The following is a 72,089-nucleotide window of genomic DNA, read 5'->3' as shown; positions in this document are numbered from 1 at the left end:
GTCATCTTGGGCATGGGTGGACATCCAGTGGCAGCGGTATGTCGATGGTAATTGTTTAAAATCGACAAGAAGACTTGTTTATCATTGATAAGATTTTTTTTGCATTGATAAAGCTATTTTATAAAGTTAAATTTAAATATTTAACTTTATTAATACATAGACTATAGTTTGTGGGAAATATTTAAATTAAAAGAGTCTCTTTTATTTTATAACACATTGGAGAGATAAGTTACATAAAGGGAGTTATGTTTTATCCTAGATTGAGAAAACGAAGGATGGAGCTCTTGTGAGAACAATATAAAAGAAATGGAAGAGCTTCTTTTAAGCATGGTTGGAAATATCAAAGAAATTGGAGAATTTTCTGGAGGTTATGTCTCAATAGTTTCAAGTTGAAAATCTTGACGCCATTGAAAGATATGGTCTTGAGATTCAACAAGGTAGCAATCCGAAAAAGCAGAAACAAAAAAGAAATCCGAAAAAGCAGAACCAAAAAAGTAGGAAAAAAAAGTGGAATCGAAAAAGCAAGCGAAAAAAGCGGAACTGAAAAAGCAGACGAAAAAAGCAGAATCGAAAAAGCAAGCGGAAAAAGAGAAACCGAAAAAGAAGGCTGAAAAAGCAGTTTGAAAAAGTAAAGCAAAAGGGGCAGCATTGAAGGGAAATTATTATAGCCATCTACAACCAGGTTCCCTTGTTAGTATTTTTTTTTTTTAGGGTATTATAAGTTTCAGCTGTAAGTGTGCATTATACCAGCATTGTCATTTTGGTAATCCATGTAAATGCCAAAGTCTTGGCCATATTTCATGAGCATTATATTAGAAATTTGATTGCAATCAAAAACATAATAGTTGCTGGTGTCATTTAAGCAATTCAATCTCATTATTTATCAGCTAGTTAGTTTGCATACCAACTGTTTGTAAAAATGCCAGTTGGCTGTAGGTGTTCATTTCTCATGCTTAGATCATATATATGCACTGAATATTGTCAAAATTAGTAGCACACTCATGTTAGGTCATTGTGTACATTGTGTAGTCCATTGTAGTCTTCTAGCACAAGATTCTCATTGATGCAAATTGTAAAAAAAGTCATTTAAAGCTAGCTGAAATACTATATCAGTCATACATCCCTTGCATGTGAATTGTTTGATGAAATTCCTTGAGCTTTCATCAGCATTTTTTAGGGCAGATTTGAGGAGGGTTATTACAGTGGTATCAGAGCTTGCCTGCAAAGTGTTTGAAAAAATGTCAAACAACTAAAGTATAAAGAATTTTGGTGTTTGAAGGAGTTATAACCTGTTGGGGTTATTACAGTGGTATCAGAGCTATAAGTCCTGCCATCCTGTGGAGGTCTTATAGGGAATTTGGATTAGCCAGAGAGAGAAAAATGTTTGACAAAATGAATTCTGGTCCAGATCAGGGAAAGGAAAGATTCTTACAATTATTAGACACCTTAGCACAGGGACATCGATCAGTAGAGCAAAGAGCACAGGAACAGAGTCAGAGATTTGAGCTTATGATGCAGGTGATGACTCGTCAAATGGGGTTGAATGCTAATGTGGTTGGAGGAAATAATCAGAATGGTAATAATCAGAATGGGGCACATAATGGAGGCGAACAAGTTGAGAATAATTTCGGTCATGCACCCCAGCAAACTAGGACAGTGAGTTCGAGGCCCATGGTTCCAATATTTCCTCCTAGAGCTCCAGAGCAGCCCGTACCAGAGCCCTAGATCACTGATATACAGGACCAGCTGAGGAGAGATTGGGAAGCTAGAGGTCTAGATTTTACTACTGCAATTACCTTTAGGGAGTATATAGATGTGCGGATGAAGCATATGCCTCGTGGACATGACAAGAACCAGAGCTATGAGCTACGTAAGAAAGTAGGAAAACTTCAATTACCATATTATGATGGCTCGGGGAAGTCTACAGCAAGAGCTTGGGTTCAAAGGCTTGACACATACTTTCAAATGAACCCTATGCCTAAGGAAGAAGCTATTAAGTATGCAACAATTCACCTAGATGGGTTAGCACACGAGTGGTGGCATCATGGTATGGTCACTATGGGTCATGCACACATTACCTCATATGTGGAGTTAAAGGAGAGACTGATTGAACGTTTTGATAGGCCTAAGGATCGTACCTTCCCTATGACAGGCATAAACTTGTATGAGGAGTTTAACAGACATGCTGATTCAATACAAGGAGACATTAACACATCTTCAGTTAATGGTTTATTTGCATCATCTTCACAGTTAGAAGGGGTTACAGACATTGTGCAGGTTGAGCTAGAAGGTGATATCACAGGCACATCGGATTGTGTGATTGACATAGATAGTGATTCCAATACAGTTGGGCTAGATGAAATTACAGTAGTTGAGGATACTATCATGTTTGAGGATAGTATAGTTGATCAGAAAGTGAGCATTTAGGACTTTGCAAAAAATGGGTATCAAGCACAGTTGGATGCTTCTTCACATGAGATAGAGGAGAGATAGAAAGGAGTCACAACAGGTTCTTCTTGTGATGACTTACAACTAATCAAGGAAGATGTGCAGTGAAGAAGGAGGAGAAGGAGGTTGACTAGCTTTTTCATGAGCTGGAGGATACTCGAAATTCCTTGGTGTGTACTTGGTTGGCTCTCCAGGATTCTGAGAGACACGTGGACGAGCTTTGTCTTGGGGTGATTTCAGTTCGGGAGTTAGCGCATATAGCAGGGACTTAGTTTTCTTTTACAATGGAGTCACATGATGATGATATGAGTATGTCTAGCATTCACACTCCGGATTCAAAGATTGTAGATAGGTGCATGAAGTCAATTGGTATTGTTCACATTACTCAGGTGAGAAGTTTACTTGAATTGCCAGCTGGTTTTCGTTCATGGATTAGATGTTAGGATCCTTATCTTAGTACTTGGGATCATTTTGACCAGAGATATCTATCATTCCTTGGTAGTAGTATCTATTGCACCATCATGGACTTGATTAGTAGTTTGCCAAGTGTAGTTCTCATCCATGTCAGCAACTTGTTTGATGCTGGATTTAGTTTTTACACACCTGTGTTGGGCATTGTTCATATATCTAGTCGACCATTCTTGTTGGAATGGGTTGATGATCTCTTAGATATGATAGAGTCTACAGAAGAGTCCCAAGATCTGAGTATTATAGATGATAGCTATTTTGAGGTTACTCCTTTGGACAGTGTACCAGGGATAGAGTATAGAAGTTCGACCAATCAGCACAATCATGTGTCTAGTAAGCTGAGAGTTGGCGAGTGAGACATTTCTATCACTTGCGAGCATTTCGATGTTGCTTGTCAGTTGTTAGCAATTTATGAATGGGGTTCTCCTACCAGTGATGAGCAGGGAGGCAATTATCTTTTCTTGACAGAGATCCACTCTTTATGGGAGGCTATCTAGATTCTGAGACAAAATTATATGCAGTTGGTAGCTGACAGAGATTATCTTATGGAGTGGGGGAGTACAGCATATGATGCATTATTGGCCAAGGAAGATGAGGTGAGTGAGCTTACTCAGTAGCTTGAGGTGACTTCTGAGATTCTTGAGAGTACACAGTTGGCTTTCGAGGAGTCACAGTTTCATTTGGCTAAGGTGACCATGGAGTTAGAGCGACTTCAGTCTTTACCAGATTTTGTACAATCACAGACTGTGGTGTCTAGTGATCCGTGGATGTCCATGGTCAAGGTTGATAGAGGTAGTGGAGATGAGGATATATCTGTCCACGACACTACTATTGGCATATTTGGTCCATTTCCACTGGAGGCAGGTTCAACTAAGTTGGGCGCTGCAACTGAGCATTGTGATATGTTTGACTTGGAGGGCACAGAGACTAGTGATGTTGTTGTTGATTCTGCACTCTTGGCTATATCATCCTCTGGCTTAGCTGATGATCAATTACAGTTGGTCATATCACGTTTGCAAGATGAGTCTTTGACTAAGATTGGTTCTTTTTATCAGTGTTATACTAATGGATATGTTCATCGGTTTGCTTTTGATCCATGTGTTGAGGAGTTGATGGCAAACAGGTTTGGACTGGGCTCTCATTTTTGCTATCTACCATGTAATGACTATTCACCATCAGCAGTGCATGGGTGTTTTTTATGAGACAGTGGTCGGTAATCTACAGAGTTGTGTTAACTGCAGCAGATGTACAGTGTGTGGATTCTCTGTATTTGGTGCAGTTTCATGTGGGAGTGGTCACTATTGTAGCAGAGTTGGAGTGTGCATTCCACATAACACGGTGGGTTGTGTGGATGGTGTTTATTATGTTGACAGTTTGGGTGATCTACTCTACTTGGGGTCTAATATTTTGAGAGTTTGTGCCTCATGGGTTCCTAACTATGGCAGTAGTGGATTTGGAGTTCAATTGCACCATGATTCACGATTCATTTATGGATTCCTCTTGGTTAATTTTCATAGGTTGTTGCAGAAGCCTATGTTGACTGACAGCACTATAGTTCATGACTACATTTGGGATCCAGGTGGATTGATTGGGTTGTTGTTCGACCATTGCTTGGGGACAAGCAATTTTGGGAAGGGTGGACTGTAATGTCCCCTTTTTAGCATTCATAGCATGATGTTGTCATTAGCCTATTTCCCCACGGTCCTATAGGCTAACCAAGACATCAAAATGGCTTAGAGGCCATTTGGCCTAGATAGTTTCAGTTGCAGGTCTTTCTGAGGGGTTTTGAGGCAACTTTGGGCATACTTACTATTTATAGTAAGTCATCTTGGGCATGGGTGGACATCCAATGGCAGCGGTATGTCAATGGTAATTGTTTAAAATCGGCAAGAAGACTTGTTTATCATTGATAAGATTTGTTTTTCATTGATAAAGCTATTTTATAAAGTTAAATTTAAATATTTAACTTTATTAATACATAGACTATAGTTTGTGAGAAATATTTAAATTAAAAGAGTCCCTTTTATTTTATAACACATTGGAGACATAAGTTACATAAAGGGAGTTATGTTTTATTCCACATTGAGAAAACGAAGGATGGAGGGAGCTCTTGTGAGAACACTATAAAAGAAATGGTTGGAAATATCAAAGGAATTGAAGAATTTTTTGGAGGTTATGTCTCAATAGTTTGAAGGACAAAATCCCTTCAAGCTAAAAATCTTGACGCCATTGAAAGATATGGTCTTGAGATTCAACAGGGTAGCAATCCGAAAAAGCAGAAACGAAAAAGCAATCCGAAAAAGCAGAACCAAAAAAGCAGGTGAAAAAAGCGGAATCGAAAAAGCAAGCGAAAAAAGCGGAACTGAAAAAGCAGGCAGAAAAAGCGAAATCGAAAAAGCAAGCGAAAAAAGCGGAACCGAAAAAGCAGGCCGAAAAAGCAATTCAAAAAAGTAAAGCAGAAGGGGTAGTATTGAAGAAAAATTATTACGACCATCTACAACCAGGTTCCCTTGTTAGTATTGTTCTTTTTAGGGTATTATTAGTTTCAACTGTAAGTGTGCATTATACCAGCATTGTCATTTTGGTAATCCATGTAAATGCCAAAGTCTTGGCCATATTTCATGAGCATTGTATTAGAAATTTGATTGCAATCAAAAAGATAATAGTTGTTGGTGTCATTTAAGTAATTCAATCTCATTATTTATCAGCTAGTTAGTTTGCATACCAACTGTTTGTAAAAATGCCAGTTGGCTGTAGGTGTTCATTTCTCATGCTTAGATCATATATATGCACTGAATATTGTCAAAATTAGTAGCACACTCATGTTAGGTCATTGTGTAGTCCATTGTAGTCTTCTAGCACAAGATTCTCATTGATGCAAATTGTAAAAAAAGTCATTTGAAGCTAGCTGAAATACTATATTAGTCAAACGCCCCTTGCATGTGAATTTTTTGATGAAATTCCTTGAGCTTTCATCAGCATTTTTTAGGGCAGATTTGAGGAGGGGTATTACAGTGGTATCAGAGCTTGCCTGCAAAGTGTTTGACAAAATGTCAAACAACTAAAGTATAAAGAATTTTGGTGTTTGAAGGAGTTATAACCTGTTGGGGTTATTATACACATGCTTTGGGTAGCCAAGAGTTGGCTTTCATTTCTTAGAGACCTTCACTATACATTCGGGATAACATCAAATTCTTCTTGGCATGACCAAAAATGGAAGCAAGCATTAATTTTTTGCTTTGCCAGAGGGGAATTGTAGAAGACTAGAATAAGGAGTAGTTAGTCCACTTCCTTTAGATGTTTGAACCTACATTGAACTAGGTGCAACTTTTGATGATTTGGACAAATTGGAATTCATATTGTCCAATATGTTAAAATCTAGCAAAGAACAATTGGTGTATGTTTCCCCCTAAGTTCCAAGGCATATGACTTGGATAAAGCTACAAATATTATCATGGTGTGTTGGAAGAAAGATGGGGAAGATTAGTCCTCCACAATCTGGAACGAATTTTTTTGCATTTTTGATTAAATAGGGCCCTTAATAGGGATTGCATTTATCTCTGCTTCTATTTTTTTGATTTCTCTCAATATGGTTTCTTGGTCTCTATCTTGCCGTCAGTGCAGTTTCCTTGTTTAGTGACATCATATGTTATAATTATAGACACTCTTGTACATATCTTACTATTAATATCAAACATTTCCTTTTGTTTTGTGGTTTGGGCTCTTCTCTCTATTTTTTTATTTGGTCTTGTTTTGATCATCATTTTGGTTCTCTGTTGCTCTTTGATCAACACTATTACCTCTATTTTATCTATATGCATTTTTTATTAGCAATTAGTTGTAAGGGTTCCTAATATTAGCTTATAGGTGATAAGGCAAAAATATTATAACATTTTAATTACTAGGGCAAATTATTTACATTTAAAGTAGAACTAATCTCAATTAATCTAAATTCTGACCTTGGATCTATAGAAATATCTATCTTTAGATTTAATCGAATTGTAAGTAGATTAAAATGATTAAGAATTTAGGGATAAATTTCTTGCCAGTTTTAGGAATCTGATTTTTGGTCTTTTGGACCCTAGCATATAACTTTGACCTATTGAATTAGAAGCTAAGGTAAATACACAAGATTAAGATTAATTTTAAATATCAATCTATTTTAGGTGTAGTCTTGGGAGTCATTGCCAATTGGAACGTTTGAGTCTTAAAACCACAGTTTCAATGCTTAGGAGCAGTAGTGTCTTCAAGAATCTAAAAATGCAACTAAAATGAGGGGAGACATATTTTTGATACCAAATAGCGGTATTCGTCATTATGGCAGTATGAGGACAATCTCATAAGAACTTTTAATTTTTTAGGATACCCAATTATCTAACACCAGTAGAATACATGTTATCAAGATCACTAGCAACTAATAGGCAAACAAAGTGGGAGATTATAAAGTTATAATTAAACATTAAGGAAAATTGAAATTAAAGGAATATGATCATAGATTTTACAAAACTTAAATCAAACACAAATCACAATAAAAATTAGAAGGTAGATCTGAATATTAAGACACTAATATCAGAATGGAAACTTTTAAAGACTTGCACTTCGAATTTAGTAGTAGGAATTAAGACAGTTAGTATTATTATAATTTAGCAAGAAGTGAAGAACTAATTAACGGACAAATTATTAACACATGTCTACTCTATTGTTTTAGGAAGCGAATAAAATAGATCAGAGTCTAATGTAATTTAATCAAGTATTCTAAAAAATATTATATTAATATAAAAATCAATTTTACTAATAGATAGCACTATCATAAAAAAACAAGTTTGAAGTGGTTTTGTGATTACAGAGCAGCAATATAAATATACTATCATCAAAGCGCAAATGATAAAGATTAAAGAGGATGATCTTGGTTGTGATCAATGATACTGGTAGACTTCCTAAAAGTATGTCATAAAAATAAAAAGATTCTGCCTCCAAAACATCATATGTTAGAGAATTATATAGACAAAGGAGAAAGTTAGCAAAGAAATGATGTAATTTGATAAAAAAACTCTAAAACTGGGAAACACCCCTTTACATATGTATATTGTAAAGGACTAAGGTCCTGGGCAAGACTGGAGGTTTTCTTCTCCATTCTTTCTTACTAGTGCCCATTTGAACAGAGACATTTTTAATTTATCTTTATTAATATAATATATAAGGCTTCGGTTGTTTACCCATAAAAATATTTTAAAAATATTGTATAGTATATATACTCTTAACATAATATTTTTAAACATAATAATTTATAATACATTAAATATAATAATTCTATAATCTATATTATATCAAATATTATACACAATAAAAAATAGGAGCTCTAAAAGAGCTAGAGTCCCCGCCTTTGTGAAGAAGAAAAAATATTGATTTTAATTTCTTGGTTAAAGCATTGTGATTGAAAGTCAAAGAAAGACAAAAGTAAGAAGGCAATTAATCATAAAAGCATTAAAGTCATTTGTGAATATATCCATGCATTAGGTTGTATAATAATTAGGTTAGCAACTTTTTTTAATATAAAATAGAACTTTCATTGGTAGGTACTATTGGAGATAATACAAAAATGAATTGGATGGAAAGATTATTCATATTCTAATTAGAGAAATACATTATATAAAAATAAATTTGATGAAAAGATTATTCATATTCTTATTAGAGAAATACAATTAGGGGTATATATTTTTAAATAAAATATAGTTTTTACTCTAGCACGAGAATATTTTAGGTTGAATAGTTTATTAGTACAAAAGTATAATACTAATGAGTAGGGAAAAAGTCAATTTTGAACTTCTGGCCAATTTCATGAAGGATGATTCAAATGAAATTCTTGAGGTGATCATGGTCACCTAGAAGAATGATGGGGACACAACCCAAGAACAAAATAGACACAACAGAAAAGGGAAATTGTATTAACTGAGAAAATAAGCTAGTACAAACAGTACAGAGAAAATAAACTTCAAAACATGCCCTAAGGGCTTACAATAGCATAAATCTGGAGATAATTTCTCCTTACAGTACCTCCCCTCAAACTCCACTCCGAACTGCCTTTTACAATGCCAGAAATCTCCTTAAATAGACCCCGAAGGGTTAAGGACTAGGAGTACATTCTAGAAAGTGCTAGCAGGCATCCACCGACCAAATAGAAGGTTCCAGAAGCTGCATTAGAAGTCGGTGCAAATCTAGAAGAATCCAAAAACGGTAATCGGAGGCATAACTTTTGAACCGTAGCTCTGATTGATGAACCGTTTACATTTCCGGAAAGCTCTCGAAGCGCTCTATAGCCCTATGGACCAGCTTTGCTTGTCCCCCAATTTTTGGCCCTTTTCGAGGTCATTTAATGCCCCTAACCTGACTTTGAAGCATTCTTAGGAGGTTTCCAAAACCCAAAAAACTGCAATAACTTTCAAACCGTGGGGCCTTTTGACCTGATTCTTTTTTTGGAATGCTCTAAATCATGATTACATTCATCTGGCCAATTCACACCTTCTAGGTCACCAAAATGATGGCCAAATTGTATGATCCTATTTTTTTGGGATTTTCTAGCACACTGATAGTTGAACTGTGAGAGTTGGAACCTTTATTTGACCCAAATGGGTATCCAAAAATGTAAAGACATGAAACAGAAACTAAGTCTAAGTACATTTTTTTGGGTGACACAAGATTGCCCTTATACCTCTGGATGCTCCTGCATCAAAGAAGTAAGTTTCAAATGGGTTGTTCTTGGTGAGGATAGGGCTGGTTATAATATGTCTAGGTTATAGGGTTAAAGTATGCAAATATAGGGTGTTTCGAATTAGCATTTCATACGTACTAAGATATTCTGGAGATTTTGTGGTTTTGGGAAAGCTCCTTCAAATGTAATTACAGACCTTTTATCTAATTTTTAATATGGATATTGTATATGATTGGTGTGATGTGGAGCTTTTCTCGGTAACCCATTTTGAAACTCTGCATAATTCGGTATAAAGGAAGGTGAAGTTATCTGGTGTATATTATTGTTTGTGACTCTATCATTGTGTTTTTTATTCCTGTTCTCTTAGAGACCACAAAAATGGTTGACTATTTTTGATGGTATCTCTATGACCTGATGATGTATATCTGATAGCCGGGGTTTGTAGGATAGTTTATTTCAATTTGTTCCCCTATGGAATATAGGTATGAGTTGCTTGGAAGTTTGAAGAATTCCTTCCTCTTGGGCTCAGTTTTTTCAGAATTGAAATTGAAATTAGGTAAGACACAGCTTTTCGATTTAGATCTGTTTATATTGTAGTATAATGGTGGTATGGGTTTTGTGGTAGCTTCTTTGAAAGTTACCAAAGACACTCATATCTAATCTTTTAAAATAATAGTCATATCGATATAGTCTCCTGGTGTGTTTTTGGGTAATCCTTTTTCATGATTTGGATAAGATCGGTTTATAGAAATGATTGTTCATTGATCTAGCAATGTTCTTTGTTCTTTATATTAGACTTAATTTGAAGCTTTTCTCTGGTTTTTTCTTATACAATGGTATGTTTGGCTCAAATGTATGCTTTGATTCCGGAGATTTAATGTTAATTTTACCTTGAATAGGGTTATTTGGACTGTTATGGTTTCATAGAATATTTCTGTAATTAGGGATACTTATGGAAGTAGCTTAGTTTATGTTCTCTAACTGTATGAATGTGCTCCCTATGGTAAAAGGTTAAACATGGTTCCCGCTTTAAGACTATAGGGAATAACAATTTGAAGGGATAATTAGCATATTTACTATGTTCTAATTAGATCTAAGAATGTATTCAACATTTTATAGGCAATACTAATAAGGGATGTATACATTTTTTCTTCATGGTTTAGAATAATGGTAACTCAAACCCTTTGGTTGATTTTACAATATTAGGTTTAAAGTAGATATCATTGAAATCTTGATTAGTTTTGGCTTTAGAGGATTGATCTTGAGTGATAGTTTGGTCTAGGAGATTTTTAGGATGATAGTTTTAATGAGATAAATTAGCTTTGATTTAGTGATTTTTGTTTTCTGACAAGGGACTATCTAATGTGGTAAGTGTTTTAAGATGCATTTGAATAGTATGTTAGACAGGTACATTTTGGACTCAGGATTTGAAGTTGATACGCCAAACTAAGTATTGGCAGTGATTTACATTTTCAAGGATATGCATATGGCATGCCCATATAAATTTGTATTTAAATTTGTGTTATAATGTCTGGATTGGGGTATGCCCCTTTGAACATGTAATTATATAGGACGAATGTCTCGAGCAAGACTGGAGGTTTTCTTCTCCGTTCTTTCCTACCAGTGCCTGTTTGAACGGAGAAACGCTATGTACTCTAGTCAGTTGATTTAATAAAATACTCAAGGCCTTGGCCATTTACTGATTTTTTTTAATTTAAAAGAGAGTATAATACTAATAAAATAAATTATAATAAAATGAATTAATTTTAGTTTGTCAAACTTGTAATGATTTGCATACAAAAATAGAATATAAAAAGATTATAAAATTAAATAATACATAAAATTTAAAAGACAAAAATATATCATTGACAACATTATTTTTAGTATTATGAATAAGTATTATTTTTTCTAACCCATTTCAATGTTGATTTTTTTATATATAATATATTGTTTCTTTACAAGTTTTATGAAGCATGGATGCTTCTCGGACAAGTAAAATCGAACTACTTAAACATCACACACTAATGCTTCATTCCTTGAGTAAAAGTGTTAAATAGTCAAAGTTTGACTTACTTTTCCAAGCTTAATTTCTTGGTTAGTATGTGATGTTTAAGACTGTAAAACCTAGTTACGTGCTCATCATTTTATTTTATTGTCATATCCCAGAAAAAGTTATATTATATTTTTTTAAATCCTAATTTCTTTCAAAATGTTTTTTCATAAAAATGGTTTTTATAAAATACTCAATGCTACAAGAGCCAATTAAAATTCTCTCAAACAATTATAGCTGACAATAATATTTTACAATCATGAAACCGACTGAAAGTAAAGTTAAAGAGAGAACAAAAAAATGGATGCATGCCAATGATATTAAATATTAATAGTAATGCATAAAAATCTGTGTGCTACTATAGGTAGCAGATAGAATGGAGAGATAGGTGTACCCATTAACCCAGTCTCTTGGAAGATTCTAGCTTGTGAATCACGAAACAGAAAAGGAGCATTTACTTATTTTTGCAACTGGAAGGATGTTAGTACCAATCCCAAATACAATAGAAAGCACAAATATAGACCCTGCATTTACAATATTTTGGGCAGCAGGAGCTGGTGAGGGAGTTGATGTAGATGATGGATCCATTCCTTGATGTTGGCTCTAGCATTGTACCATGCCACACTCTTTTTGTTGATTTTCCAATAGTCTCAAAAATAATAGTATAATTACTGTAGTAGATCGTCTCTGCACACCCAATAAATTTTTTGAACACAGACAAAATGATTCTATAACACAACTAATATACTAAAGCATCTAAGGTGTCTTGAAATTAACTAGTTAAGAATACAACGGGAAACAAAAGCCCTAACAATTGGAATATGTCACAAGACATGGCTGAAAACCACCAACTGTTTGTGACAAAATGTGCAAAAACTGAATTGTGGAAAGAACAAAATTGGATGAATTTGATATTGAATAAATTAGAAACAATTATTGTAGCTAAATGTTACCAATTTCTCTCCCTTATGAACGAGTGCAATGATTATTGGTATCAAATGATATGTTTAAGTGACACACTAGTCACATCTTTCACATCATACAGTATATATAAGGAGTGGACAAAATACAAAAAATAACAAGAGCTCTGTTTGAGCTTCAGTCCCTGCCTTGTGTAGGGGGTTGAAGGAGGGGTTGGTGTAAGGTGAGGTGTGGGATTTTGCAGCGTGCAATGAAAGGAAAAGTAGGAAATTATTTGGTAGAGAAGGAAGAATGTTTTGATATATGAGCAGGGAATTAAATTTGAGTCAAAAAACTGTCAACTTAAAAATATAGCATGCGAGATGAGAATATATTAAGATCAGTGCAGAAAGAGATGTCAAATTGTACAAGAAGAGCAAACTAATATGCCTTTGGATGTAAGGTTTCAGAAATGGCAAAACAATTTGTGGATTTGCAGTATGCAAAAGAGAAAGAAAACATATGATAAGATTACATTAACAATATTTCTACGCAATAATTTAATCTAAAATTAGTTTATTATTGCTGCAGCAAAAAAAAAGAATAAGGTCTGATAAGAGGAGACTCTTAAAGTCGTACAAAGTAGTCCATGGTTTTTTAAGCAACACTTGATGCAGGAAACATAAAGCTTTTGAAAGCAGACAAGAAAATGTTACGGCTTGAACCTCTACTACATGCGAAAGACATAATTTCGTACGATGAATACAGAAATTATGGATTTTTGATGCCAGATCTGTGAGGCGTCTGGGGCTTTTGCTAGCATGCCCTTTGCCTCCCCATTTACTTTTATTGAAATATTAAATAGTTAACAAAAAAAACATTAATTTAGAAAATTACATTAAGATTATTAGATTTAAATAATATTTATACTATATTTAATTTAGGAAAATTATAAATTTTACATTAAAAATATTAATATTTTAAAAGAAAATATTTACAAAATTCGTCTATTTTTATTATTATAAATTAATGAATCTCAAACTATTACAAAATAATAAAATGAAGATCTCAAAATTAAAATGAAGATTCAAAATATACAAATGTATTGAACTCAATATATTACTGAATTTAAGAGAATTCTTCATTGTTTTGCAATTCTTTTTGTATTTATATTAATTAAAGAAAATATTTTGAATGCCTCTATAAAAAATAATCACCTGCTGAAAATTCAATATTGTTAGATTGTAATTTAATGCTAAAATATATAAGATATTTGTACAATTTTATTATTTTTTAAAATATATAATTTCTTTACAAAAGAAGATATTTAGTCAACTAATATTAAGACAATTATATGAAATTTTTAATAATTTAATTTTCTTATGTATTCTTAAAAATTTTAAAAGTTATATATTCAAATTAGATTAAAAAAAATTTAGTTTGTATGTGATGTTTTATAATAAGTATATTAGAACATATATTTAACTAATATATTATTTCAATATCTAAATATATAGATAAAAAATAAATATATTATTTATAATTTAATTAACTTATCATAAATTATTTTTTATATTCTATATATTTTTATTTATCACAGCCTTTATACTCTTTTTGTTACAAGTTAACTTTTATTATTATGTGCCTATTTAATATATCACTAGGTACACATCTGTAATCTAAACTTTTATCATAACAATAAATTTCTGTTTTTTACAAATATTTTTTCTTTCGAGATCTTTTCTAAAATAAAGAAATTAAAATATTAACAGCAGAAATTGGGCAACATTTATGATATATGACATAAGAGTGTGGCAGCGTACTTGGAGGTAGGGGAGGCGTATTGGAAGAGCTTGCTTGTGGAGAAGATGAGGCTGAGTTCAGCGTCGCTTTCCAAACTTATTTAAAACTTTTCCGTAGGTCCATCTCTGACCCGAAGTCTTGGGTATTGAAAAATTTGAGATACTTTCTCATTTCGCTCCTCTTTACATGACACTCTAATGTTTTCTGACCCATGTCCAGTTTGTGCGTTCTTTTTAATCTGCGCTGAAATTTGGCTCAGCTCAATTGGAGACTCAGATTGTCATAAACCGAGGATAAAAAAACTAAGAATCAATAGGGGACCGGGTGGAGCTTGCGCAGTCCAGTTTTATTGCTCTGATCTTTGCCTTCATGCTTGCGAAATTGATTTCCATCGTTATTTCTTTCAGAGACGATAATTTGTGGATTACCCATGATGACGCTAGCAGTTTCATCTCGGAAGATGCAGGAGAGGCCGAAATACTGCCCTTCATGCTCTTTCCCAGCACCATCATGGCATCATGTCTGTCGAAGTGGGCACCGCTCCCGCCATTATCCCTTCGAAGGATAGAGACGAGTTCAAGAAAACAAGTACCAACATCGTTGACGGACGGCGGAAGAAAATTCAGGGGTTTTCTCACGCACAATGATGAGAGGAAACTGGCGGCCCCAGTTTTGAAATACGGCTTAGACCTGTCGGAAATTGTCCCGCCTGATGTAAAGATTGGGTTCTCGGCTGCTACAGGAATGGGATTTGAGACTCATAGTCTGGTTTTTTAAAATGCTTCGAGTGTAAAAATTGAGGGTTGGAGCGGAACATTACAGAAGTTGGAAGTATTTTAAACAAAAGAAATCAATAGAACATTATAGACGCTGGAAGTCGAAATATCCAGAACATTGGAGAAATTCACTACATAACAATTACTGCTCTGACAGCTCCACCATATAATAAATGCTATTAAATCAACAATACTTACCGCCTCTCCAGTTTCGTATGCTTTTTTCCAGATTTATGCCAAATATTACCCTTGCCAAAAATCGATGCAACCAATAGAAAATTAGACATTTGCAAACAGAAAATATTTATTAAATATTTGATAACCAAACATTAGATTATTAGTTTTGATTTCATTATTTTCTATTAAATATTTGATAACCAAACATTAGATTATTAGTTTTGATTTCATTTGTACTAATAGGGTGCCACCACCGAAAGCATTAGTACCCTGCCTTATGCAAGGCAGGGACTAACAATTATTAGATTTTCCTACTGCACAGGTCATCTAGTTTGAACTGTCTGGGCTTAGTCTTACAAATTTTCATCAAAGATTTTTTGTTCGCAATTCAAATTTAAACTCCTTATTTTCTAGTTATTGAGACACTCTAATATGGAAACTTGTTTCAGCTACCTTGCACTGATGGGTGGGAGCCATGTTGAAAGATAGCTCGTTAAAGTGAAGTTAATGGTGATGCAATGACAAACATAGCTAGTGGCACACGCGTCGACGTGGCTGCAGATAAAACTGGAGACATTGCTATTGATTTTGCAAATTTGCTAGAGACATGGTGATTTTGTTGGGCAAATGCTGCGAAATAAAACTCAAAAAGCATCATACCCAAATTTATATATCTCACGTAAGATGACAACATCGAAATTTTTCCACTGTCGACACTCATATATCATATAATAAGTGGCCAATTAACTATTAAAGTAAATTTTCCTGGCCAGAGGACCAGTAATAGGCCTAAGTAGTCATTCTTGGAGACTTGCAATTACTGGATGACGCCTACACCAACAGAGCTGGAGAACAAGGGGTTTAGGGTAAGAAGCATGGAAGGTTGTTGAATGTGTGGAAAGAATGGGGGGAAGTTTCTAGAAACTAATATTTTGTAATTTTTTGTGTTAATAAATTAATATTATTTTCGTAAAATTGATAATAGCTAATTAATATAGAGAAATTAGTGCTTAATTTTAAAAAAAAAAAAAAAAAACTAATTTTTAAACTTTAGAAATGTACTATTGTTTAATGTAAAAATAAATTGTCTATGCCCTGCCTATATTACGGATCGAAATATGTTAGACAAAAGTAAGAATTTAGAAACGAGTATAAATTATTAATGACACCTAACATCAAGCCATAAGTTGATTATGTTAGAAATAGTCAACAGTCATGCTGTTATAAAAAAAGAGAAATCAAATTAGGAAAAAAGAGAGAAAGAAATTGGTGACAGCAGATAACAAAAATATTTTATTAATCTGGCTGCACACAATTTCTTTCTCTCTCTTTTTTTCTAATATGGTATCAGAGCAAGGTTTAGCCAAGTTCAACTGGAGATTTATTTAGAAATTCAGCTAGAAATATTGCAAGAGGGTCTTGTTGAAGGAAAATATATTGATGGAAATGTTTTGTTTGTAGGGCTGATTTTTTTTTGGAGTGATATTTGGTTGCAGGGCTATTATGCTGCTGGAATATTGCTAGATTTGTTTGAAGGCTGATTTTTTGTCTAACATGGGTTCTTCAAATGAAGTTTTGCCTATCTTTGATGGAAGTGGTTTTGCAGATTGGAAGATTGCAGTCAAGAATGCTCTAAGAGAGAAGGCTTTATGGAAGTTAGTAAATAAAGAAATTGGGGAACCTCAACAAACTGATAGAGAAAAGAAGTTGTGGAAATGCAAGTTGGAGCAAGCTAGAGAAGACATGTTGTTGTCAAATGAAAAGAAAGGCTGATCATTGAAGTCAATGTTTGCAATATGAAGATCACAATAGTGATGGTTGTAGCAAGAGGTGTATTATCAGTTGTACCCGACACTTCAAAATTTTTTACTATATTGATGAACCATGTATCTGAAAAATATTCCTAGAGAACTAGCGAGCACAACAACTGGGTACCCATGTGACTCGGTAGATGGATTATTTTTCATATGGACTCAATATTAGTATGCTAGAGAAAAATTTAGAGTTGGTTTACCTATCATTAGATCAATGGTTTTGTGAAGTTTGAAGAGTTTGTGGTAATCCAAAACCACTTGTTTAAGTAAATCTATTGAACGGTTTGTGGTAAGCCAAAACCACTTATTTAGGTGAAAAATTTAAAAGTCTTGAAAGGTTTGCGGTAAACAAAAACCACTTGTTTGGGTGAAAGATCCTAAAGCATTTTTTTTCAAAGAGTTCAAGTGGTAAGCTAAAAACCACTTAACAAGAAAAATGAATTTTCTATGTTGTAAATGGGTACCTCAAAAGGCTTAATGCCAGGACCTATCATGTTTAAATTTCTTATTGTAATTTCTCCCATTGAAAGAGTCTTTAGTGGTAGAAATTAAGGGAGGATGTTAGAAATAGTCAAAAACCCATGCCAATCAAATCCACATCTCCTTGTGGACTATGTCTTACAGCTCATGCAACCATCCACTTGTCAAAAGCCTAAAATTTTCCTCTACTGGTTTTATAGCTAGAATCCTCTATTTATAGAGGTTATGTAATTGGTTGTTTGTGTGCAGCCAGATTAATAAAATATTTTTGTTATCTGCTGTCACCAATTTCTTTCTCTCTCTTTTTTTCTAATAGATTACAATTTTTTAAAGATTTTTGTGGATAAAATTGAGCTACAAAATATACATTTATGTGTTGCATAGATGTTAAATTACTAGATAAAATTAAACTACTTTGTGTAGATGATTGAGATTGTTCTGCACAAACTAGATCTGGAAGTCACTAAGGATCAGATTCTTCTTGTCGAGAATGGTCCCGTTAGTGGGGATGGTGTACACATCATGCAAGAGCATTGTGCAAGGTAATATTGCGACATTCCATTTCGCATGGCGATCCACCAACGTAGTGTCAAGTTTTTTGAGATATCCAATTTAGAGTAACTCAAGTTGTCCATAGAAAGATCTGATCTTGTAATCCCCATTTGTTCTGAGCTCATTCAAAACATACGTAAAATTAGTGAAGATGAGTAGGATGGAAATGTAGAGAGAACAGTGAGGGAACCTGCAAAAGAAAACATTATTGCCAAGTAAATTTTGCCCCTTTCTTCCTCCTCATAGAACAATGAAAAATAAGCCTAACAAAATATAGCTTTGCATCCATCAAAATACTACATTTATTCATGTTGTTTTTTACTTGGAATTGTCAAATCCAAAGGGAAGAAAAGCTACCTTGTCATGGGCTATGAATTGCCGACATTTCTTCTAAAAATGAGAGTCCTCAGATTTGATCATGCATTTACCTAGATTCTTATAGAAGGTTAATGTTATAAGAAAAATACAATTTCTTATTGCAAAGAGGCCACTTTTCACATCCCATTTCTTTGCTGCCACCTTTGTTTTGCTTATGGTGGAAGAAAATGTTGGCTGCAACGAATGCAAGATGATGATAGCTTGCTAGGATTGGTTCTTAAATAAGTGTTGTTTCAAACAAGGAACATGTTGACACAAAAGTTTTCACCCTTTCTTAAGTATGACCCTCAAGCGACCTTGTGTAACATGAAAACAATCTCCAAGGTATGGGACTTGAACTACGAGATTAAGTCTCCAGAGAAGGTCAGCTTCCTTACTATCAGGATGCACCTAACTACTTCTTGAGGGGAAAAGGGAGAATGAGATGCATGAAAATCAAACTACCTATCCTAAACTAGAGGGGGTGATACATCAAATAGTATTTTTGATCTACTTCTTTCCAATAATTGCACTAAAATCTAATATTCTTCACAAGATATACCACTATTTGCATTCCTTCAATCTTATCACCATAGAAAAGTTAAGAACTAACATAACCATGCAAGGAATACAATACATTCACTTAACAAATTAGCTAGTGGAAATGACCATGATCATATAGTGTTGTAATTGCCAAAATACATCTAGAAAAATGAGGTATAATCAGGCTACACAAATTCAACTGGCTAAGAATGGATATGACAACAATGATTCCTATTGAACAAGAGGCAAGAACATCTATAAAGAAATCTGCAGAAGACTAGAAAAAAGAGATCTTTTGAACAACAAAAAAACTCACCTTTATAGGTGCAGGCATAACCCAAATACAACCTTGAGTTTAAACTCCCATGACCATGAGATTGGATTATAGATAAGAGCAATAATTGAGAATCAGAAGAAAATTTGATCATGAAGTGCAACTGCCCACAAGAAATGACAGAATGAGCAAGGAAAAGAGTGCACTCAATCGCAAGAGATCAAATCAAAATAGAAACGATCATGATATGCATTTAAGAAGTATGGAGTGCAATGACATTGAGGACACCGAAAGATGGTTGCAGGCAAACAAATCATTTTCCCATAATCTTTCCAACTACTACTTTGGATCATATTCATGACATGCCAGATCAACCATATCATCAAGTCAACTGAATTCAACTTTTCAATCTGCCACGTGGCCTCATACCCTTGAAACATTTCTCCACCTCACCCAACATTCTAACTATCCTATTGACCTGTTCTTACACCCATTCAAAGCTTCACAACTTATCTTCTCCATTAACTACTTGGCTCTACGAAACCACAACATTCTCGTTTTATGCCTTATCACTGCTTTCCAGCTCTTTATCACTTAAGTCCTCTAACAGTTGCCACCTTGCGAACATCATAAAATTGACCTTCACGCACCCTCACAACTGTCTGAGAGCTAACATCTCTTGTCCCTGTGATGTTGCAAAGCCATCTGCTTTACCTTTCTCGCCCCTTCACAACTGCCAAACATCAAGCATTCTAACCGTGTGATGTTGCAAACACAGTTTAGGCTAACAACCATCACTATTTTGCAGCTTCACAACTTATTATCTTAACTGTAGCCTTAAACATGAGAAAAAAGCATTTTCATAGTGTCACATATTTAACTCTAGGTTATCTTTGACTTCATGCGATGTTGTAACCTTTAAAATTTAACTGCTACTATTTTCTCTTGTAACTTCATGACTTAAACCCTGGGGTTTATTTGACTACAAGCGACGTTGCGATAATGTTGGCCTTAACTACCAATGTTAACCTTCGCACTATTACAACTTAAGATTTGCAATGATCACATTGACTTGCGAAACTGCGAAGACATGCTTCAACTATTGATTGCTCCATTGCGACCGCTTGTCGTCCCTTTCAATTAACCGCTGTGAAATGATGACTAACCTTCTGACTGACTACCATTGCACCATCGTGACTTAAGTTCATAACTCAACAAAAAACTCTGTGATGGTGCAAACAATGGCCTGCGCAGCTTCACAACCTTAACCTTGGTTTTCTTTGAACTTCTTGCGACAGTGCGATTACAATGTATTTCGCAACCTCACCACCTTGACTCTGGGTTAACCTCGACCACTTGTGATGATGCAAAAAAATTGAAATGGAATTTTGTGGCTAGCTTTCATGCTGTTGCAACTTGAATCCTTTTAAGCTTGATGTTGCCTGCGATCATGTGACTGACTGTTTTTGCACTGTCGTGACCCTTCTGACGGTTAAGCCTTAAATTGGAGCGATATAATGAAAAGGAGTTTTGCATTGTTGCGAGTTGAAATGCATCATACGATATATGGAAAAGTCTACAAGACTTAGGGATATAAAAAAGGAATAAAGTTTTTATGTATCCCTTATATGCTTGCATGGCAATAAATGAATAAATCAATGAATGTAGACATGGCTATCACCTTGGATGTTCATGAGACCTATAACATTGGAATTTTAGGAAGGGAGGGCTAAAATGGTTAATAGAACCCAAAACCATGAATATGATATACTGCACATCGACTGGGATTGGACCAAAGATAAATGCAACTCAGAGGAAAACTGACAAAATATAATCAAGAGACACACCCTAGCATTTAAGGTCTGTTAGGTTTACGTATTGGGATACATAACCTTGGGAAAATTCTTTACAATCTTGTCAATTCTCCATATGTCCGGATCCTGTTATATATGCATATGTGTACAGTTCTTGAATTAAGTCTCTAGCCTGGCCATTAAATAATGTACAAGAGTTAATGTTGTAGACAATATTTTCTCCCCATATTTACTTGGCTAAATGCTTTCAATTTGAAGTGGATTGGTGATGGGAAAATCTCCTTAAGGCAAGCAGTTACTATCAAAATTGCCAAAAAACTTCATAGTGCCTCACAAATCTATATAGAAATGGAATGAAATTAGATGCTATTTACCAGGCAAAATGATGTGTGATTCACTCAACATAATAACTCTCAAAACTGTTAATAACATCCATGGAATTCATGAGCACATATAATACGAGGATGCATAATCACTCTATTTCCTTCCAATTGCTTTGTCCAAATGAGTCTACCCAAGTGAAGAGTAATGGGATAACCCAAAAACATAGACAATGTGACCGTGAAAAACACATGTAAATAGTAAAAATGTGCAACCTTTGTGACGACATGTGACCTAAATAAGATGTGTAGTAGAACACTCTAGATAAACCAGATGAATGTTGTTTTAGACTCCACATTTTTGTTCAACGTCTAAAATTTCCATCTAATTTTTGAAAGGAAAAAGAAAAACATCCCCAGGAAAAATGGGAACAACCAGTGAAAAAAAAGAAACAAAAAGCAAAATATTCAGTTTAATAAAGAAACTTAAATAGATCATAGGATAAGCAAAGGTTGTCCATACATCAAGAGATTAATAGGTAGGGACTAATAAATAGGTAGGGACTAATAAATATAATTATATTATATAAACATAAATTTGTAATATTTATATATATTTATTTATCTAAAAATGTGAAATATATTTATTAAGAACATAATTATTAATAATTTTTTTAAACTATATTCTGATTATTAATTATTCAAAAATTGTTTAAATTGATTTTAAACAATCATAATTTAATATATATAAAATTAAATTAATAGTACAGATATATTTTAATTATTAAATTTTTTAATTTTTTTAAAAATTTGGTTTGGAAGGGTATTTAGGGTGAGACTAGTTCCTTTGGCCATGGGATAACCATCACTTCCCCCAAGTGTCTGTCTGTGGCAGGAATGATGTGCCAAGGAGTTGTACTTGAGATTGCGGGGATCTACCCACAACCTCAAACCAACTTGCCTCACTCATGGAGGCTAAATTATTATTTTTTAAATATACAACCTAAAATTCAATTTAATTTTATATTAGAAAAAATAAATTAAAAAATAAATATAAAGTGTAATTAAAAAAATGAAATTAACTATTTATTAACAATCTTTAATAAAACCAAAAACAAATAGAAATCCTAAATAAATTAATCTACTTGTCGGGCAATAAAAAAATACAATGAAAATAGCTATTTTTTTTGAATAGTCTTTTTCTATTAATAAATTAATATATTTGTAAATAGCTACTTTGAATTTTGCTAATTTTATATTTCATTTTTTATATTTTTATATTTAATGTTTCTAATAAAAAGTTAGCTACTTGGAATTTTGTTTTTAGTAAATTTTGGATTTCAAATTTTTATTTTTATATTTAATGTTTCTAATAAAAAGTTAAATTAAGTTTTGTTTTTAATGTTTAAAAACAGGGCCGATGTAAAAGCAGAAACTAAAGATGGACAGGGGAACTAAAAAGTCAGTATAACGCAAGCCAACGGAAAGCGACAACAACTGATTGAGGGCAACAGATAGCAGCATAATAGTGCGGCAAAACGGACTTTGTACGAAGCGGGCGAGATTATTTTGAAGGTCTTGCACTCTCTTCTATGTTTTAAACATACTTCTGCGTAACGAGTTTTCTGAGAAATTTATTGAATTCTACCCTTGCCACACAATTTTTTGAATATATTGTAACGACTGGAAGAGTTTTCAGGTACACGATCCTGTATTGCATTCTTTTTCGCTCAAAATTATTTTATTCAAACATCTACCTGCAACTCCTCATTTTTTGAAATTAGCTGTATTATGATTTTCTGACCATATATCTACAAAATCTCGTCTTGGGTGTTTTGGTACAGGGCACTTTTTCTTTTGTTATAGGTCATGGACACTATTCAGAGTCATGCAGATAGAATATCATTCACGAAACTCTCGCCTGCAACAGAAAGGGCAGGAGAACATGCAGAAGAAATAGAAGATATAACAGATGCCTTTGAGCGAGGACCTCCCGCGGAAACAGAAAACCCTAATGCCATGGAACCATTCCCTGAAATAGATGAAGAAACAATTGAAGAAGTAGATGAAGAAGCGTCTCCTGAAACAGATGAAGAAACGGTTGAAGAAGCAGATGAAGAGATAGTTGAAGTGAGAGAAACTGAGTTTGATATATCAAGAGGGGAATGGGGGGGATTTGTTGACGAACCTTTAACCATAGAGCTCTTCAGGCCATTGGAAGAGCTGAAGGATTCTTGTACCAAGATATGCATTGGCAATCGTAGCTATGGAGTGGAAGCGGCCCTTGTTGCAAAAAGATTCCTGATGGATATTCGCAAAACTTTAAAAGATGTGGATCTTAGAAATTTTCTGTGCAGAAGATCTGAGGATGAGGCACTTGAGGTTATGAAAATATTTTCATCTGCTTTAGAAGGGTGCATGCTGAGATCCTTGACTATTGATTTTGGGGAATTGGGAGAGAAGGCCGTCGAAGCTTTTGCACCACTCGTGAAATCTCTGAAAGAGGTGGAAAAATTGGGATTCATTATTAGCAACGTTTGCCTAGAAGCTGTTGGAGCCATTTTTGAGCTTTTTCCATCTATTTAAAGGATTAATAGTTTCTTTGTCATTTACCCGGAAAAAGGAGACGATGCAGAGACCCTTGCGAAGATGAAATGTATCTTTACTGATTTTGTATGATATTTCCAACCTTTAATCAGATCTTTAAGATCAAACAATTAATATCTCAAAGATCTTCCAAATTTCTCAAAAAACCCCAAATCGGGTATGCCAGAAATGGTGCCAAAAGTTTCACAGCTTCACCTATTATTAATAAATTTGAAAATAGAAATTTTTAAAAAAATTTCAGCAACATAATTGTCTACAAAATGACATTTCCAGATCTGTATAGCCTTAAAACAACAGCTCACAAATGTAGGACCAAAACTATGCTCATCGGGCTTCCGAAATTAACACAAAAATACTCGAAAACACCACAAAACACTAATAAACTATCTCAGAAATTTAATCACGTCTCAATACATATATTCAGCTTTATTTTAACACCTTAAATTTTGAAATACAACAGCAACCCAAATTGATATGAAATACTCAACTGAAAACACCAAACTCATACAAAAAACACACTCGAAAACTCACAAATCTGCACTGTTCAGCACAAAGGCAAACTCTGTATGAGCATGCGCATGGAATGGCTTCAAACTCCCGTCCTTAGCCTTCCTGGAAACTTACAAACTCCCGTTCTTGGGTCTCCCTGGAAACCTGCAAACTCCCGTTCTTGGGTCTCCCTCTCCACAGGTTTGGCAGCCTTTGAAGAATAACAAAGAATGAGCAAAAATCAAGTTCTGGAATCAGCCCAAAATGCTTCCAAACCCCTTAAAAGAGGGCATAACTGTAACTCACGTCCAAGAGAGGTTAATGAAACATATTTTAATATTAATTTTCATTTATTAGTCCAACGGTTTTCAAAGATTAACCCTTTTTTTTCGAAACTTCACTTTCTTGGGCCTGCCTGCCTTAGCAAACATTATTATTTTTTAATTATTTAAAAATGGGACATGACAAGTCCTCCCCTCCCAAACATTGCTTGTCCTCAAGCAATGGCTGAACAATAAACCAATCAATCCACCTGGATCCCAAATGTAGTCATGAACTATACTACTACCAATTAACACAGGCTCTTGCAATATCCTCTGCAATATGACCAAGAGGAATCCATAATCAAACTGACAATTATAGCTCAACCAAATTCCAAAATCACCACTACCACAGTCAAAAACCCATGAGACACAAACTCTTAGAACATCAGAACCCAAGTAAAGCGGACAAATCAAACTACCAATACAGTAAATACCATCAATGCATCCCACTGGCCTATACGGAATGTACAATCCAGCTCTGCAACAATGGTGAACGCTCTCGAATGAAACTATACCAAGTATGGAGAATCCACACACTGTACAACTCCTGCAGTCAACACAACTCTGCAAATCACCGGCCACTATCTCATAATCATAACTCCCATGCACTGCTGATGGTGAAAAGACATTACAAGATAAAGAGTAAGAAATGGAATCCAAACCAAATTTGCCTGCCATCAACTCCTCAAAACAAGGATCAAATGCTAACTGATGTACATACCCTGCAATATAATGTTGATTAAAAAAACCAACCTTAGTCAACAACTCACCATGAACAAGTGATACAACCCACTGTAACTGATCACTAGCTAAGTCAAGAGATGTCATAGCTAAAGGAGTAGAATCAATAGCAACACCCACTGAAGCATCACTCTCAAACTCTTGCTCTAAGTCATATATTATCAAGCTGTCAACTACAAAACCTATCACCATGTCATGCTCATCACAACTCTCATCTTGAGGCATCAAACTATTCCATAACTGATGATAAGCACTAGGAACCAAAGTACATCTCTGTATCATCATCTCATCAACATGGTCATCAAAGGTAAATTGATGAGCGTACCTCACAGTGTAATGCCGATAGAATTCGCCAATCTCAGTCAGTGGCTTAGACTGTAATCTAGATGAAACTAATTGCAATTGATCATTAACCATGTTGGAACTGACTACTACCTCCGAAGATATCACCAAGGGAGTAGTATTACTAGCAGGAACCATGCCAACTGCCGACTCACCAACATCACACATGATCTTTGATACATCTCTAGTCTTCGTGCCTTCAGTACTAGAGGCCACCACCCTGTCAGGCATACAACAATCTGCTACAACACCCAACTCAACTAAACCTGACTCTAGTGGGAATGAACCTGATATGCCAATTTTAGTATCAAGGATGGATGCATCCCCATCTCCACTGTCTCTGACAATCTCGGCCATGGACATCCTCGGATCACCAAACACCATAGCTTGTGACTGTATAGAATCAGGTAAAGACTGTAGTCGCTCTAACTCCATGGTCACCTTAGCCAAATGAAACTGTGACTCCTTGAAAGCCAACTGTGTACTCTCAAGAATCTCAGAAGTCACCTCAAGCTGCTCAGTAAACTCACTCACCTCATCTTCCTTGGCCAACAATGCATCATATGTTGTATTGCCCCACTCCATAAGATAATCTCTGTCAGCTACCAACTGCATATAATTTTGTCTCAAAATCCGAATAGCCTCCCATAAAGAGTGGATCTCTGTCAAGGAAAGATAACTGCCTTCCTGCTCATCACTAGTAGGAGAACCCCATCAATAAACTGCTAACAATTGACGAGCAGCATCGAAATGCTGGCAAGTGATAGCAATGTCTCGGTCACTAACTCTCAACTGATTAGACACATGATGGCACTGGCTTGACTGTCTTCTACAAACCTCCTCTGATGCACTATCTAAAGGAGTATCCTCAAAGTTACTAGTCTCTAGAGTATTACCATCCATATCCTGCAAATCAAATCTAAAGCTCATATCAACATACAGAGTATCAAAAACATTAGCATTGCTGTCCAACTCCTCTATACCCAACGAGACTAAGTCTTCAAAACTGCCCACTGCATCCTCCTGGATGTCATCAATGCCAATATGATCCCGGGACTCATCTATACACACTGCCAAATATGAAATATCATCAACACATTCCAGCAAGTATGGTCGACTGGATATATGAACAAAGCCCAACATCGGTGTATAAAAACTAATACCAACATCAGACAAGATACTGGCACAAGAAAAGACAACACCGTGTAATCTGCTAATCAAATCCATGATAGCACCCAAACAAACACTGCTACCAAAAAGTGTTAAAGATCTCCAGTCAACTGAATCCCAAACGCCAATATAACAATCTCGAGTCCATAATCGTAAACTAGAACCAACTGGTAACTCAAGCAAACTCCTCACCTAAGTAATATGACCAATACCAACTAACTCCACATACCTGTCATGATGAGATAATGAAGTCACAATACTATCTTTGTTCACCTTCAGCTGGCTGGACAAATCATGTGAAGTACTACCAGCCTCAACCTCATGTGATGAAGCATCTAACTGTGCCTGGTACTCTTTCTTAGCAAAATCATGAATGCTCAATGTCTGCTCATCTCTACCAAGTATCTCACCATCCTGCACAACAACATCCTCATAATCATCATCTAAACCCACTACACTGTAGTCAATGCCTGTTGTAACTATACCATCCTGAATACCTGTGGCATCACCCTTTGACGACCTGTAAACAATTGTCTCAATTTGAGTATCAAGTTGACCGTTACTATCAATCTGTGTAATATCCTTTCCCACCACCTCCTGTGGCAAAGTAGAATCTGAGACCTCTACCTAGCTATCAGCTAGTTTCTCAAACTCCTCAAGCAAGTTCTTGGGAATTGTGTCATTTGTCCTGTGAGAAAATCTGCCAAATAGAAATCCAGTCAACTTATCCACCTTAGCTAGGTCGGACAACATGTCATTCATTATACGGTGGTGCTCAACCAACTGTTCAGACATGTCATGGCTTATTTTCATAAGTTTATCTGGAATGTCTAAATAACCATCCTTTTTACTGTTTTGACTCTGGATATCAATTGTCCAAGATTGTGTCCTCTGAGACTCTGTACTATACCTGTCCATTCTGGATAAAGTAGAGTGTAACCCCAATAGGATATAACTTCTTCAAACACCAAGAACTAACATGCAAATGATTAGAAGTAGCATGCAACCATAGATTTTGACATGCAACTGATTAGAAGCAACATGCAACCACCAAATTCATTAAGAACTAACATGCAAATGATTAGAAGTAGCATGCAACCATAAATTTTGACATGCAGCTGATTAGAAGCAACATGCAGTCATAAATTATGACATGCAAGATTTGAGTAGTTCTCAAAACTGAAATGCAAGATCTGGGTAGTTGTCAAAATTGACATGCAAACTTCTACAAACCCTCAGGCTGGCAAGATCATGGCTCTGATACCACTGAAATGTCCCTTTACTGATTTTGTATGATATTTCCAACCTTTAATCAGATCTTTAAGACCAAACAACTAATATCACAAAGATCCTCCAAATTTCTCAAGAAACCCCAAATCGGGTATGCCAGAAATGGTGCCAAAAGCTTCACAGCTTCACCTATTATTAATAAATCTGAAAATGGAAATTTTTACAGAAATTTCAGTAGCATAATGGCCTACAAAATGACATTTTCAGATCTGTATAGCCTTAAAACAATAGCTCACAAATGTAGGACAAAAACTATGCTCATCGGGCTTCCGAAATTAACACAAAAATGCCCGAAAACACCACAAAACACTAATAAACTATCTCAGAAGTTTAATCACGTCCCAATACATATATTCAGCTCTATTTTAACACCTTAAATTCTGAAATACAGCAGCAACCCAAACTGATATGAAATACTCAACTGAAAACATCAAACTTATACAAAAAACACACTCAAAAACCCCCAAATATGCACTGTTCAGCACAAAGGCAAACTCTGTATGAGCATGCACATGGAATGACTTCAAACTCCCGTCCTTAGCCTTCCTAGAAACCTGCAAACTCCCGTTCTTGGGTCTCCCTGAAAACTTGTAAACTCTCGTTCTTGGGTCTCCTTCTCCACAGGTTTGGCAGCCTCTAAAGAATAACAAAGAATGAGCAAAAATCAAGTTCTGGAATCAGCCCAAAATGCCTCCAAACCCCTTAAAAGAGGGCATAACCGTAACTCACGTCCAAGAGAGGTTAATGAAACATATTTTAATAATAATTTTCATTTATTAGTCCAACGGTTTCCAAAGATTAACCCCCTTTTTCTGAAACTTCACTTGCTTGGGCCTGCCTGCCTTAGCAAAGATTATTATTTTTTAATTATTTAAAAAGGGGACATGACAGAAGATTGTTAAGAAATGCATTGCTCTGGACGATTTCAATTTCTCAAAAAACGACAATGGCATCTGTGGCGCTATGGCTTCAAGAGGAGCTTTGGCGGAAGGCAGTATGTTAAAAAGGAGCAATTTTACCAAAAAAGTGCGCATTTTTCACCTGAGCCAAGTCATCTCTGGACATTGTTAGTGAACAGATTGTCCTTCGAGGAAATGCGTGCAAATCCGACCCTGAATGCCCAAATGAAAGGACAAACTAGCACCAACAGTTGGATAGGTTTTTATATAACCTTCCTCTAAATTTTATCAGGTACAACTCCCCGTGCAAGGTTTACAATGAATTAATTATAGGTACTTTTGACCAGAAAGCACAAAAGGATAACAAGCATCTGTCCGTAAACACAGAATAGACGCGAAACCTAAGAACTAAAAAGAAAGGAAACCGAATAAAACAAATTACACAAAGTTAACCTGCTGTACACTGCATTACAAAGGACAAAAGTCAAAGAACAATTTCCATCTCTTTGAGAAAAGACAAATCAAAGCTTCCAGAAGATCCTGATATCAAATGCGTTCAGAAAATAGCATATCTGATGCGCTTAAAGAAAACTGAAAGTTACAGCAACATAACCATCAGTGGAAAGAAAACTACATAGACTTAAAGTTCTAATTTACAGATATCTTTCAAACCTCCCCTCTTTAAGATGTAAAAGACTACAAAGATCCTATTACATATACATCAGAAAATGAAAACCATCTCTCCTACATTACATTTCAAAATCAAATTCCTCTTTAATCACTAACACAAAGTTTAGCAAGTAAAGCTCTGTTCTGCTACAGCTCCAAAGTCTGCATTCTTTTACCTCAGAACTGAAAAATCTCCCCCTGCTCACAGCACACAGTCTGTAGCTGCCAGAAGAAACAGTGGAATGCTTATTACTCTGCTGTTCACTTATTTAATCTTTCTCCTTCCCGTGACCTTTCAGTTTCATAACTGATTCTTGGTAAAAAGTTGACCTTTGATATTGCACTCTCCTTTATCTTCCAATCTTCCCATAATCGATAGCCTTCTCCTAGAATCATAACATGAGATACATCTATATAGTCCATCCACATTCCTTAATATTTGGTCACCTTTGATTAATGACACTGCACAAGAAGCATCAAGTAATCTTTGGGAGATGATTGGCACCTGACTCTACACCTGTCAATGATTTTCGGAGAGGAAAAGGGCATGATGCAAATTCGACCTTTCAAATTCATTTACATTCCCCTCCTCTCTTTGTTTCCGTGATCTATTTGACTTCTTAAGATCTGTTTGCTTTTTAGTTATCAAAACTGTTCCTTTGATATGCCCCCAATTATTTAAATAATGTTACATATCCTTTTATTAAGGAAAGGTAATGTATTAAAGACCAATATCATGTCGAATAAAACAATATAGTATAGTTTGCTCCTTACTGTCTATTTCCATTCACGGGTACCTATCTTCATCTTACCAAGTCATTATTCAAATTTGGTCTTTATCATGCTTTAGTGTTCCAAAGTAATCACTACCCTCCTCTCGATGACATAAATAGGAAGTCTTCCAAGTTCTACCATCGTATTTTCAGAAATTAGATGTGGGCTTAGCTTACTTCGAAGAATAGATACCCAGTGCTTCGGGATCACAAAGATACACATGCATGTTTTCGTAGCAGTCTTCTTTCTGTGCTTGGAGCCTTTATGTATTTGGCTTGCGGGTCTGTTTCCATCAATCAGGAGAGGGCATAGTATGTGAAGGCATATTATATAAAAAAATGAAGAGCTTTTTCCCAACCCGAGCTACATCTTTGGATGGTTATTGCAACATTCCCTTCATGTAATGGCCTTCCAAGAACACTTAGCTATGATAGAGGCGTAGAGCAAGATTGTCTTAACATTGCCATGACAAGCTCCTATCACATAAGTGTCTCTCTGTTGAACTCCACGTACTCCTAGACTCGAGAGAGATACATTGCGCTCACTACTGTATCGACTGATGAACCAAAACCAAAGCTGCCGCAGTCTCAATCACCAGCACGGCTTTAGATACTACACATGGATAGTGATGACCTTGTGTCTGAAGTTTAGATTCATTCCTATCTCTAGTGACAATCATTCATTCCTCCAACTGAGAGTGAATTTGATGGCGGCACAAATTGTGAGTCTTCTGCCAATACTGGTGCAGCCCGCGGCTTCTTCATAATTAACACACGGCTTTATTGCTGAGCCTGCGACATCCTCCATTTCATCTACTTTATTGCAAGGTGACTTATCTCTTGACCCGATTCTAAGTGCCCCTGTCATGCAATTCACTTCCTAATCATAGGAAGCTTATATCATGGTGCTACGCCTTTGGATATTGCCAATTGCTTGTGAACCTGTCATTAATATCTTTGCCACCCCATTTTAATTGTTACTCATGTTTCATGGGGCACCGGCGAGTGTTCTAAGTTTTAAAAGACATCGGGTATCCCATCATAGCTACATTTGTGGTTTCCTCGGGCTTGCTATATTTTGTTGTGAGAAAGAGAGACCGCGGGTTCCAATAACACTTCTTGACTAAGCCAATACTTTAGTGCATCCATGTCATGTCTGATACATCCCTTACATCAAGCTCGAGCATAGGCTGCATTTACATACATTTCATCATTTTGGACCATGGAACCTCATTCTTCCTCCTTGGAAATGAATTTGAAACTATTCTCAATCTGCAGGTTCCTTCTCTATAACCTGTACGGATTATATGCCTTTTGAATTCCCAGCATATGAACTCTAGGGTTGAACACTTGAAATTGATTTTGTTAGTCAGTAAGCCACGTTGTATCAACTGAATTCAAAATATTGAATGAAGCTGACTATTGCATTTGGAGACCACAGAAGTCTTCTATAATATTGAGACTACCAAGCTCCCAAACTGAATTCTAAATCTTTCTGAACTAACCAATATGCATCTTGAACTAAGAGTCTGAACTTTGTTTCTATTAAACCTGCAAGATGGGTTATTTGAACCATTAAACCATTCTGAACTACTTTGAACTACTTCGAACTTCAGTTCGAAGTGGTTCGAAGAAGTTCAACATCTGAAACTGTGAAACTTCTTGTGAAGTCCTTTGAACTTGGATTAAATGATCCTTATACCTTTGCTTTGAATCATTGAACTTGACAACCTTAAGCCTGATCTGAGTCTGCATGTTGAACCAAAAAACCAACTTGGACCTCTGAACCATCGAACTACTTTGAACTACTCTAAACTCTAGTTCGAAGTGGTTCAACAACTCTAAACTCTAGTTCGAAGTGGTTCAACAACTCTAAACTTGAAGCTTTGAAATTGTGACCATATCGGATACTAACAAACATCTAGGTCTCACAGAAGTTGACTTAAGCTGTACAAATCTTCATGATGAAGGGATGATTGCTATTGCCTGCAGCCTCAAAGATACAGCTCCATCTTTAAGAGTTCTTATGGTTTCTGGAAATCATATCACGCCAAAAGCAGCTCCAGCTTTAGCAGAATGCCTTGCTGATAAGAAATTGCTGACCGAATTTTTTGCAGGAAACAATGACCTTAAGGATGAAGGGATGATTGCTATTGCCCGCAGCCTCAAGGATAAAGCTCCATTCTTGAGAGTTTTAATGGTTTCAGGAAATGATATCACGGCAAAAGCAGCTCCAGCTTTAGCAGAATGCCTTGCTGATAAGAATTTGCTGACCGCATTTTATGTAGGAGTCAATAAACTCGAGGATAATGGATCAGTTGTAATATGCAAAGCCATTTCGGAAAGTCATGAGCAGCTCGAAGTACTTGATTTGAGCACAAATGCTATGACTGGAATTGGGGCTAAGGCCGCTGCGGAAGCTATTGCAAACAAGCCCAATTTCAGATGGCTTCGTATTTCTGAGAATTACATTACCAGAAAAGGAATTGAGACCGTCAAAGATGTGCTCAGAAAAGGTACCAAGGGCAAGTATGTACTTGGACGTTATTATCAATTAAAATATGGTGGCATGCGATATGAATTTAGAGAAGAGGGTATCACTGACAGCGACAGTGAGGGGGAGGAGAAAATGCAAAAGCCGAAAGTGAGGTATGTCAGTGATAGTGACACTGATTTGGATTAAAAAGTCCATAAAGCGAAAATGAAATATGACATTAAGATCTCCAGTGCAGGCATTTAGATTTGGGTGATTTTGGATACTCTTAATCCCATGAAGCTGTTCTGTTTTAGTAACCACATCTTTATATTCGCAGTTTTCACTTTGTCAGTTTGTCACACAATGAAAATATCTATGACTTGTGTACAGAGGTAAATTGATATCAAATTGAATTTCTAATTTTAGTATTGGTGTTTGAAGCTGCTCAGAGTTCCAAAATTTGCTTTGTATTTTAAAAAATCAGATACAAATGTGAAAGTTAATTTATTTTCATATGTAATATAACATTGTTTGTATGGTAAAATGACGTCACCAACACATGTTTCCTAGCTGTTGTAAACCTTCATGCATGTCTCAATTTAATTTTATATTTCAAATTGCATTCGACTTAGCTAGTACATGAATACGATGTTCTGAGGTTATTGTTTGTCAGTCTATTCAAATTCAAATATTAAAATATATGATACGTAGCCTCACTTTTGAAATTAATAAAAATGGTTTGAATTACCCTCAAAATCTTTCGCCTTTGTGGTCTTGTGAAATTAATAAATTAGAAGTAACTTATTTCTACCTCTACACCTCGGTTAGCTCCCAATCTCTTTGAAGATTTGCCTTTTGGCTTTTTCTATACTGCAACTTGAGCCGGATCATTTACACATTGAACTGGCCAAAAAAATTGATTTTTAAATTCTAAATATAGAAAGATTATAATAGGTGAAGTCCTTTCCAGCTCTTTGTAAACTAGAGTACACTTGAGGCCTTTAAGCAAGATTTTGGCCCTTTTCATAGACATGCCTTTTCTTCTCGAAATGTATTTACATTTTTACAATGTTTAGTTGATATGCAAGATCTAGTTTACGTTGAATTTCGCTATGTATTTAAATGAGCAAGAATCAAAATGATATCAGATATGTTTTTTAAAAATAAGTTGCACTTGTTATCTATGAAGTCCAGAGTTATAGGTAGTTTTTTCAATTTACTGAAAAGATTTAACAAATTGTCTCCAATTCAGGATGGACTGCCCATTCTTCATTCATTAGGTGACTATCCTTGGCATTAGGTTTGATGATCTGCAAATTTATTGAATCTTTGCCGTCCACTGTAATGTACATTGCAATATCAATGTGTTTTGGTTGTCATGACCTTAGCATCAGACCTCTGTTCTTTGTATTTCATTGAACAAAATTCTCACTGTCATGATAGTGTTCTCTTTCTCACTGACCTTTCTCCATGGACATCACTTCTATATGTGACAAAATCTTGCACCACTGTCATGCCTTTTCATTCTTGAACTTTGCTTTGTATCTTGTAAATCACTGATTTTTAATCTTTAAAGTTTAAACACTGTCATGGCGGCATTGAATGTCATTCATCATCATCATTGAGACTACTTTCTTGGTAGCTATTCCTTCATGATATTAATGCATTTCCTTTGATACTATATATTTCTACTTGGTTTCTTTAGTAGATCCCTGCTCTTCTTTGTTGAAATTGTTGTTTCTCTGTGATGAACTGTTGTCCTCATAAATAAACTATTTATTTTCAACTCCATACTGCTTTTCTTAATGAGATCTTTGCTGTCCTCTTTTATCCTCCATCTTACATGCATGCATTGAAGATTGCTTTTTGCATTAAAAGTAAATGCTCTTTTAAAAAAAAAATCACCACTCTTGCACAGTGTATAGCTCTTAAAATAGCGAATAATCTCTTGGATGAAGGGTATCTTAATGTTGTGAAAGATCTCTCAAAATGGTCTATGAAAGCAGTAAATGATTCACATGGAACAGTAACTCTCAAAGAATAGTGAATACTCTCTAAAGCAGTGTATGCGACTCTTGACAAAGTAAATGAAACTCTTGAAGCAGCATATGATCTCATTGAAGACAGTAAAAAGCTCTCTTATGGAGGAAAATTATCACAAAAACAGTGAAAACTACATCCTAAACAAATATGACCGAGGAAGTGAATGCATATGCGTTAAGAAACTCTACTTCTTATCATAGACTCCAACTCAAAATTTGCGACTTAGTTCATGATGTACTGTTAAAATCGTACTTAGCCGCTCTTCCTTTAAAGGCATCTATTATTCATGCATTTAATACTTGTATATGATTTTCTGACATCTTTAGTTGCTGTTGCTCTTTGATGAAATTTGACCTTCCTTTCACATTAACTGCTGTTTCCCTGATATCTTCTCATGAAACCTGCTACTCTTGCATATTTATACTTTTCCATTCACTGTATCTTGGCATCCTTTAATCATATATTGCTGCTCCCTATGAGTTTATGCTATTCTTTATTGTTATTCCATATAGTGCAAAAGTCTTGTCTTCTTGAAAACATGCTACTTTCTCTAATGGATTTTTCCGCTGTTTCATAGAAAAACACGGGTATCTACAAGCATCCTCATCAAATCTGTATACATACCATTGATCACTGCTCTCTCATCCTTTCTATGTCATCGATTCCTTCTTGGCTGCCATGGATGGTTTTCTTAATCTTAATACCTTGATATCTGTGTTCTATGACAGCCATATCCTCACCCTTTTCTCTTAACACAACATATTCGGTAATTGTTGTATCAACCATGTTATAATTGACTTTGCTTCTTTAACAGTGGTGTCTCTGTCAAACATATAGGACTGCCCCTTCTGTCATATGCATTCTCTTGTCAAATTTTTTTGCTGCTGTCCCAACTTATGACTGCTGCTCTTTACTTTCTTCGCTGCTGTCATTATGTTCTTCATGATCTTGATTCTTTGTCAATGTCTTATCACTTCGGTTACTTAATCCTTTTCTTTTATAACAGTGGCTTTCATTGTGTATATCTATTTAAAATCACTGCCTCTTACTATTGTGGTTTCACCCCTTCATCAACCTCTTATTATATTTACCATGTCATCAACATGAAGCAAATACAAAACTATCTTGTCTTCTTAGTTCATCTTGAGACTTTCAAATTGTCTTCGATGGGTTACTCTTGAGACTCTATTCTGCAGTTCAGGGCATCTTTTGAACGCTAGCAAGCATAATATCACTGCAAAAGTTATTTGTCAACAAGCAAATCATTCACAGAACAATTCTTTGAGAGTGATTTGCTCAAAGCATGTGTAGGTAATAGGTAAAAATATGTTTCAGTGTTTGCCTACATGATGTAGATTTGTAGTGTTTTGACAAATGCAAACTTCTTTGTATATTTTACAAAGTCAGTTCACAACTGTTGCATCCCCGCAAATGGGAAGGCTAAACCAGTATACTCTAACCATCGGCTGCTTTAAGTGGCCAAGCCCTGTGGATCCTTCTTAACTCTAACCTTTCCTGTTCACTTGTCTTTTCCCATTTCAGTTTGTTCTTTTGACCATTTGAAAGATTCTATTTTTTTTTTGTCATTTCATATAGAAAGTTCGGTTCCTTTCCTGTTTGCTCATCATTTTCACTATTTCAAAGGAACACAGTGCTGTGAGAAGAGATGGAAATCCTCTCCTGCTTGTGAAATGGAAATATTTTAAAGCAAATGCAATTGACAAGTGTAAAACAAGATTTCACAAACTTTGCCATCCTCCTCCTTGCCTTCGCTGAAATGGGAGGTTTGGCACAGAGCATGGACCTTCATCGAAGCATAAAGGATAAAGAAAATTTGTTAGATGTTGTAGTTGCAACGACCTTGATCGACATGTATGCAAACTGTGATATAACAGACAATGAAATTTGACTCTTTTAAAACATACCTTTAAGATATGCAATCACATTGACTGCAATGGTTGTAGGATATTCACAAAATGGATTTGTTGAAAAGACTTCAGAGACTTTCAAGAAAATTCTATTGTGGGTGTAAAGCAAACTTCTATGACCTTTGTTCGTATTCTCCCTGGCCTAGGCCAAAATAGGAGCTTTTGAACAAGGCATTGACATCCATTAAAGCATAATGGAAAGAGATTTTCTGTCATATAGGTGGAAATGCTCTTGATAACTGTCGTGTGGAATGAACCAGTTATTGTGATTAGAAATTTACCAACGAATGATACCTGGTTATTAACATGAGCGAAAAGTTTAAAGAGGAAATGAAACACAGATGGTATGCCAATGATGCTAAGTCATTGTATATTAAGGAATTACGAAGGTGAATCTTTTTCCATGTGAATTGTTTCCAGATAATATGCCCATGGAAGAGCCAGGCGGAGACAGAAGCTATCAGAGAAACAAGCGTAGAGGTAGGCTGGAATGTGACACAAAACATTACAGAAGCTTGGTCCATGCACAAAGAAGGAAAAACTTTGTTTGGAATATTAATTTCTCAAACTATAGATTTGGCTGCAATTTCACGATAATATAAATTTGTATAACCTTGTCCAGAATCTTGTAGGGAGTTAAAGACTTCAGTTAACATTAAACTTATTTGAAAGATCATGTTGGTATCTAGTCGGCTCTTACACCTCTTCAAAATATATTTATAGACACCAACATGACCAAAAAGAGAAACAATTAGAAAAATGACATATTCGACGAAACATTTATAAAAGAGGTATTTTTGTAAGGACGAATAAGGAGCTTTGATATTACTTTGTAATATAAATTTATTTATTATATTATAATTAATAAATAAAAGTCTTTTATGCTTTTTGTTTGTATTGAAGGCATGGAGAATTAAACTACAGTTGATTTGTCCTTTATAATCATTTAAAAAAATTCTGTAAACAATGTAAATAACAGATAAGTGGACACGGTCATTCAGTATCTTGAATGTGATCATCATAGAAATAGTGAATATCTGGACTAATTTAAGATTGCATACATATTTGATTTGCCGCATCTTGATTATTAAATTGTTAACAATATAAGTACATAAAATGTTACAAAGTTGTACATAAAAATCTTCATTATAGTTGACTCTATTGCCTGGATGAGTAGAGGTACTGGTCTTTTTATTATTGAAGTTAGAAAATCTATAATTTTCTTCGTACAAGCATCAAATCAATTATTTACAAATATTATACAAAACATTCATTCAGTTCAACCATTTTTTACCACTAAGCATTCAGTTTCATTTTAATTGAGTTCAAGGATTTTGCCAACTGAAGAACTCTCCAAAGTTCAAAATTCTCTTTAGAAAAGCTCTGAACCAAGTTATTTGGTTCGAGGATAAGGTTTACCCACCTAGGTGTAGTGGAGCTTGAAGTGTAGGGGAATCAAAGTGATTATCGTTCGTTGTGTAGAACTGATGATGCAGTGCAAGGCAGGAGAATTTTCAATGGAGATGTCCTAACCCCCCAACAAATAACCACACAACGAAATATAAACAATAACACAGGATCTGATACCAATTCACAACTCTTTATTCATAAAACAATTGATTACTAAGGCCTTCCTAGTTATGGCCAAATACAAAGCAATGACAATAGTTCAACAAGATCCCTCAAGTTTCAACTCAAATCCTAGCTAGCCCAGATCTGTAACACAACAACAATCTGGTAGAAACCTCCAAAATCTCAATTGGTGCTTGCAAGCCACCAAGCAACCTTCTTGTTTCTAAACTACAGCCACTAGCTCTTCTCCAAATTCCCTATCTTAGCTACTCCTCTATTGATGATATCGAATCCTCCAAAGCATGTTCCACAATCATCCTCCAATGATCCAGGCTTCTCCACTAATGATTTCTACATCAACACAAGCTCGTTATATAGCCTGCTAAGCCACAAGTCGGCTAGTCAAGCATTTAATTACAATAACATGAACACCTTGGAAGAGTAAACCAAAACTAGAACAAACATGAACACAAATTAATGACAAGTTATATTTAGCTCCACACATGACCCAATAACATGTCCCAATCATAACAAGATCCCATTTCCTCATACAAAATTGTGCAAGATCAAAACTCCACATATTTCTATGAAAATTGCCCAAAAATCGATACCCGAGCAAAATCACGATATCTCCCAACTTTGATTGAATCAAGGCTTGTACTCTTAACCGAAGGTAGTAATTTAGGTCCTCTACAATGCCTTAAGTGTGCAAAGGCTGATTCATTAAAGATAATTGCGCATTCATCATGAAAGTCACGCACAAAAACTTGATGCGAAAACTAGCAGAAAATCGATGCATTAGGAAAATGACCATATCTCCCAACTCATAATGAATTAGGACTTGAGCCTTTGACTAAAGGTAGTATTTTAGGCCCCCTTCAATCCCTGAAATGCACATCAACAAAACCAACTTCCACCTCCTCAACCTTGCAATGCCATCTTCTCTCTCAAACAAGTCTTCTAACCAGCTATACAACTTTCTTTTGGATCGGTAGACTCCAACTCCAATAGCATACAACTTCCTTCTTCTATTTCTCAACTCTTTTAGCAAAAGTAGCATCCACAACAACATCGACCCAAGCTATTGTCTCATTGATCCTTCTCTCTACCACATCACGAAGATTCACAATCGTCTGAGGGTCCAATCCTCTCAAAGCCATCTTCTAAGATCTTCGCAAACCTTATGCAATCAAATCCTTCCCAAGCTCCTTGTGAAAACTCAAATGTTCTGCAAGTCAGATCGCAACCTACCACCTTGCACAAACAACTAGGAACAAATCACAAGTCTAGGAAAACAGATCTGCAATCCACAAACTTTCTGCGATCATGCCTTAACAAGATCAATCTTCCATCTTTGCATCCATTGATCCATCTGAAAGTTCTTTGCAATTGCAAGTCATAACTATAATCTGCCACCTCACAACCTAGGACTCAAAAAAGAAAAATCCACCACAAGATTAATATCTTCTCAGATCAACTCCTCTCAATCCAAGGTCTTGGTGCAAACTACCTCAACTTTGGCAATCTGTCTACATGCTCAGGAACAACAGTGCTCTGATAAGATCAATCAACAAGCTAGATCAAACCTTGCATCTGATACCACCTGATGCAGTGCAAGGCAGGAGAATCCCCAATGGAGATGTCCTAACCCCCAACAAATAACCACACAACAGAATATAAACAATAACACAAGGTTTGATACCAATTCACAACTCTTTATTCATAAAACAATTGACTACAATCAAAGTGTCGGGCTGTAAGTCCTTCCTAGTTATGGTAAAAAACAAAGCAATTACAATAGTTCAGCAAGATCCCTCAAGATCCAACTCAAATCCTACCTAGCCTAGATCTGTAACACAACAACAATTTGGTAGAAACCTCCAAGAACTCAACTTGTGCTTGCAAGCTATCTAGCAACCTCCTTGTTTCTAAATCGCAACCACTAGCTCTTCTCCAAATTCGCTATCTCAGCTACTCCACTATTGATGATATCGAATCCTACAAAGCATGTTCCAAAATCATCCTCCAATGATCCACACTTCTCCACTAATGATTTCTACATCAACAAAAGCTCCTTAAATAGCCAGCTAAGCCAGCTAAGCCATAAGTTGGCTATTGAAGCATTTAATTACAATATAGGTCCGCCTTGGAAGAGTAAACCAAAACTAGAAAAAGCATGAACACAAATAAATGACAAGTTATATTTAGGTCCACACATGACCCAATAACATGTCTCAATCATAACAAGATCCCATTTCCTCATACAAAATTGCGCAAGACAAAAACTCCACATGTTTTCATGAAAACTGCCCGAAAATTGATACCTGGGAAAAATCATGATATCTCCCAACTTCGATTGAATCAAGACTTGTGCTCTTAATTGAAGGTAGTAATTTAGGTCCTCTACAACTCCTTAAGTGCGCAAAGGCTGATTCATTAAGGATAACTGTGCATTCATCATGAAAGTCATGCGCAGAAACTTGACATTAAAACTTGCAAAAAATTGATGCGTTAGGAAAATGACCATATCTCCCAACTCATAATGAACTAGGACTTGTGCCTTTGACTGAAGGTATTATTCTAGGCCCCCTTCAATCCCTAAAATGCGCATCCTCTCATTCATTAAGTATAATTCGTTACGCAACTTGCAAGTAGCCTGCAAAACTAGAAAATACAACTCCAGCTGTGAGGTAAAACAACTCTAACTTCAACATGATCCATCCAATCTCTATGCAGCCATGAGGAAAGGTTCCCCAATGTGTCTCCAACACATCCCTAACCATGAAAAGCATAACTCCACCAAAACCTAAGCTCGATGCTTCTGCATCAACTAATTGCAGAATCCTATCGGAGAAGTGACTAGTTCTTGGATTTCCAGTATATGGTTTTGGGAACCAACAGATTGGTGACTCTGCTGGGTAGAGTTGCTCACAATATATATTGTGAGGTTACTCAGAATTTCTAATGTCGCAACCAGAATTAGAAGTATCAGTTTGTTTGGAAGCGTACTTTGCTGGAAGTGAGAACTCGAAAGATCAATCAATACATTCCTCGAAAGAGTTTGTGACTCTATTCAATACAATTTTCAGTTGGAAGTTCTGCTAAGGGAGAAGATTCGGAAGGAGATGGTGGATAGTTCATTTAAATGTATTAATCATTTCAGAGAACCTTTAATACCAGATGACATCAGTCCATTGGATTTCAACAATTTTGATTATGAACCTAGCAAGTTATCCCCAAAGCTTTCACAACTTGTACCAAAGTTCCATAGAGAATGGGATGAATCAGCAATTTAGCACTTGGATGCGTTTTATACATTCATAGAACACTATGAGGTTAGCGTAGAGGATCAAGTGATGAAGCTTTTTGTTAGAACATTGAAAGACAATGTGAGACAGGTGTATGATTCATTACCTACACAATGTATCTCATCTTGGAAACAATTTTAACAATGGTTCCAATGTGAATTTCATGATGGTAGTGAGGAAGATGAAATGTGTTATGAACAATATGAAGCCCAAAGCTGCAACATGGAAGATGATCCTAATATGTCTCCACTTGATGCCTTTTTCAGTTTAGAGAGGCTTGAAAGGGGAGTCTTCGGCACATTTGTACATGAGGATGACAAACATTTATCATGAGATACCATCAGACATCAAGCCCCCATATGTGGAATTCATAAATTTTTTAGAGTTGGGAGTCTCACCAAGTGACCTTGATTTGAAGCTTCTTTTTCAGATATTGGAAGAAGGTGGTACCGAAGTGAAACAAACACATGAGGGTGTTCCTAATCTTGAATGGGGAAGAAATTTTGAGCCAAGTTGAAGAATTCATCCATGATGATACTCATATGCCAACAAATATTAGTGAATGTGAAAATGAGGAAGAGGATTCTCTCAGTGTGGAAGAAATTTCAAATTTGTTAGACATGGAATATAAGAAGCATGTTGAGAATATTGGCTCAAATTTTTTCTCAGTCCACCATGGTAATCAATTTGAAGGATCAACACATATCCGGGGGTGTATTGGATAAAGGAGATGATGATTCCAAAGAATCAAATAGTAAAGATGAAATAGGACAACATGCAATATATGAACAAGAGGAAATTTTAGATGAAAGTTCCTACGAAGGTATGTCTGAAGTCTCAATGATCTTGAATCCATTGTTTGACGACGAAGCAGATGAAGAATTGTCTGAATTCTCTGTGTTCATGAGTCCATTGTTTGAAGAGGATTTTCCATGCAATCAAGTCTATCAACATCATGATGAGGATAACAGGCCTAATGCAGTTGATGAAACTCATGATATAGATTTAGAAGGTGAGTCATCTTTCAATTCATCCTATGAGCAGAGGTTGTATCAAATATGTGAAGATAAGTTCGAATCAGCCAAGTACAATGAAGAGAATGTGTTGAAGAATAGTTCTGAAATTTTTTAAAGTGTCACATCTGATTGAGTTCTTGATTAGGAGGAGGTAACATTACTTGAATCTGTACCGTTTACGAAATCTTCTCCTGGAGATAAGCAATGTCTGCAGTATGAAGATGGGGCAGATTGTGTGCAAGCAGACAACCAAGAAAAGAAAATTCATTCCAATGCTTGTATGACCACTACATTGCATTGAAATCTTCCACTTAGCAAAAGTCATGGCACACCTAATAATTTCTCAAAGGCTAAACATGAGACGAACAACAAAGACCATATTGATGAAGCAATGAGTATTGTCTATTCAAATGATGGCATCAGGACCAGCAGGTTCAAAGTGTTACATAATCAGAATCGGGTGTTCGATAGAGGAAAGAAGTGATGTTCATTTTTGGGGGGCTTAGGGCCACCCAATTTCATTATGCATCATGTTAAGCATGGATGCTCGGTCTGCTCCTCCAGAGATAGCTGGAATCTCATTATGCCCACAAGGAGCATATGTCCCTAGAAAGAGCCACTGATGGAGCCCAAATGTGGCAAAAATTAGGGAGCCTCATATAAGCAAAAGCATCTTACTTGCAGTCCTTGTTAATCCAAAAAACTCTTTCTTGTAGGGCATGGCTTACACTATGAGGGAATTGTGATGAATATACTAACTATTTTGTGAAGAAAGGGGACTCGTATTCCAAACCAGGTCTAATTACAGGAGGATTTCAAAATCCTCGAAGCCATCAAAGCTTGGCCATGCTGCAGATATTTCAGTCAATCCTAAATTCTTTTCGGAGGGCTACTGCTAAACATGAGATTGTCCCTAATCCTACTGCAATCAAGATCAAGCAGATATACAATTCATGAGAACTTTCAGATTGTGAAGAATGGATTCAATCTAGCAATATGTCAAAAACATGATTATTGATGTTGAATTTCTTCTTGCAGCACTGCTCTTTAGTCCTATTCATAGCACATGAACTGTGACAATTAGATTTATGTTGATGGAACAAAAGTTCACTTGCTTCAGATGTCCAATGATCCTATCATGGACTGAATTATCATTCTTGACACTAACGAACTGCTTCATCCAGCTGGTGCCAAGGAGTACTGATTAAAATAGTCACTGTTGGATGATCTAGATAATGTTGATATGGTGATCTTCCCAAATTATCAGAGTTCCATTGAATGGGATGATGCAGGTGAGGAGTGGTTCAATAGTCTCATCCCAAAATTTGTTCAGGACTCTTCTGTTGCTGACATAATCTATGATGTCTCAAACTGACATATTTTTTTCTGAGCACTGTCATAGGCCCATATGGATTGGAAAGGTTTGCACAGAACAGGGTAATGTGCCAGTGTGAATAGTCTCGATAAACATCAATACTTCAGAAAGTGACAACTTTCCAGTGAAAATCCCCCTTCCACTATGGTTTGATGGATGATGATACCCTCTTTCAAAGATCCCATTTTGGCATGGGCAGGCACGATTGTGCAAAGGTTTTTGAATTTGACATTAAAACTGCCAATTGCATCTGCTTAAAAGTTTCTAAATAATTTTCAAGTAGACCCATTTTCTGTATACACTGCAATCGGTTTTCCACAAGAGATATATCTTCAAGACTTTTTGTCAAACAGATGCAATGCCTTGTCATTGCATCAACCTTTTGCACACACATCTGCAAAGGCATTTTCAACTACAATAATCCCCTTCTTCATGCTTTGATGGATGTCCATACCCTGTTCCAAAGCTTCCATTTGGCATAAGTGAGAAGGATGTTTGCAAAGATTGTTGAATTTGATTTTGCAGAGGTCAATTGCATTTGCTTCAAAGTTTCTGAAGCCTTATCAACATGTCCATTTTGTAACTAAACTAAAAGCATGGCAAACATGAATCTGCAGTTTTTTTTGAATCATTTTGTGAAACAGTTTGCTGGTCTTGTATGTGCGTCTACATTTTGCATATATGTTTAGCAGGGCATTTGCAGTGACATCTGAAAAAATTCTCTTTCGTTTATGCTTTCATGTATATAATACCATATACCTCAGCTCTTAGTTTGGCTCTATGGCCAGTAATCCCTTCGAGTCAATTAATTCGGTGAATTAAAAAAATAATTTGTGAACCAAAAATGAGGCTAAATCGATCACGATGGAAAATGCAAAAGCTCACATCAAAATCAACCTACAAACCCCAGGCAATTTCAGAGAGCACTGACCCAGTTATAGAAGAAGAGCAAGGCCAAAACCTTAAACTTTTAACAGAACTCTTAGAGGGTTCTAAGAATTAAGAACCTATCTCATTAATATCATCTTATACCCTTTTAATTTTTCTTCTTGTAATAACCCCATATCTAAACACATGAGAATGAATTCTGATTTCTTCTTATAAGGGACTTCTCTTTAAACCAAAAACTTTTCTCATAAAATAAAACTTAATGTGTTGATGGCTTGTAGGAATTATATAGCGGACACTACCTATATAATGCTGATCTTATGGAATGGATCTTCAATAAGTTATTTCATATTAAATGCTTCATTCAATGTTCACTCCTCTTCTACTGATCATTGATTAACTGCTTAGGCCATATACCATACTGCAGTCTATAACCAGATCCTTTCGATGGATAAACCTATGCAATATAAAATTCCTTGATTATTCGCGCTTAATCCCACATATTGAAATTCATGATACTCCTTATTCACTCACCGATGGAGCTGAACCAACATTTACATGTCGACCCTCCCGTCAATGATTTCTCTCCATTTAGGATTATGCTCTGTGAATTGGATTAAATCGTTCAATTTTGTTAGCTAACTATAATACTTTAGGAAATTATGTTATTGGTTTCCCCTATTCTTCTCCCGATATCTTCCAATGACTAACTTATTGTCTCATTAGTCTCAGATATCATTGACTATGTTGAAACTGTATTAAATAATCATTTATAAATATGTAGCTGATTGTATTCAACCTGAAATTAATGGCTAGGTATTTCCTTCGATTACGGATAAGAAATATATTTGTCCAAAATTATGGTTGAATGAATTGAATCCGATATATTTATTGTTTGGTAAGTAGAAATCAATTCACTGCTTTCTTCCATGTCTTCACTATCATTCCCTCCAAATTACCATATGCACCATCACCTGATAATCTACGTTTTTATCAGCGTCATTGAATAATTGCTATATTGCTAATTAATGGAGATAGTATTGTTCCTTTGCTGAGAATGAATGTTGATTTTTGTGAGATCTCTCAATATCACTGATCTTCAGAAGTACAGTTGTATTTGATACAAATATCAGTAAGTGGGGAGAGATTGAATTCTACCACCTGATTTGTTTTCCCTTGGTCGATATTCATTGTAAGATCTTGTTCAGTGTATTCACTAATGAAACTACAATTTCTTCTTATCACTGGAAACAAATGATGTTTGTTGATTTTGGTAATTGAAACTTATCTTCTGCGCTGGCGCATATGTAATATCTTGTTCTGGCTGCTTGTTAGTCAATGCTTTGTGACAGAGCCATCACTTCAATAATTATGTTTACTGCAGATTCTATTATTTCCACTTTGGTAATTCATTGTCACACGTAGAGGTCACCCTCCATACTGCCACGATAGCATTTGTTCTTATCCATCTTTATCCATTCGATCTCATTCGCTGATCCTGAGATTTCCAAAATTCTTGATTGCTGACTTAAATGATAGCTTCCTGCTGTAGGGTATCTGATTGCTATGAAATCCGTGTCGCATTTGTTAGAGAAAAAGGATAATTTAATTTCATTTATTAAATTACCTTTTCTCACTTCTTAAGATTTCACTTTATGCATTTTTTAGCTTTCTCTATTTAATAATTATTAACTAGCTTTTTCCTTTAGATTACCCCTTGTAACTTATTAGGTTATCTTTTTTGGGTTTCGATCTTTTTTTATAAGGGTTGATCTCTTTGTAATTATTAATTTCTTGAATCTTCTCTTCTTTTGAATATACAATTTTCGTGTTTTCAGATCAAACCCTTGCCTCTTCTTGTTTTTTTCTTCTCCGTGACAAATTTTTTGCTTGTAGTTATTCTTGAGCTTCATGAATTTGATTTGCATATTTGCTCAAATTCTACATGGTATTAGAGCCAGATCTGCTATAGCTTGTTCGATATTTGGAGAAAAATGGAGAACAAGGGTTTGGTAGATCAGATCTGGTGTTTTTTGGGTATTTCCTGAGAAAACAAGTGGGTTACCAATTTTTGGAACACTTTGAGGCCAAATGGACTTCACGGATGGATCCAGAAGGCATCAAAACCCTCGTTTCCATATAAGTTCGTTCATTTTGGACAACGTTGCTCCGGGAGGCAAATTTTCTTTGCCTAACAGGCCCATACGGCCTCTGGCACAGTTTGAGGTGGATTTTTTTAAAAAATTGCAAAAAAATTTAAAAACGACATTTTATTGCTACCGTAGTTAGATAACCACTAGCGGTTACGCCACGATTACCGTAGTGGTCACCACTAGCGACTCCACGTGGTTCTGCAGTGGCTTTGCCATAATGGACTGCCTTCCTCCACCACTGTGGCCCACCTCCCACCGCCTAGCCATCGCTCTGTCGGCGGTGCGGGGTTGGTGGTTGTTTATTTTTATTTTTTCTATTTTTATTTAAAAAAATATTTTTTTGTGTATCTCCAGGGGCCCTGTTGGTTTTTCCTCTGTAACTTGAGCATACAAACATATTTTTTCAATCCGAAAAGTGCGTCAGAAAGCTGGTTCCAAGACAAAGACATTGGTGTAGGTGTTTTTGGGTTTTGATGCAGTTTGGTTGCCTATTTTGGTAGTCAAAGCTAGATGTTCAATTTTCACTTTGGAGGGCATATCTTGAGCATCCCATCTCCATTTTTCGAAAACGTTATATTTTTGGAAATCTAGTTTTGTCTACTTTTCATAAATGATGTAATTTCTTCCAGATTCTGCTCCATGCTTTTTCTATCATATTTTTGACTTTTTTGCTTTATGGTGGATATCTTGGCTGTTTTAAGTTCAAAGATTGTTTTCTTGGCATGAGATCTCCTCTTGTGAGCTGTACTATCTGTTGTATCAGCTCTTTGCCTTTTTTGATCTTTGTTGATATCATTTGTAAGCATTTTTATGCAAACACACTGAGATAAAGTGCCACTCCTTGCTTTTCGGGATCCTTTTCATCATTGTGATTTATTGTACTCACACTATATTATAAAGTACCATGGGGGGATAGTTGATTGCCATTTAGTGCCCTCTTCCTTTGTCAAGTGAGTGTACCTTCCACGACATTAGCCCCATGATGTGTCGGTGACACGTGCCTTTATGAGTGTCTGTAGCTCACTCTCGATGTGCTTGGTTTTTTATGTTTTGTAGGAGATTTTTGACCTACTTTCTCAACTACTTGTTACCTCACCCTTGTCTGCATTAAGGGGGGGTTCTTCTGTTGTTCCTAATGCTTCCTTGGTTTGTTGGAGTGAGCTATGTATTTAGTAATTGATCCTATGTATTAGGCAATTATAGTGGCTGGATACCTATGCATTTCGGTGAGATGGATCATCTACCATATAGACACTCTTTTTTTTTTTCTATTTCAGAGAAGGTTCTATAGATCAACAATTTCTTTTTGATAGAGTTTGCGGCTTCTTCATGCTTCAGTGGTTTTCTTCATGATCACTCTTTGTTCCTATTTTCTAGAACATTCCTCTAGTTGGAGGCTTCTTCTGTCCTTCACTAGATTTTCTGCTGTCTCTTTTTGGAGTAGAGTTTTTTCTACTGAGTTTTCTCTATTTCTTCGTTTCATAGAGATTTGGTTGTGATTGAGTACCTCATCAGACCTTGTTGCGGAGACCAAAGTTTTCTTTTTGCTTTGTTTGTAGCTGCATTGTTGCTCATTTTAAGGAGGGGTGTTAGAGAAAAAGGATAATTTAATTTAATTTATTAAATTAACTTTTCTCCCTTCTTAAGATTTCGCTTTATACATTTTTTAGCTTTCTTTATTTAATAATTATTTAATAATTATTAAATAGCTTTCTCCTTTAGGTTACCCTATGTAGCTTATTAGGTTACCCTTTTTGGGTTTCGATCTCCTTTTATAAGGATTGATCTTGTTGTAATTATTAATCTCTTGAATCTCTTCTTCTTATGAATATACAATTTTCGTGTTTTGAGATTAAACCCTTGCCTCTTCTTGTCTTTTTCTTCTCCATGACATGTTTTTTGCATGCAGTTATTTTTGGGCTTCGTGGATTTGATTTGCATATTTGCTCAAACCCTACAACGTTCTTACTAATGCTGAATGATTGATAGTGTAACATTTTGCTGAGTATGAATTCTACGTGTAGGAATGGTTTGAACTATGCATATGAATGGTATGAATTTCACAAGTGCCTTCTAATGAGATTTTGTGAAGATGAATTAAGTATTCTTAGGTTTCTTATACTTCATATTTCCTTTGTATGAATTCTTCCTTGAATTCTTGATTGAATGTCCCAGGATGTGCAATACTTGTACTAGACAACGTGGAAGTTTTACTGCTATGTATTAAGGCTCTCATTTGACTTTCCCTTTCTTTGTGCGTTCCCTACTTCTGTACAATAGTTCGTTGTAAGTGCCATTTGGATTATATTCCAATCTCTCTATAAGAAAATATGCCTCCTTGAAATTCTTCTCTTCCCTTATTTTTTGATTCCCAAGTAATATCCTGAATGTCGTCGATTCTCTCCTTAGCCCATGCCATCATCAATATGTTTCAAACCAAATCGTCCGCATTGGGAATGTTATGTTTGAATCTATGACACTTCCGCCTTCTACCATGTCGATGATTGCCATTCTCATTGTTATGACATTTCTATTTGTATTGGGACGTGTTCATTTGCAAAGGTCGTGTTCTCTTATAGTTTCCATCTCGATTAGATACTATATGTTGAATGCTCGAATTAATTTTTTTTAATTAAATCATATATGCACCAGTTTGACCATCAAACTGACTTAATACAATATAGTGTTTGAGACTTAAGTGCAAGTGCATTCATTTTTTATTTACATGGTTGATTATTTATTTATTATAATTATTGTTAGTCATATTATATATGAGATTTGATAATATTTAGTTATGTATACATATCATTACATCATATATTTTGTCTATTTATTATTTATATTTATTTATTTACTTATGATATTAGTATATATTTTAATATAGTTAAATGAATAATAAACTATAATTTTTTAAAATTGTTTTATTATCATTTATTCTTAAACTATATTGGAGGAAAATAGTAGACATGACAATCCACTCTTCCTCAAATTGCTTGTCCTCAAGCAATTAGATCTTTTGTGCAACTCTGATCCTGAAATGATAATTCAACTTGAGATTACAATTGTAATAATTTTTTACAAATAGAAATTTTTATTGAAAATGAGAATCATAACCTTGAAATACAATAAATATTTGAAAGATGGAAACATGTCTTGATGTAATGTAGTGCCTACGATTCTCCTCTTGGTAAGTGTTGCTTCCTTTCTCAAAGAGTAAGCCTTGAGAGGTGTATGGCCTTTGTCGTAATTCCTCTCTAAGAATTACAACATTCATTAAAATGTCCTCATAACTTCAACACTTGCTAAGAATGTTCACGATGCTTGATACTCCTTAAGAATGTCTTTAATTTGACACTCATTGGAGAATATCCCCGATTCTTGGCACTCAGTAAGAAACATATACTAGGATATATGAAAACACAAAACATGTACACAATATACATATTATTGTATGAACACACAGTGCATACACATTAATGCATAAAGACATGATGTTGACAAAAAACATACACATGTTAAAAGCTTTGTTTAATTACAATTTGAAATAAGCCAAGGTAAAAAGACATGTTTTACAAAATTTATATCTTCTTGTTTGTGGGTGGTGACTAGCTTCTTGACAGATGGACCTCCATCATATGTTAGTACTCCAACAATTTTTATTTATTAATAATAGTAAATTATTATTCAATTTTTGTAAGTCTATAAAATATAAGATCCTAATTCCCAATTTAAGCCCTTTCTTAAGGAGGGGTTGTGATCAAATGCTTAGCTCTTTGGGGAGTGCTTCCTAGGGCTCTAATTAATAGAACAACACTCCACTAAGCACTGTCTCCTTACATACTTCTCTTTGGTAAGACCTTATGGACAATCAATATTGATCTATCCATCCTAGGAGAAAGTTCTTTCTCATCCTAGGCCTTATGGATACCCGCTCTAGGTGTATCCATCCTTCTTAGGAGAGGTATTACTCATCCTAAGCCTTATGGAAAACCACACGGGTATATCCATCCTTGCATATGCATTTGTTTACTTATATACTTGTTCTTCTGAGAATACTTGATTCCCTACCTCACTTCCTTAAGAATATTCTTGCAAAGTCCATCAAAGAAGTTAGTTCTCTGATTTATTTCCTTCTAGAAATTATTATGCATTATTATCTTCTTATTAGTGGCTACTTGGAGTAGCCTTTTTTTTTTTTTTTTTTTTTCTAGATCTCAATAGATTCAATAGTCTAGAATAATATATCATTAATTGTAAGAAATCACTAAAAAAATGATTGGTTATATATATATATATATATATATATATATATATATATATATATATATATATATATATATATATATATATATATATATATATATATTCTTGTTGTGTCCTTTTCAATTCTATCTCAACATTGTTGAATTATTAATTCCTCTTAGTTGAATCCTTCTCTGACTACTCATTGCTATTGATGTTCTTTCTTTTGTTTATGCTGACAAGTACATGTTATGTCTTCTTTGATTTGACATGAATACTGTGTTAGATGCTGATTGAATTGTGTTCTTTATTTTACTTCTTCCACATCTTTGATGACAATTTTTGTTCTTTTATGATGATCGTTATTTAAGATTCATACTATAGGATGGTAAGATCATGCTCTAATACCACTATAATATCAACATATCTAAACATATGAGAAAGAATACTGATTTCTTCTTATAAGGGACTTCTCTTTAAACCAAATGCTTTTCTCATAAAATAAAAATTAATATCTTGATAGTTTCTAGGAATTATATAGAGGACACTACCTATATAATGTTGATCTTATGGAATGGGCCTTCAATAAGTTATTTCATATTAAATACTCCATTCAATGTTCACTCCTCTTCTATTGATTAACTACTTAGGCCATCTATCATACTGTAGTCTATACCTAGATCCTTTAGATGTATAAATTTATGCAATATAAAATTCATTGATTGTTTTCCCTTAATCCCACATATTGAAATTCATGATACTCATTACTCACTGACATCGTTGAACTAACATTTACATGTTGACCCTCTCATCAATGATTTCTCTCCATCTAGAATTTTTCTCTGTGAATTGGATTTAATTGTTCAATATTGTCAGCTAATATGTAGCTTACTATATTTGAGTTGAAATTAATGGCTAGGTATTTCCTTTGATTATGACTAAGAAATATATTCATCCAAAATTATGGTTGAATGAATTGAATCCAATATATTTTTTGTTTGGTCTATTTACTGCTTCCTTCCATGTCTTCACTATCATTCCCAATTGACAATTGGCTAATTGTGATATGTAATTTTTGTCATTTATGGCAACACATGATGTACATGTTCAGATGAAACCTCAAAAATAAAGATACTTAGTGTTTGGTAATTAGAAAATTGTCTAAGTATAGAATTTGGTTTACAACAGTGTATTGTTTTGTTTATAACATATTGGTGCCGTCATATTATGACTAGCAAAGTTACATGGAGATAGTATACATGTTGGTGATGATGTGTATAACCTCGAAAGTTTGTACAGATTATACAGAACAAAGATAATTGTGTTTTGATGAAGTTTTGATGAAGTAGGACAATGAAATTGAAGGAAATAATTGTTTTGTTTACAAAGCAATTACTTCTCCAATTAGGGCTGACATCCTAGATGTTTACTCTAACTTGGAAAAGTGAATTGTGGTCCTAGTTGACTCAACAGTAATTTACATAAAGACATGGTATTTATGCAAAGGACTTCTTGCAATAAGAAGTGCGCTATCTTGTAAGATTGTAAGAATTGTGAATTGTGATATTGCTATCATGATTTAACTGTCAAAAACCACACAGTTAAATCCTGATAGCAATATCACAATTTGACTAGTTGTAGAAATTATCTCCTACTTAAGAATTGTGAATTGCAAATTGTGATGAGCGAACTTCTGTGAAAGTGATATATGCGAAGTTCTATATGAGCTATCTGGTGATCCAAGATCGAGTTGAAGATTAGAGATCAGTAAAGGAAGAAAGGATAATAGTAAATTACATGTTTGAGCAGTGAGCTCTTCTTGTAGTTAAAATTGCATGTTTGGGCAGTGGGCTTATCTTGCATACATTATACCACAACTCCTAACAGGGTTGGAATCTCCCAATAGGGACTGCTTGTACTGAATTTTCTCATTGACTCCTAACAAGGCCCATCCTCTAATAAAGAACATATATATCGGTATATTATCTAGTGGGTATCATCCCCACCGGGGTTTTCCCTTAGCTAGGGTTTCCCTAGTTAGCAAAATATGGTGTTATGAGCTATCTTTGTGCATTGTTATTGTTACTGTTCAACATTACTTTATTACTTTGTTATGCATGGTTTAAAGTAAGTAATAATATCTAGTTGGCAAATAAAGTTTGTAGATTAATTATTCACCCCCTTTCTCAGTAATCACTATTTCTAACAATTGGTATTAGAGCCCAATTTACTTTGAAGAGGCTTAACAACTTAAGTAAGATCCCTATGAATATGGAATAGTTGATGAAGAACCTTGAAGAAGCTCTTGAACAAATTGATTTCCTTACTAAAGAAAGAGATAAACTCACTCTAAAGTATACATTGGTCAGTTAAAGGAAAAGATTGAACATCTCAAATCTAAGCCTGAATCCACTGAATTTAGAACTGCTGATGATGACTATTCAAAGTTGAAGACATAGTACAAAATCCTAAATCATGAATTGAAGATTATGAGTATGAAGTTGACTTTGAGAAATGATCCTAGCAAAGTTGAATTTGATTTGAAGACTAAAAATACAGATCTGAGAGCAAGTTTGGCAAAGAAAACATCTACATTTGAAACATTGAAAGAAGATCATGAAGAGCTCCTTAAGTACAATACTATTGTGAAAGGTGAATTAACATAGTGCAAAAAACAACTTGAGAAGCTTTATTCTAGTAGAGAAAAGCTTGATGATTCTATATCTAGACATAGACCTACTTATGATAAGACTTGTCTTGGTTGTCTAATTAAGATGTCTGTGAAGAAACCTAAGATTATATCAGATCTGAAAGACAAGATTGAATCTAGTCAATCTTCTAAGAAACCTAAAGAAGTTGAGCAAAACAAGGAAGTTGAAATCTTGGATGAACCAAAGCAAATGGAGACTCCCAGGGCAACCAGGTATGAATTTAGAGGTAAGTGCTTTTTGTGTAATGAAATAGGTCATATGAAAAGAGATTGCACAAACAAGTCATTTAATCATGTTAAGGACTTTTATTGTCATAATTGTCATGGTATGGGTCATAATGCAATTAATTGTAGGAAGCCTAAGTATGATAATGATAGAAGAAATAGTAGAATGTCTAGATATACTAACCCTACAGATAGAAAATGATCTAGTGAAAGAACATCGAAAGAAGGAAGATCTTATGAAGACAAAAGATAGATTGTGTGTTATAAGTGTAACAACTTAGGACACGTTGCTCGAAATTTTCATGCACCTAATGATCAACATAATCCTAGAAGCAGAGCACCTGTATGTCAGTTATGCAACAACTTTAGACACACAACAAAGTATTGCAGAATGGACAAAAACTTTAGATATAGAAGGAACAATGGAAGAAACTTTAGGAATAGAAGGAATGATGGAAAGAACATCAGAAATGATAGAAGAAACCATGAGAGGAACTCTAGAACTAACAGTGAAGAAAAAAGAAATACTGCAAGTGAACTTCGAGAAGAACTTAATGAAGCATCCATGAAAGGAAAAAATATCTCAAAAGAAAAGTTAGATGATGATGATACAAGAAGATCAAAGTCAGTTGTTGAGTTTGATTCAATTAAGTTGAATTAAGCTTGTTTACAACATCAAAATTTGAGAACATCAGTCAGAGACCAAATTAGAGGTAGTGAAGTTGAGAAAAGATGTATCTAGTTATGTTTAGATGGTACCCAAGCTCACATGTGATTTGGAGCTTATCTAAACAAGTTATCAAGAAATTCAGAGTTATTGGTATTATAGTAAAGGTTGATTCTATAACAAAGGATGAAAAGTAATTTATTGTAGAGAATTTCATGATGTAAATTCTTGAGGATGTTTTTCATGATGGAAGGAGGCTATAGTAAACTTTGGGTGACATCTAAATATTGGAAAGAGGATCTTGAGTAGTTATTTGATTACAAAACGTAATTGACATCTTTTTCATATTTGCAAAGTACACAATTAATGCAAGTTCAATTTGATGGATAAATGGAGTACATAATTGAATTTTACTTCATTACGAACAGATTTGAAGTGACTTGTCGGAGCAATTTTGTAGCAAACCCTATTTTTAGAAAGAGGTATTTTATCATTTTTTGCAGATTTCTTTCATAAAAGATCATTATTGATAAGAATCATGGATATCACAGTAGTACACAGTGTTGAGAATGAGGATAGACCTAAGTTTAAGACTATTTTCATAAAACCTAATGAAGGAAACCCTAACTCAGCGTTGTCTATCACTCCAAACAATGTAGTTTACCTTGAATATGTAGAAATTTATTTGAATTGCAAGTTTGAGTCAATTGGTAGCAAATATATGAAAAAAGACATGGAACAAGTTTTTAACCATGATATGACCATGAAGCTCAGATTTGAACATCTAAGGGAATTAGAATTGTTTAAGTATCATTTCTACCACAAGTTAGACACTGATGAATGGACTCAAATCATATTGAGTAGGATACATGATGGAAAACTATGGATGCAAGGTAATGTAGTTGACATTTTTGTCGACTTTATCCATGAGGTAACTGGTCTTAGCAAACAAGGCAGTGTACGCATAGGTGAGAAGTTGGTCAAGAAGAAAATTGAAAGCTATACTAAGGCAATATACAATGGTAAGGCTATGGTGATCAACACCATCAAGTAGGATGATGTTAGATTTCTAAGTAGAGTTATTGCGTATTTATTTTGTAAAAGTTCAAAGATTGATCAACTTTTAGTAGGATTCATATATGTTTCATATAAGATATGTTTGGAGAATGAGCAAGTGAACCTTAGTGAAACTCCAAGAATGCAACTCCTAGAAAACCTTCAAAAGATTAAGAGAACAAAGAATGGTGTGTTTAGATTTTAGTCATTGATCAACCATATATTCTTTCATATACTTAAGAGATTTCCCTACTTATGAGTCACAAATATAATGAGTAGTGATAGATGGACAATGGAAAAGATTACAGAGGTATGCAAAAGGCAACCTGTAGACAAGATATTGGGTAGTGGCAATTTGATAATGAGGATATTTCAAAATGAGATGAAAAAAAGATTTAGAATTGCTCAAGCAATTGTGAAAAAATTCAAGGAAGACATTTGTATTCTAGTTGATATAGATCATACTTATATTCAAGCAGTAGAATCTCGAGAGACATTTCTAGATCCCTTGAGCTATGAATTGAATGATGATGCAACAGTTGGATTTATTGACTTGTTGTTGAATTTAGAGAGAGATAAAGAAGAGTACAAATTTGGCACGTATGATGAGATCACTCAACATGCTCATTAAGCAACCTTAGAGAAGGCATCACACAAGAAGGTTGAATCAATAATGAAGAAGGCACTATCAGAGGCTAGAATGACAGAGAGTGAATTTGAGGGCTATGAGATAGACAATGAAGCATGGTGTACTGAACATACAACCCTTGTTAGTATTAGTTGCTAAAACATCTTTGGAACATAGCATTCCATATGTAGTAGTGTCTGATGTTCTGCCCAGTGAACAAAAGAGAAAATCAGAGAGATTGGTTGAAGCAGTGTCTACAAAGACAAAGAGAGTCAAACAACTGGCCACAAGACTAGGAAAGAGGTAGAAAACATTGTTGACAATTGACTCTAGTGATGAAGAAGATGAGGAACATGAAACTAAAAAAGCAGAAAAGGTGACTTCACCTAAGCAAGCAATAGGCAAAGCTTGGCAACCTTGGAAGCCAAAGATTGAGAAGATCAACATAGTGATTGCTAATGAGGGAAACTTTGTTTAGATGAACAAGTTTTATGATTTATATAATAATTTCTAGAAGGATCAAATTGATATATCTACTATGAGACATATCATAGAAAATGATCTAAGTTTGAAGGATATTGAAGGAGTAGTGAACTAGCAAGTCTATGAGAGACTTATAAATAAGAAGACTCTTGCAAGAGAAGAGGACCTTGAACTTCGGAAGTCTATGCTGAGGACTATTTGCAAGACTGATGATGAAGGTGAAATAAAAGGATTGTTAAATAACCTTGCGCCATACTTAAGAAATAAGTTGAGACCATTTCTATTCATGGTTGGTGAAAAGGATAAGTTGAGAAAGGAGACTACAACAGCTAGTAGTAAGATGTTGACAGAGTCACAGGCAACATCTCCTATAGCTCCTAGAACCTTGGAAGTGTCAGTAAGTGGTGACACTATGCAGATTGATCAAACCAATGTTACTCTTAACATTGATGATACCAATCCATTTGGTGGTTTTGATCCAAATGAACTAGACACTGAAGATATTGAGGAAAAGTGGAAACAAATTGAGGAAGAGAAGAGACTACTGAAAATAGAAAAGAAGAAAATGGAAGAAGCTAATCAAAAATTGCTTAAGGAAGATAGGAAAAGAAAGGAAGATGAAGACAAGAGAAGGATTGTTGAAGAAGAAAGGATAAAGAGAACTACAGAAGAAGAGAAGAAAAGATTAGAAGAGAAGAGATGAAAAGGAAAATAAATAAGAGGAAGAGAGAACTAAAGAAAAAACAAAGAAATAGAGCAAAGATGAGACTAAACCATCTAGTTCATCCACTTTGTTCTCTCTCGCCAATTTGACTACTGATGATGATGATCAAATAGATCTGATCTCATCCCTATCCAAACTCATAGAAAAGAGTAAAACAATGAAAAGTTTGCAGAAAAATTTAATGGAAGTAATATATATACTACACAGTACATTGGCAGTTTAACACACAGAACTAGATCCTGAATCTCTGAGAGCACAAGCAGTGCTTAAATCATTCGATGAAGAGTTTACAATTTTTTTGAATGTTGTTGAGGTGAAGGCTCAAATTTCCCATGATGCTAACTTTTTTAGCAACATTTGTTTGAATATCAAGAATGACTTAGTCAATCTTGATACTTGTATAAAAGAACTTCATAAATGTCAGTAGGAATGGAAAACTTTGTATGTTAAGTGTACCTTATCATACAAGCTGACTAAAGACTTGGATAGTCAAATAAAGACAGGTGAGTGAGCTAGAGGCTTTATCCAACCAGATCAAACATCCATCTAGCAAAGTAGATGATTTGAAAGTCAAGTTGCTAGTATTCATAGTGACATCAGGAAACTAGAACTTCAGAAAGAGAATATCTTGAAGAGAACATCTGATTTCAGAGAATCTATTGCTCTAAAACTATCTTTTGTTGAGAAGTAGCTAGAGGAATGTGTCAAGGCCAAGGACACATATTCAAACTTTTTGTATTCAGATATTAATGTAGTTGAGATTGCATCATATGCTTTATGTGCAATTTTCACATCAACTAAGTCTACCAAGGAGACATGGAACAAAGGTATGGACAATCTGAAGACTATTTTTGATGATTGTATGAAGATTATTTCAACATAAGGAAGGACAATAGTTTTGATAGCTTTTGGACAATATCTTGACATTTTGACCTTTTTCATTAATGTCAAAGGGGGAGAGATACATGTGAAAATTGTATACATGTCAAAAGGAGAGATTGTTGGGAGAGATACAATGGGGATAAATACATGTGAAGATTGTAAGTATATTGTAAGGGGAGCATATATGTAAAGTTGAACAAGTTGTAATAGATGTAATGTTTATATGTTGTTTATGTTAAGTTTTTGTCACTTAGTCAGTTTTTCCTATTTTGTTGCCATCAATGCCAAAGGGGAAGATTGTTGATAGTTGGCTAATTGTGATATGTAATTTTTGTCATTTATGGCAACACATGATGTACATGTTCACAAGAAAATTTTAGAAATAAAGATACTTAGTGTTTGGTTATTAGAAAGTTGTTTAAGTATAAAATTTGGTTTACAACAGTGTATTGTTTTGTTTATAACTTGTTGCTGATGTCATATTATGACTAGAAAAGTTAATGGAGATAGTATACATGTTGGTGATGATGTGTATAACCTCAAAATTTTGTACAGACTATATAGAATAGAGATAATTGTGTTTTGATGAAGCAATATTGAAGAATTAAAGGAAATAATTGTTTTGTTTACAAAACAATTACTTGTCCAATTAGGTCCGACATCCTAGATGTTTACTCTAACTTGGAAAAGTGAATTCTAATGCTAGCTAAACTAACAATAATTTTTGTAAAGGCATGGTATTTATGCAAAGGACTTCTTGCGATAAGAAGTGTGCTATCTTGTAAGATTGTAAGAATTGTGAATTGCAAATTGTGATGAGTGAACTTCTATGAAAGTGATATATGTGAAGTTTTATATGAGCTATCTAGTGATCTAAGATTGAGATAAAGATCAGAGATCAATAAAGGAAGAGAGGATAATAGTAAATTACATGTTTGAGAAGTGAGCTCTTCTTGTAGTTAAAATTGCATGTTTGGGCAGTGGGCTCATCTTGCATACATTATACCACAACTCCTAATAGGGACTGCTTATACTGAATTTTCTCATTGACTCCTAACAAGGTCCATCCTCTGAAAAGGAACATGTATATCAGTATATTATCTAGTGGATATCATCCCCACCGGAGTTTTCCCTTGTCCATGGTTTCCCTAGTTAATAAAATATGGTATTATGAGTTATCTTTGTGCATTGTTACTGTTATTGTTCAACATTAATTTATTACTTTGTTATGCATGGTTTAAAGTAAGTAATAATATCTAGTTGGCAAATAAAGTTTTTAGATTAATGATTCACCCCCCATCCCCGCTATTAGTAATCCCTATTTCTAATATTCCCTCCTTCAAATCACCATATGCACCATCACCTGATAATCTACATGTTTATCAACTTCATTGAATAATTTCTAATCAATGTAGATGGTATTGTTCCTTTGCTACGAATTAGTGCCCAATCTCTCAATATCATTGATCTTTAGAAGTACAATTATATTTGATATGATTTTCATTAAGTGGGGAAAGATTAAATCTTACCACTGATTTGTTTCCCCTTGATCTTTATTCATTGTAAGATCTTGTTTAGTGTATTCACTAATGAAACTACAATTACTTCTTATCATTGGAAACAAATTTTGTTTATTGATATACAATGGGTAAAGGTCAAAGTGTTTTGTTAGGATTAAACCACAGACAGAAAAAAACAATTACATGCAAATATAATCGATAACATAAAAAATAATAGATCACAGAAAAGAACAAAAGGCACCAAGATTTAACGTGGTTCACCCAATCCCTAGGCTATGTCCACCAAACAACAAGTCTGATATTATTAGGGTCTAGTGATTATAACCTAATTATAATCTATAATCCCTTATAGCTCAATACCATTGCAAGAACCAATTTCACATCACCACAATGAAACAATCCCTAACCCTAAGCCCTTTTATATAAGTATATTTATGCTGCCTTAGGGTTACAAGATGTCAGCCATATGTCATCCATACATCAGCCATGGCCTAATTTGTTTTTTGGGGTGATGCCTCAAACCCCAAAGAATTTATGAAGTATGTACAATACTTTCGTGATCAGTCACCACAAACTAACATGTTTTGTCAAATGTGGTGGCTGTAACTGTCCAGATAGACATGCTTTCAAACTTTGGAAGGATATACAATGCCAATGCATTGGTTCACGTCTACTATTTTTTTATCAAATGTTACCATCATTTCCATTCACTTGAACTATAAAGGGGAATGAACTCTACAATAGCTTCTCAAAACCTATTAGAAACTAAACACTTCAATCTAATCTACTACTTCTTCAGCCTTACTATCTAGTTTCTAATCAACTTGATTATCCTCTATGACAAGGCTATCCATTTGGATATTCTAATCTTCTATGTTAGTATAACATAAAGTGGATACTGACTATACTTTAGTATACCTAATAGGATGGGTTCATTTTTAAAGAGATTCAACTACCCTTAGAATGCTAATGCTCCCCTAACCTAATTATTGCACTCCTCACTATTACATTCTATCAACGTTGTCAAAGTGATTGTTCTTTTTTTTATCCTCATACATTCCAAATAGATGCTAATATCTTGCTACATTTGTCATATAATGAACCTTTGCATCCTAAAGAAGATCAATTATAACTCCAAGTGTCTCATTTAAAATTACTTTTCTTTAACCATTATGATGAGACCATGGGAAATAATAAAATAGAAAAGTAATGCATCATATGATACTTTCCCATTTGATATTTCTCTTTGAAGCCTTGACTTCTATCTTGAGTGTCTATTGTAAGGTTTTTCCCTTGAGGATTGGTTTGCTATCACTTATGGCACTCATGGTGGTGTTTTCTGATTTGATGTTAAATAGCTGTCCCCAAAACTTGGATCTGAAAGATCTTCTTGGAATTTACATGTTTGCAAGCTCATCTAAAACCTAATTTTATATCCCTATAAAAAACAAGATCCATATATAATATAGATAAACTAGAGCTTGCACCAGATGAGATGCAATGGTGTAGCCGATAGGGATATATACTTGATCATATTAATGACATCTGTATCAATAGTATAGGAAGTTTATCTTAAACTCTATGATTGTCAAATAATTAATAACAAAATATGGTGCAACTACAACTACAGTTACAATGGTTGTATAATGGGAAATGATTTGTTAAATTGGTACTAAATTTGTCCCTAAACTTGCTTGCATCACTTGACCCAACAATGCAACTGAGATGGTATCCTTGCTTTGTAATGGGAAGTCAATAAAATGTTGAGAATATTGGATTACAAACTAAAAGTAGAAAATTATTGGGCAATCCTTATACAAAAACTATAATTTATTAGAAGGATTTTCAAATAAACATAATACAATGTTTTTGGGTGCCTAAAAACCAACTTGAATTTGTTTTTTCAATATTTAATGTAGCTCTAATGCTATGCTAAGCATTACATAACACACCACCCCCCTGACATCAAATCACCATTTTTAGTTCATTTACCATCAACTTACAAAAAAACCACTAACACATTTCCATAATGCTTTGTGAATAAGTCAGAGCTAGCCGCTCTCACCAAAGAAAGACTACCCTAATTGAAAACCAATGTGCTTATCAAAATAATAACTTTGTTGTGACCATACACATTGCATAATCTTGTGAGGGATTGGTTTGCATCAATGCATCTTTGATTGAATTAGGAGTTTTCTCCTTTTCTTTCTTGGTTAACTTAGTCATTTCTGACTCTTTCTCAGTGGTAGTCACATCTGGTACTATATTCTCTAGAGTTTCATTTGCTATGGTGACTACTTCTGTCTGCTTCTCACTCTCCTATTTCATCTTATGAATTGTCTCTGCTAATTGCTCGACATCATCATAGATATCTTCTTTATTGTCTAACTCTATTTCTCCTGCATCCTTTTCTTCTTATCTTGTTTCTCCTCATCTACATGCATAAGATAAAAAACTTTCTTCCATACTATCTTTCTCTGCTATACAACTTCAATTTTATTCTTCAAAATTTTATAGGCCCTTCTCTTTGGCACAAACTTCTTAGTATAATCTTTTATAGCTATTAACATGTGATGTTTTTTTTTAAACTAGGCATAACTTGAGCTAATGTAACCTCTCTCATTTGTTTTTTTATGGTTAGTTCCCATTTCTACTAAGCATCTATCTTATTATACAACTCTATAGGTGATTATTGGCCTAATTCTATTGGTGTATACTTAAAATTCACCATCATCTCAATAATAACTTGTTCAACCTTTTCTTTATCAGTCTTTTCCAAAGTTTCATATTTAATATACTTAAAATCCTGCTAAACCCTCTAAACTTCTCAAGTTTTTGCATACCTTATCAATATCTTGAGGCTTTTTCCTTGGTACAATATGGAGTTGACTCAAGTCATCAGATTCAGTCTGTTCAGCCACATCTTCCTCCTCCTCATCATACTTAGCTACAAATTTTCTCCTCAATTTATTCTTCGGCTAGCTCTACTTGGCCACTATTGCATCTAATGTCCTAATCTTAAGACTTTTCCCCTTTATTGGCCTTGTGATCTGTACATTTTATTTCTTTAATGGCTCAATAGCTATAGGACTTTCTACCTTGGATCTTTCCCTAGTAATCCTTTGAGGTGTGGTTTTGGGCTTGGTAGCTACGTTCTTTAAACTTTTCTTTACCTTAGGATTAACCACAACAATCTCATTTCCTTTGGCTTAGAAACAACTAGTTCTTTAGCTTTTCCTTCATGTTCTTCTTCTTCATCATCTTCACCACTACTGAGGTCTTCATCTTTTCCTTCCTTTATTCGCAATGGTGTATCACCAATTTTACCTTCTAAATCTTGGATCATCTTCTCCCTTTATTGTCCATATTGGCAACCTTTGTTTGCATCATCATTTTGATTTTAACTATCTCACATGTGTCGAAGGGTTTAACAATCTTGTCAAATTTTTAATCTAAAAATGCTATAATAACAACTGATACTTCATCATTATTTTCCTCATAATGTAAAGGCCTTAACCGTGCCACTCTATTAATTACAAACATGACATATGTGTAATTAGTATCAATGAGAAAACACATGTGATCATAATATTGCTCTAGGGATTTTGAACTTGTTCTTCATCTTTTGTTTGAAATCTTTAAAATGGCTATCCATTATGGTTTCAAAATGATCTCTTATTTGGTTGATAAATTCATTTATTGTTGGTATCTTTAAGTTTTGTTATCTATTAGTGTCAAACACTTAGTCGTAAACAAGGCATAGTCAGTTGGTCATCACTGCGACTGAGTTAATCTATATAGGTCAAATCATGTAAAGACTTTTAAATAATCATATATAAGCTGAGCTCTATATGAGATGAGCAAGTCTTTGGTCACTGAGTACTTCCATATAAGTTGAGTATAGTTAATGCCAAGTAGACAAAGCACATAGATTCCAAGTCATGCAGAAGGAGGTGAATCAGTTAAGGCCGAGTAACAATAGAAGGAATAGTTATGACTGAGCATCAGAGATAGTATGTGCTAAGTAACATAGAGTGCAAAAAAATGTCTAAAATGGTACAAAATTTTAGGTAAACCATTTCAAGATGACATTTAAAAAACATTTAATGATTGTAGATTTTGTTACAAAGGTTTCTATGTGTCTTAATGTAGATCACCGATCCCTATGAAGAGATGACAACCAATAAGATAAAGAGGCAAAAAGGGAAACATCTAGAAGAATCTATGGGTGCCTTTAAATAGATAGATCCAAACTCTATTTCATGTAGAGAAGAGATGGAAAATGCAAAGAGCCTATGCATAAGAAGAGCAAGGAAGCAAAGTATTATGTGAAGGAGTTAGGTTTTGAAGGCTACATGTGAAAGTTGTGAAGTAATAGAGTTAGCAACTTAATGAATTAGTTAAGGAAAAAATAACGATATTTTAGATAAGAGATCATATCAGAGATGGGAAGGATGAGATCCATAATCAACATTGTAAGTGCAAACTAAAGAATTAGGTACTTCATCATTTTTGACAGATTGAATTAGGATAAATATTTTAACAGAGTTGTCCTAATAGGCCTTTGTAAATCTCTTAATAGAGTCCTTACGTAATTGTAAATGTTAAATCCTTTAATCAAGGTAGATCTAACAATCTTGTAAAGCTCTTAATAGGGCATACCCCTTACAAGGGAGATCATCAGAAGTGATCAAATTTATAGTCCTAATAGACTAACTTTGTTACTGTAATAGTAAATATTTGTGGGTGTCATCCCCACCCTAGTTTAACCTTCACTTTGGAGGGTTTTTGGGTTACCATATCTTTTGAATTATGTGTTTACATTTCATGGATGTGATACATACTTAGATTTATTTCAACATTTTATATTTCAAGTTATGTTATGCATAAGCTAGATATGAGATGGTTAATATGGTGAATACGATCAAGTTGGTTTGAAGGTTAAATTTTTTATAGATCCTGATTCACCCCCCCTTTAGTATCTTAGTTTCTCAATAAACTTCCAAAAATTGGTATCAAATATTTGTTTCCTTAAAGAAGTTTAACATCTTAAGAGTTTAAATCTTGGAGATGGAGGCTTATAAATTGAGAAATATTATTGATAATCAAATGATTGACATCTAGCTCATATTGCAACAACTTCAAACAACAACAGAGGAACTAAGGAAATCCCTAAGGAAGAGAAAAAATATGGCCATTCAATAAAATGACAAACTTTATCAAGAAGTTAACACCCAAGGATTGCTTGACGATGGAAATTCTAGTGAAAGTGATGCATCTATTGTAGATCTATTGGAGAAGAACAATATTCTGAATGAAGAAGTTAGAGGATTGAAAAGATAGAATGAAATCCAGTCAATAAGAATATGTGAAGTGACCGAACAAAAAAAGAAAACTAAAGAAGAAAAATCTATGGCCAAGGAAGATTAAAGACAAATGACTATTAGACTTGAAGAAAGGGCATTTGATGTACAAAAGCTTACATACACATAGCTAGACATGATGAATTGACTGATATTTGTAAATTAGGAATTGAACAGGAAAGACATGGAGGTGGGAAGTATGAGATTACAGAGTGATTGAGGAATGAGTTAAGATTTGTAAAAGAATTTGTAGAAAGGATGAACAAGCACAATGAAGCAATAAGATATTTTGAAGAACCGATGAGATCACTTAGGCCATCTAGTAACACCCCTGGATTAGGGCATGTAAAGCAACATTCATCTACTAAAGAAGGAGAATCAACCAAGAGTGGATAACTAAGGAATGCAAAATCAAAATAAAAAACTACATGTAATTATTATGGTAAATATGGACATGCTCCAAACATATGCAAAAGCAAGAAGGGTATGCAAAATCCTAAACCTAAGTTTACTGGTAACTATTTTTATTACAAGAAGCAAGGGCATCAAGCACATGAATGTAGATCAAATATGTGTTAGAAATATGGAATAATGAGAGGGGTGGGGGGGGGGGGGGGGGTGGTTGAATCAATAATCTACACATTTTAGCCCAAAACTGTATATTGTTAATTATCTTATAGGTTGCATATGAAAGTAAACTAACAATGCAGAATAATAAACATAACCATGCAATCAAAGAACTCATAGAACTACATTTGTTAACTAGGGAATCCCTAGCCAAGGGAAAACTCTGGTGAGGATGACGCCCACAAAATGATCCACTAAAAAAAAGTATCTAGTTAAGGATATTGATATTGACCTTGTTAGGAGTCTATTAAGTACATATAGTGTCTTAGTCCTTATTAGAGGATTGCGCCCTGTTAAAAGCCTCAACCCTATTAGGAGTTGGTATATATGATTACAATATATGCAAGATGATCCCACCATCCAAACATGCAATATAAAATATAGTTCCTTTACACAAAGTGATAGATACAAAAACCTCTTTCCTGTTGCTTGCTATCCTTTGCAATCTTCTGATCATACATTAGAAATCACATATAGCTCACACATCACATAGATAGCCTTCACATAGTAATTAAAATTTCACACTCTTACAACACACTTTGCATATCACAAACTTTCCTTTATACCTTTAGATTATACAAAACTCCCTAGTCGGCCTTCAAGCTTTCACATGCTTGGAAAAATGCAAAACCAACTTCTACCTTCTTAGGGTTAAGATCTAGGATGTTGTCCCTAATTAGTTAAGTAATTATTTTGTAGCCAAAATATTTCTTTAACCCATAATTATTATTATTTTGATGTCCTCTATTTTATCCTATACACTGCCTTTACTAGTGTTTATCCTATAACTAATTCTGTACTATTTGTATTGACTTGCACTTTGGCATACATCATCCTAATACTATACTATCTATACCCAATGATTCAAGTGCCAATTATGCCTCTACTAACTGTACGTACCAAAACTATGTCTGTTATGCCATTTACACTCTCTGATACTTAGAAAAATTTCCATGTCTAACTATGGAATCTTCATTTGTACATAGTGCCTTCTTTACATAAGGTGTATGTTTACATAAATGAAAACTCTAAAATGTTCTAGTTAGCCATATTTCTAACAGTCTTCCCCTTTGGCATTGATGACAACATATGGGAAAATTGGCTAAGTCCCAAAATGTTGATCAAAACTTTCTTCAAAATTGACCTTACCAAAATTTCAAATTTTTTGGATCAATATATATAACCATATTTCCTTATTACTCCTATTACAATATACTTTGCATATATATTACTCCCGCTTTCTAAATAAATCATATGCTATATACAATTTTTCTTATACTTCTCCCCCTTTGACATCAATGACAAAGGTGTCAAAATTTATATACATGTCAAAATTGTAGTTCTTTACCTCTGCACTATACTGATAATCATGAAATGTAGTTTGCAAAACTTTCCTTCAGACTCTTCATGTTCTTCTCCCATGTGTCTTTCACTCTCTATGATATACTGAGGAGAGAGCACAACCCATAAGATGCAATATCTACTACATTCAAGTCTGAGTATACAAATTTATCAAATGAAGTCTTAGATTTTAGACATTCATCTACTTGTTGTTGAAGTGTTCTTATTTTTAGAGATAGGTGTTCTCTCAAAAGTGAGAACATCTTTTCAATTCTTTCCTTGTTTAGCTCTATGAGACTTATCTTCATTAGAGTGGGGTTGCCATTGAACTAAAAGATTGATCTCTCAATTCTCGATACGAGCACTCAAATTATAGTACATAGGAGGTGGTGAGGAGTATTGAATAAATTTCTAAAAATATTTTCCTCAATGTTACGCAAGGGTTTGAGGATTTGAACCTATGACCAGGATTTGATACCACTTAGAGTGAGATTGCCATTGCACCAAAAGACTGATCTCGCAATTCTTGATAAAACCACTCAAATTATAGTACATACGAGGTAGTTAAGCTATTGTCATGAATCCCGAGGGGAGTACTAAATAAATTTCTAACAATCTCATTATAAGTCTTACTTATTTGCCTTTCAATGTATTCAATTATGGTACTTGGTTGTTGAAGTTGATCTGCTAGTACCTTGATTTCATCATGCTTCTTTCACAAGTCATCATCACTATCCTTTATAATACTAAATGACATAGCACATTTGACATATAATGCCTTTCCTTCTAGCTTGTATCTTCTTAACTCTTTGATACAAGCATCAAGAGCTCTTGGATCATTCCTAATGTTCTAACATACTGTGTCAAACATTTGAGCCCCATGCTTTGCTTAGGCTTGAATTGATGCCACATTTGACAAGTTAGTGAATTCAAAATCAAATGCTTATATTACAAGCTTATCTTTGTCCTTTGGATAAGAATCTACCATTCTTGCTACAAGTGTGATTTGTAATTTTTTAGTTACATCGATAAGAGTTTTCTGCAAACTCTTTACATGTCTATTCTTGATGATTATCTTATTCAAAGATGATATCAAATCTTTCTGATCATCATCATCTAAGCCTGTTAGAGCTGCAAGGGTAAGAGATATGCTTGGTGCACTTGTCTTCTTATCCTCTTCCTCCTTTTCTTCTCCTCTCTTCTCTTCTTTTCTTCATCTTCTTTTCTTTTCTTTTCTTCTCCCTCTTTCTTCTTCTTCCTTCTTCTTCTTCTTCCTCCTCCTCCTTCTCTTCTTTCTCCTTTTTCTCATCCTCTTTTCTTTTCTATTCTTCCTCTTTTTCCTTTTTCTCCTCCTCATTTTTCTTTTCATCACTTTCTTTCCCTTTCCTTTCTTCTTCTTCTTTTCTTTTCTCCTATTCCTTCCTCCTTTTTCTTTCTTCTTGTATCTTTCTTTTCTCTTCTTGTTTTCTCTTTTTATCCTCTTCTTCATCTACATCTTCTTTTGAATTGGTGTACCTAGAAATATTGCTAATAATTCTTGTACCACAATCCTTAGAAGAATTCCCAGATATATCAACAGTGACTTTTGTGCCACCAATCTGCATTGTATCAGTTCCAATTGTGATTTGTGGTGGTGCTGCTATTGCTTTCTTCAAGTATGCCATCATTTGCAAAATAGCCTTTTTAGGCTTCTCATTAATTTCCTTATAATTTCCTCCCATTATCAATATGACCATTTTCTTATTTCTTAGATATGGTTCTAGATTCTTCATTAAACTATCCATATGTTCATCACTATCAATACGACATAATTACATTATCTAGTTTTGTCTAATGGTTTTATCCTCCTCAACCACTTTCTTCCTTCTATTTGTTAGCCTCTCATAGAGGTCTTTTGGTATTTCTTCCTTAACATCATCAAATTTCTTATTAGGCCAAATAATATGTCTAATAACAACATTTTCTAGCTCTATTCTATCAATCCTTGTATATAAATGATAAAAAATATTTAATTGAGTAAAGTTGTCTTCATTGATGATTGCACTATTTACCTTTTCAGTTTTAGGCTTCCATGCCTTTCTTCTCAAGGGCACACTTTCTGGTTGTTTCTCTATTGTCTTTTGAGGCTCTACTTGAGCTCACATTTTCTTACTAGGCAAGCTAGGCATTAATTCCTTCTGTCTCTTTCTTAGTCATGTTGCTATTGCCTTTATTCTTTTTTTCTTGGGGGAATTAGGTGATTCTTGATTCATCTGTTAGTCTGACTGATTTTCTTTTCATCTCCACAACTTCAACTTATTAGCTCAATCTCTAACCTTAATTATGTCTTTCTGATGATCAATCTTCAATAGAAAAGTTCTTAATTCAAATAGGATGAATCATATACAATACCTAACTTCAATCTTTCATCAGGTGCATCAAAGTACTATTCTTCCAATACTGTTTGTGAACTTGATGGATCTTTTGCTTTCAAAAATACTTCTTTGAATTCTTCAACATGTTCTCTCGGTTCATCTTTCTATTTTTGTTGTTGCTATCATTCCTTCTGGCATTTTTGTTATTGGTCCTTTTGAAATCTAGATTCATGTTGATGTTCCTTATATCCATTTTTTAAAACCTTTTAATATGACCAAAGTTGTTGCATAATTGAGATATAAGTGTACATTTTGTTTGATTAGGTCCATTTTGATCAACTGGTGTTCTACAATTTTTGGCAATGCATCCAAAGTTGTTACACTTGTAGTAGACAATGATACTCCTTGTTCCATTAGGTCTTTCTCCTTCATTAGTCATTTTTGAGGATCTTCTTCTCTTATTACCTATAGGGTTAGTATCTCTAAACATTCTACTATTTCTATTATTAATATCAAACTTAGGTTTCCTACAATAAACTTCTTTGTGACTAGAACCATGACAATTATAACAATATAAATTAGTGGTAGGTTTGAAAGACTTACCTGTACAATGTCTCTTCATGTGACTAATTTTATTATAGATAAAGCATCTACCTTTGAATTCATACTTTACCTCTTTAGGTGATTCAAATTTCTTTGTTTGCTTAGTTTCATCACATTTCTCAAGTTGATTTGTGTGGTCAACTTCTTGAGGTACATCTTTGGATTAACCTAGTTCAATCTAATTCTAATCATTTTTCTTAGGTTCAAGATGCTCAATTCTTGGACCTAGTTCCTTCTAGATTCAATTTTCTTTGCTGACTTTTCTCCAATGAAATATCCAAGACCTATCTTATTATAGGATGGTCTCTAAAAATATAGTTTCTCATTAATTTTCTCACTACTATAATACAAATTTTCTAATTTTTTCTTGGTCTAAGTCAATTCTCTTTTCACAACAACATTATAATTAAGTTTTGCATGCTCTATTTTGACAGATTCAAGTTTGGATGTCACTTTTGTAAGATGGGATCTAAGATCTATATTTTCAGATTTCAAACTCAACTTTGTAATCATCTTTCTTCAAACTCAACTTTAGTTCAATTATCTTCAATTCATGTTTCAAAATCTCATTTTCTTTCTCCAATGTTGATACCTCATCACTATCTATTGTATGATCTTTAGGTTCTTTCCTAGATTTGAAATGATCAATCTTATGTTTCAATTTCCCAATGTAGTCTTTTGCATCTTCATATCTTTCTTTCAAATTATCTCTTTCTTTGGTAAGAAGATCAATCTTCTCAAGGGCATCTTCAAGATTTCGTTACAACTGTTCTACATCTATAGGGATCTTACTCAAGCTATTAAGGCTCTTCAGAGTAATTGTTCTCTAATAGAAATTTTTATTAACAGGGAATTTACTAAGAGTTGGGGGGGGGGGGTAGGGGGTAAATCAACATTCTAAAAAATTTAGCCCAAAACTAGATATTGTTAATTGCTTTATAACTTGCATATGAAAGTAAACTGACAATGCTAATCTATAAACACAACCATACAATCAAAGAACTCATAAAACCATATATTGTTAACTAGGGAAAGCCTGGCTAAGGGAAAACCTTGGTGGGGATCGTACCCACAAAATGATCCAAAAAATAAAAATATCCAGTTAAGGATATTGACT

The 72,089-nt window shown here is 34.6% G+C and overlaps 1 protein-coding gene across 1 annotated transcript; it reads left to right on the top strand.

Moving 5' to 3' along the window:
- Positions 1-23,037: 23,037 nt before the first annotated feature.
- Positions 23,038-24,215, top strand: LOC149570942 (RAN GTPase-activating protein 2-like). The gene is made up of 2 exons (XM_089808299.1): positions 23,038-23,184; positions 23,330-24,215. The coding sequence occupies exon 2, from the start codon at positions 23,355-23,357 to the stop codon at positions 24,069-24,071; it is 717 nt and encodes a 238-aa protein (XP_089664425.1). The 5' UTR covers positions 23,038-23,184; positions 23,330-23,354; the 3' UTR covers positions 24,072-24,215.
- The last annotated feature ends 47,874 nt before the right edge of the window (positions 24,216-72,089 follow it).

The sequence above is a fragment of the Cupressus sempervirens genome, chromosome 2, assembly GCF_028749045.1.
Source record: "Cupressus sempervirens isolate cs-2001-9-10 chromosome 2, ASM2874904v1, whole genome shotgun sequence".
Lineage (NCBI taxonomy): Eukaryota > Viridiplantae > Streptophyta > Pinopsida > Cupressales > Cupressaceae > Cupressus > Cupressus sempervirens.
The sequence above is the reverse complement of the archived record's forward strand: the minus strand, read 5'-3'. Positions and strand labels throughout refer to the sequence as shown.

Bases quoted from the DNA above. Each gene is read 5' to 3' on its own strand.
- LOC149570942 (XM_089808299.1), top strand. From the start codon at position 23,355: ATGGACACTATTCAGAGTCATGCAGATAGAATATCATTCACGAAACTC.